Source organism: Brassica napus, chromosome C7 (genome assembly GCF_020379485.1).
Source record: "Brassica napus cultivar Da-Ae chromosome C7, Da-Ae, whole genome shotgun sequence".
Classification (NCBI taxonomy): Eukaryota; Viridiplantae; Streptophyta; class Magnoliopsida; order Brassicales; family Brassicaceae; genus Brassica; species Brassica napus.
Window position 1 is genome coordinate 20,921,189 of NC_063450.1, and position 72,089 is coordinate 20,993,277.

General features: G+C 35.7%; 3 protein-coding genes, 2 long non-coding RNA genes and 1 pseudogene across 5 annotated transcripts; 3 read left to right on the forward strand and 3 right to left on the reverse strand.

The window, feature by feature from the left end:
* The first annotated feature begins 12,675 nt into the window (after positions 1–12,675).
* LOC106404830 lies at positions 12,676–15,380 on the forward strand. The gene is made up of 2 exons (XR_001281146.3): positions 12,676–15,004; positions 15,084–15,380. It is a non-coding gene; the product is annotated as an uncharacterized LOC106404830 (long non-coding RNA).
* A 567-nt stretch (positions 15,381–15,947) lies between these two features.
* LOC111204119 lies at positions 15,948–16,780 on the reverse strand. The gene is made up of 2 exons (XR_002656532.2): positions 16,593–16,780; positions 15,948–16,201 (listed from the first exon to the last, which is right to left on the reverse strand). It is a non-coding gene; the product is annotated as an uncharacterized LOC111204119 (long non-coding RNA).
* Positions 16,781–23,748: 6,968 nt separating this feature from the next.
* Positions 23,749–32,038, forward strand: LOC106357988 (annotated as a pseudogene).
* A 7,256-nt stretch (positions 32,039–39,294) lies between these two features.
* Positions 39,295–42,116, forward strand: LOC106357986 (MACPF domain-containing protein CAD1). Its single transcript, XM_013797720.3, has 5 exons — positions 39,295–39,865; positions 40,024–40,262; positions 40,535–40,733; positions 40,804–40,987; positions 41,072–42,116. Exons 1-5 carry the CDS (start codon positions 39,599–39,601, stop codon positions 41,860–41,862), a joined length of 1,680 nt encoding a protein of 559 aa, XP_013653174.1. The 5' UTR covers positions 39,295–39,598; the 3' UTR covers positions 41,863–42,116.
* A 10,102-nt stretch (positions 42,117–52,218) lies between these two features.
* On the reverse strand, positions 52,219–53,918 carry LOC106357985 (GDSL esterase/lipase At1g29670-like). The gene is made up of 5 exons (XM_013797719.3): positions 53,619–53,918; positions 53,352–53,476; positions 53,010–53,255; positions 52,640–52,892; positions 52,219–52,544 (listed from the first exon to the last, which is right to left on the reverse strand). The coding sequence occupies exons 1-5, from the start codon at positions 53,851–53,853 to the stop codon at positions 52,321–52,323; spliced, it is 1,083 nt and encodes a 360-aa protein (XP_013653173.1). The 5' UTR covers positions 53,854–53,918; the 3' UTR covers positions 52,219–52,320.
* Positions 53,919–57,185: 3,267 nt separating this feature from the next.
* LOC106357984 (GDSL esterase/lipase At1g29660-like) lies at positions 57,186–59,319 on the reverse strand. The gene is made up of 5 exons (XM_013797718.3): positions 58,870–59,319; positions 58,655–58,779; positions 58,307–58,552; positions 57,701–57,956; positions 57,186–57,598 (listed from the first exon to the last, which is right to left on the reverse strand). The coding sequence occupies exons 1-5, from the start codon at positions 59,111–59,113 to the stop codon at positions 57,375–57,377; spliced, it is 1,095 nt and encodes a 364-aa protein (XP_013653172.1). The 5' UTR covers positions 59,114–59,319; the 3' UTR covers positions 57,186–57,374.
* Positions 59,320–72,089: the final 12,770 nt, after the last annotated feature.

Consider the following 72,089-nt stretch of genomic DNA (forward strand, 5'->3'; position numbering starts at 1 on the left):
AGAAGAGTAGACACGAGTTTATGTTTTTAATTATAGAGCAAAACACATCGCATCACTATTTAACAGAAGTTTAAGCAAAATTAACGTTGACTTCGGGGTTTTTAAAAAGGCTTAGTCAACATAAGTTTAGGATTATTTTGGGAAAATTTTGAAAGTTTGAGAATTGTCTGGCTTACCCACAAGTTGAGGATTTGTTTAGCTTAATTTGGTTAGTTTGGGATTTAAATGACGTTTTTCCCAATGATTATCTATTAAGGTGATTTGTTGTTGCCCACTCCATCACGTGGCTTGCTGCCAAGACAATCACGTGGCTTATTGCCACCTCCATCACCGACTTCATGTTCCTATAAATAGATTGTCGACAATAAAATGAAAAGGCGCTATATCAATAAGGATCCTGAATCTACCTCGATATAGGAGGGTAGAGTGAATTGATTAGCCAAAGAGTGAATGAGGCAATCAATTTGATATAAAGCCCGTTAGAAAAACGAGAAATGTTTGGACCAAAAGTCCAAGGTATATATTTTTCCAGAAAATGAAATAAAAGATGACCTTGAGGTATGAAAAACGGTTTGTTCCAAGGTCACTGGAGAAAATTTAAAATAGATGCAGTATATTGAAATGTCTGACAGGACATAAACGACTTGAGTTGCATCTTGATATTTAGTAGTCCCTGGAGAGTTAAAAATGCTCTCGGAAATGTATAAAACTCTGGAAGAGTTAGATCAAGCCGTATATAAGATATCTTGAACCGGTAACTGGTGATATATTTACGGCACGATTTGCCGATTGCCATTTTAACGAGGATAAATTTCCAGCGTTAGGGAGAGGAATTAGTAGAATTCCTAAAGAGATTACTTGGTGTACATCGTCGTTGTTACACCTTGATCCCCCTACGAATCAAGGAGAGCTGGAATTTCAGAAAATTGTGCATTTGCATAATTTGGCAAACCAGTTACCAAATGTATTCACAGATACGACATGATATAACCGCTGAAAATGTTCCATCAAGAGTTGATGTTCCTAAAGAACAAACTGATGGTAACAAAATGAATGAACCTAGGGTTCAGTTAAAGAGGGTGAGACTAGCGGGTTCTAAAGATAAAAATCCCCGGAAAAAAAAATTGTTGAGCAAAGCAGAAAGATTCGGAAAGAACCTGATATTGAAAGATGTCTGAAAGAAGACATAAGTGGAAAGGTTCCAGAAGAACCTAATATTGAAAGATGTCTGAAAGAAGGCATAAGTAGAAAGGTTCCAGAAGAACCAGATACTGAAAATGTCTGAAAAAGGCATAAGTGGAAAGGTTCCAGAAGAACCAGATACTGAAAATGTCTGAAAAAAGGCATAAATGAAAAAGTTCAAGAAGAACCAAATAAAGATATGGATCCAGATGACGAGAAGGAACATAAAAGTATGAGGTTTCCATCAACTACGCCCTTGATGAAAAGTAATAGATAAAAGATGTTGATGGAATGTTCTCATTTTCTGTGTCCAAAGATATCAATCATGAAAATGATGATCCCGATCCAAAGTCCATTTTGGAATGTTAAAAGACATGATTGGGAGGAGTGGCAGAAGGCCATTCGAATTGAATTATTCTCCCTAAATAAAAGGAATGTCTTTGGACCTATAGTCATAACGCCTGAGAGTATAAATCTTGTTGGGTATAAGTGGGTATTCGTGAGAAAAGTAACACGATATAAAACCTGATTTGTTGCCCAAGGTTTTTCTCATAGACTGGGAATTGATTTTGAGGAAACATATTTTCAGGTAATGGATGTAATTACGTGTAGATTTTTGAAGAGCCTAACGGCATCTAAAAATCTTGAAATGCATCTCATGGACGTTGTGACTGAATATTTGTATGGATCGTTGGATAACGATATATATATGAAACTCCCTGAGGGATTAAAAATGCCAAGGGCATTGAAAGAAAAATCCAGGGAGATTTATTTGGTCAAGTTACAGCGATCGCTATACGGATTAAAGAAATCCGGACGCATGTGGTACATCGCTTAAGTGAATATCTTTTGAGTAAAGGATATATGAATAATGTGATATGTCCATGCGTTTTTATAAAGAAATCGTCATCTGGCTTTGTGATCATTGCTCTATATGTAGATGACCTGAACATAATTGAAATTCAAAAGGAGGTTGATGATGCACAAACTCATATAAAAGAAGAGTTCAAAATGAAAGATCTCGGAAAGACAAAGTTTTGTCTTCGGCTCCAGATATAGCATCTCTGAGAAGGAATATTTGTGCATCAATCAAACTATACGAAAAGGTTATTGAAACGTTTTCGTATGAAAAAAACGACTCCTTTGAGTACTCCAATGATTGGTAAATCTCTCAATGTTGAGAGTGATCCTTTTAGCCCCTACGAAGATAGCGAGAAGATATTAGGTCCAGAAGTACCTTATATGAGTGCTATTGGTAGGTTGTTATATCTTGTAAACTGTACCAGACCAGATATAGCTTTTGCTACTAACCTATTGGCGAGATATAGTTCTGCTCCTACTCGCAGACACTGGGACGGAATCGATCGATATCCTGATATCTCCATCGATCGATGTTTCTCCTCTGGTTTCATGGGAACGCCTGAGAACTCCTGCTTCTTCCATGGCAAGACCACGATACTCAATAGTTGCTTCTTCTTTGTAGTCCTCGTCATACTCATCAGGTTCCATTGCACTCATCTTCCTCTTTGAAGGTGTAGCAGTGTGAACATAAAATCTAGGTTGGTAGTAATCATTCTCCCAACTGTTGATAGATCCTTCTGGAAAATAGTCTATTCATTCGCATGGTCACTTTTGATCGGTGTTTCCAACTCATTGTCGATCCTCGCTACAAGTTTTTCGTCGATCGATATCTCAAGTTGAGTGGAGAACGATGCTTCAATCTCCGATTCCTCATCAGCTTCATGATTGCAGTGGAAAGCTGCAATGAATCCAGGATTGTCTCCAATCTCCATGTAGCCCGTCTGTTTCTTGGCAACTCTCACCGGATCATAGTAAACGGTAGGGTTTATGAGTGTCAGGCACAACTTGTTGTTATGCATGTCGCATACTGCTCCTACAGTAGCCATGAAGGCTCTCCTAAGTAGCATAGAAGAATTTCAGTTGAGCTTGATGTCCAGGACATGGAAGTCTACTGGAACTAAGGCATTACCAATCTGCACCTCAAGCTTTCTGATGAATCCTCCTGAGTTCCTCTGAGAACAGTCCACAAAAGTGGATGAATCCTATGAAGGCTATATCTTCAGACCTAGATGGTCTGGCATCACTTTAGGTAGAATGCTGACCGAAGATCCTGTGTCGCAGAGCGCACTAGGGTAGTCAAAGCCTCCTATCAAGCAGAGTACTGCAAACTTTCCAGGATTACTCTTCTTTTTCAGGGTAATCCTATATCTCATCTTCTCTCTTACCTGGTGGAACATTCTCCTAATGTCCTCTTCAGTTACCTTGGTCTCTCTGAAGAACATCCACAGCTTATGGGTAAAGTATGCCTCCTCAAATGGCTTATCTAATGGGATCCTTAGAATCCTCTTTCTCAAACTCTCCATCTCCTTATCATTAGCTCCTCTCTTCAGATGCCTTGAGAACCTTTTCCTTCCTCTTCCTCAAGGCTCTTCCCACAGTAGCCTGATTAACTTGCATTGGCTCTGCTGCATCTTCAAATTGTTCACTGATGTTATCTATTGGTGTCTCTGAAGGTGAGATGGGTTTCTGAGTGCATTCAGTCGTGCTACATCTATCTTGTGTTGTTTCACTCGGTATCAGAGAGGTGCTCGTCGATCAATGACTGAGGTTGATTGTCGATCGCCGGTTGAATCTCTCTGTGATCGGTGATATGCTCACTCTACTGATCGATGTTTACATGTAAGGGTTTTGGTGGATGAGGGTGTCTAACTGCGAACTCGTCATGGGTCATAATCATGACCGTCTCGCATGATGCAACTGATCATTGTTCATCCCATTCCATCGCTCGATGTTCATCTCTTGGTGTCGGTCGACACCAATGTGAACTGCTGAAGCTCATGGAGCTTTTGACATCGAAATCTCTCTCCTGAAGCTCTTCTTCATTAACCACTTGCAGAAATCATCCTCTATGATGGCATTGACGTGGTAACTCAGCGCTTCATTGCCTTTCATGAAAGTTTCTTGCTTCTTAACAGCTTCTCTTGTCTGAACCACTTGTGTCTCCAACTTCTTCACATGTGTGTTCAAAGTTTCAAACTTTGCATTCAGCTCAGTGTAGACACCATCTATCTTCCCATTAAAATTCACCATACGCTTCTGCTTACCCTCAAGAACTTGATCAATCATTTCTTCTATCTTGCTCTCCTGACTCTGTGGTGGCACGTTCTGGTAGGAAGAATTTCCATAGTTCATGTTGTTGATGTTGTTGAAGTTGTTGCTGTATGGTTTCTGGAACTATGAATTCTGGTTGAAATTACTCCTCTGTCCATTCCCATAGGAGTTTCTTTATCCACTCTGATTTCTAGGTGTTGGGGTCAAAAACGGTTATTTCGAAATCAGCGGCTATGATTATTTCTTATTCACGGATTTCTCGTAAAAAATTCACTGAAAGAAAGATCGGAAGTGAACGAACGAGCGAATCCCGCACAAAAGCCACTCGCCGGAGAGCTCAACCATCACGCCGGTCAGCTCGCCGGCGATCTGAACCGTCGTGTGGTAGCACTCGCCCGGAGAGCTCAGCCATCGCGCTGGTCAGCTCGCCAACGAGCTGAACCGTCGCGTGGTTGTGTTCGCCGGTGAGTTCGGCCGTCATGCGAGTCGGCTCGCCCGGCGAGCTCGACCTGATCCCAGCCTATCCGACTTACTTCGACTCCCGTATCTTCTGTATAGCTGTGATATCCGACCTTCGGGACCATATACTTCTCGTTTCGTTTTGATTAAAGTTATTCTCGAAGTTTTATGACCAAAACCGAGAAATCTTATAAATGCCAAAAGGCCTAAGAACGGTCCGCAAGGATCCAGACTGGTCTAGAGGCCCATCTACGCTCTCAGAAGGGATTTGAGCCCATAAAGGTTATGACGATTTGTCCTAACTTGCAGAAATACGATAAATGTAAAGATTCGAGGATAACTATCAAGATCGACGAAAAATGGAATATGCCCGAAAGAGATAGACTTGGGCCCGAAGGCAAAGGATGGGCCACCGACCTAGAGCGACTATATAAGGAGAGCAGGAGAAGAAGAAAACGTATCCGAGAATTTAGACTTAGAGAACTCCTGCTAGCTTAGAGAACTTAGGGCTTAGGTGGTTAGACTAGCACCGCAAGGCTTAGGACGTCTTGGCCGCCTCTTGTCCTATTGTTCCGATAGTTAGCATATCTCTACTCCTCTCGGAAAAAATCTTGTATTCATACTATTCAATAAAACGTCTCTGAGCGATTATCTATCTTTTTATCGTTCTAAAGTGATTACGTAGAGAATTCGGACCTTCAAGGAAAAACGGGTTCACTCGGTTTTCCCCCATTATTATTTATTATAATCGACGGTGTGAATTTTGGTTCCCACAGAGAACCCTAGTTTCCCAGAGGTCCCGGATATCTGCTAATACCACATGCTAAGCAATCAGAACACGAGATAGCATCGATAAATTATATGAAATCGTAAAAAGAGAGCAAAGAGAAGTCTTATTCCGAATTTGCGTATTAGCGTTTACAACAAGGTATAAGCCTGGGCTCGAGAGCTGTCGGCGAGATTCCTAGTTCTAACAACCCTAAGACGGATAAACCTAATTGAGTCACGGCTCGAATAACAAAAACAGAAAGTTGCATAATTGCCCTAAGTGCTAAGTTTGCTCTGAGAAAGTCCTTCCCATACTTCTCGCCTAGAACTCCTAATATACTGGCTCCTAGGTAGGCTTGCGCTCTTCCTCTTCTGCCCTTAAGCCGTCATAGCGTAAAAATGGAGATATTCCATTTTTTCCGATCTTCGTAATTATCTTCAAAATTTCGTATTTATCCACGGAAACTTGACATTTATCTTTCCTTGCGAACCAAGCGTAAACCATCATGCGGCTTACGGGCTGTTGGTTAAGAAATCGTAAGTTGGGCCTCGAGTCATGTCTTAGGTCCCTTTGGGCCGTCTTCTGACTCGAAGTGTTTATTACGGCTTCTTTCGATAAAGAACAAACTTTCCACGGTTTTTACGGTAAAGTTTGATCGATGATTTAGAATGGCGGGAAGCATGAAATGGGTTCGCTACAGCCTTCGGGAGATAGCATCGAAGGGTAGACGAGAAGGCATGGACTAATGTCGTATCGACGTTTCGGAAGAGCTCGGTCGCTATGCAGAACGGACACTCGGTCTCTACGTAGCAACCGGACAGCGTGCATGTGCGGTAGTTGCGTAATGACCAAGCTTGGTTCGTCCGTGTTCTGATCGTCATACTCGGACCTATCCATAACTGGTCTGGGTATGTTTCCGATGGCTTATGTTTGAATTCGAACAAAGCTTTATCTCGGGAACATACGTTGCGACGTTCTCTTGACCGAGCATGATTTGTTGCGGAAAGACATACTCGTATTTTGCGGAGATTTGGATATTAACTTCGTCGTAACCGTTTTTGACCCCAACAAACCCTAAGTCTAGCTATTTCCATTTAAGTACCAAAACCCCAATCAATCAATCGAGCAATTACTTGCTCACAAATCTGCAACTTTACATTTAAAAACATTAAACAACCTAGCTTAACAAATCTGATTAGATTTATTAGTTTCCCTAGCTCATTGTGGATTCAATCTCTAAGTACTACAACTGAACCTCTTATTTGAGAGAGTAATTCACTCCTTAGGGTAATTTAAGTGATATCAAATTTGGCATCGTTGCCGGGGAGCTTTGATCGCATTATAGATTTAATCTTGCTTAGTCTAGGTTTCTTCTTAAAACCACTTTCTGACACAAAAAAAAAATCTTGTCTTTTCAGGTACATGCCCAGCAGTACCAGAAGCAACAAGGAAACTCAACTGCTATTCTCATCAGATCCTGCAAGCTTGGAACGCTCAATCCGCAAAGGAATACGTTCCTCATCGATCGACAACAACACTTGTTCGTCGTTCGATTTTCGTCAGCCACTGTCGACCCAGACACCAGTCTCGTCGACCGATACTCGCTCACCACCATCGACCGAAGACACTCTTCTTCCATCGACCGACATCTTCAATCCGACGTCAATCGATACTTCTGTCCGAACATCGATCGATACTGAACCGCGAGACATGGTTGTGACCTTGATACTTGTACGTGATGAGAGGGGAGACCTGCATGACCAGGAAGGTCATCTTCGTAGTGCAGTAGGTCAGATGATAGATGCTCAGGGGGCTGCAATCCCTGAGCCTGATACTGATGCTATAGGCACTACTCTATCTGTAGATGAGGCTACTCGACCCAGAATGTTGGATGATTACAACCGTCTAAATCAATTCTACACCAACAAATCAGCCATTCGTCCTCCAACTATTTAGAGGGGGAAATTCGAGTTGAAGCTGCAGTACTACACACTCGTGGGACAGACACCCTACTATGGGTTATCTCAAGAGCATCCTATGGACCATCTGGAGAGGTTCGAGGATCTTATATCTGCTATTAATGTCGAGGGAGTCTCTGAAGATTACCTCATATGCAAGCTCTTCAAGTACTCACTTGCTGGAGATGCTTCGCATTGGCTTAAGCAGTTACCACCAGGATCTCTCACATCTTGGAGCGACATCAAGAATGCATTCCTATGCAACTTATTTGATGAGGCGCGTGCTGAAGACTTGAGGAGCAAGATCGCTACATTCACTCAGGAGCCTGCAGAATCATTCAGAAGCTCCTGGATCAGATTCAAGTCTTATCAGAGAGACTGTCCACACCATGGATTCAATGAAGTACAACTGCTCAGTACATTCTACAAAGGCATCGCGGTGCAGTATCAGATGGCTCTTGATGCTTCCAGCAATGGAAACTTCAACACCAGGAATCCAGAGGAGATTGTGAAAGTTATTGAGAACTTAGCATCTAGCAGCAGCACCAAAAACACTGATTTGAGAGGAAGAGATCTGCAGTCATTCTTGGGAATGACCAGATGGATGAAGTGAAGGCAAAACTGGACAGTGTTCACAAGCTTCTCAGGAAGTAGGTCTTCTTGGTTGAGGATGCAGAGGCTGTAAACACAGAGGGTGGAGCAGAAGTAGAAGAAGATGTGAACTTCATTGGTGGAACTGGATTCCAAGGTTCTGGAAACCAGAGTGGAAAAAGAAATTCCTATGGAAATAGGGGTAATTTCAACCAGAGTTCACAGCAGGAGAAACCCTACAGCAACAACTACAGCAGCAACAACAGGGGTTATGGAAACTCCTACTACCAGAAGCCACCATGACCTACTCAAGAGAGCAAGATTGAAGAGATGCTTGTCAGAGTTCTTGAGGGACAACACAGTGGACTTCAATGGGAAGATTGACTCTGTCTACACCAACTTAAACACAAAGTTTGAGATTTTGAGCACTCATGTGAAGAAACTGGAGATGCAGGTTGTTCAGACAGGAGAAGCTGTTAAAAGGCAAGAAGCCTTAACAAGAGGGGTAGGGGATGATGTGATGAAGCACTACGTGAATGCCATCATAGATGATGATTTCTGGCAAGTGGTGAAGCAGGAGAAGCTGAAAGAAGGAGATTTCGAAGTAGAAAGCTCGATGAGTTTCAGCGGATCGCATTGGTGTCGATCGACGCCGGACTTCGAACATCGATCGATGAACTTCAATCAAAATCGATCGACATGCTCTCCAAAGCATCGATCGACGACACCTACAGAGTCGACCACATCCTGCAATGCCGTGAGGATCCTGACTCACGAGGAGTTCACAGCAAGACACCCACATCTGCCCAGCCCTGTTTATGTAAAATTCGATCGACATTCTGATACTCCCGTTGATCGACAAGGAGAGACCGCCATCGATCGAAAAACTCCATCACACATTGATCGACGCAAACCTCTTACATACCGAGTGCAGATACCAAAGATAGATGTTGCACGTCGCAATGCAGTCAAGCCACAACCCAAACCTTCAGATTACCCACCAGAGGCCATCAGGACACCTTCAGATGATGCAGCAGATCCTTTGGAAATTGATAGGGTGCCTATGGGAAGAACCCTGAGAAAAAGAAATGAAAAAGTGGCAAAACATCTGAAGAGGGGAGCTAATGAAAAGGAAAGGGAACGTTTCCAAAAGAGAGTCTTCAGTATTCCTCTAGAAAAGCCATTCGAGGAAGCTTATTTTACCCACAGATTGTGGATGTTCTTCAGAGAAACCAGAGAGACCGAAGAGGACATTAGGAGAATGTTATGTGAAGCTAGAGAAAAGATGAAGAAGAGGATTACACTGAAAAAGAAGAGTGATCATGAGAAATTTGCTATACCATGTACGATGATGGGTATTGAGTTCCCACATGCCCTGTACGACACAGGAGCATCAGTCAGCATCCTACCTAGGATTAGGGCAGACCATCTGGGTCTACAGGTGGAGCCTTCCAAGGAATCATTCACTTTTGTTGATTGTTCTCACAGGATCTCAGAAGGAATTGTGAGAGACCTAGAGGTGCAAATTGGTAATGCCCTAGTTCCAGTTGATTTCCATGTCTTGGATATCAAACTAAAATGGAACTCTTCTCTATTACTTAGGAGAGCTTTCTTGTCGACAGTAGGAGCAGTGTGCAACTTGCAAACCAACCAGTTGTGCCTGACACTCATAGATCCTCTTGTCCACTATAATTCTATTCCAGTCAAGAAGCCACAGACATCCTCCAGAAGAATTAATGATCCAGGACTCATCGCAGCACGCCACTGTGGAGCTGAGTATGAGACAGAATACTCGGCGTTGATCGAAACTCACACAGCCACATCGATCGACACACCCAAAGAAGAATCGATCGACAGTAGTCCAAACGATTGGGAGAACGACTTCTACAATCCCATCATGGCAGTAAACAATGCAACGCCTGAGATCCGCGATGATTTGTTTGATGAAGAATACAAAAGGAAAGGAATTCTCGTCTACAAATTCCGCCCTCTCAAACAAGAAATTCAGGCACAAGTAGAAACAAATTCACTTTTTTGCAGAAGCCTGCGGGAAAGGAACTCACTTCAGTCGAATAAGTGAAGAAAACAGACGTGCAGCAATCAACAGGGAAATACAAGAATCGATCGATAGAGCCAACCGCCCGTCGATCGCTAACAACCCTCCATCATCGATCGACATCCGTCCGAAACCACCATCCACTGTAAGCAAAAACCCTAATTGTGATAACCAATATCTAACACATGATGAATTTGGTATTTTCAGGGACCTAGATAGCTACGCAAGAGCAATAGATGGACATGCACTGCAAGTATCCAGAGAGAACATTGCAGACATTCTTCTGATGGCTAATGGAGCAGATAATCTCTTCATGCAACAACACACCGTCCCAACACATCAGCAAAGGGTTACAAAAGAGTTCTATGACACAGCTGGTGGCATAGACAATCGCTTCAAGCAAAAGTATAGACATCCTACTCGACCTTCGATCGACGTTGACGCCCCTCCATCGATCGACAGACGTCCATAATTTGGCAGAAGAGCCTTTGACCTTTTTTGGAACTAGAAAATTCTACTGGGAAGAGAATGATGAGTACGTAGTCAACGGAGACTATCAGGGATGTGCAAGAAATGTGGATGGATACATCATCAATGTGTCCACGGATGATATCAGAAAGCTAATGGAAAGAGCTTCAAGAGATGAGCATAGCTACATATGTCTTCCAGAACATGCTAGCTCATTCACACAGACCAAGTTGGTACCAGAGATCTACACCAAAGACGAGATAAATGAGATGTTCTATGGAGTCTGTGGAACCCAAGAAAATAATGAAGGTGATTTTCAGATGAAGCTTGATGGTGTCTACTTTCCACTGAATGATAGCGTCAGTTGGTTGACTACATGCATGGAGGAGATGAGGCAAGACATAGCTAAAATTCAGCATGCAGTTGACAGACATCGACCAACATCGATCGACAGACACCACTCCGTATTGATCGACGACAACCCAAAGAACTCACATTCGATGAAGTCTCAACCAGATTTTCACACCATAGCAGAGATTGATCAATTGGTAGAAGGGATCTACAGAACTATGGAAACTACAGAAGAGAGGCTTGATAGGAGATGTGATGACATCTATTTCCCAATGGACCTTAGCATGAGTGCTTTGACATCCAAGATAGAAACAATACAATGGGAATTAGTGGAGATTCAGAGTTACATTTCCCGTCGACCAGAAGCATCAGCACCGATCGATAGACGCAACAACAAATCGACCGACATTCATAGACAGACATCGGTCGACGAAGCTACAAACAGAGGCAGGCTAGTACCAAAGGTGACATCAGACATGTCTGATACACACAACCATGGAGAGGAGATCTGAGCTGATACTTACGCCACACTTATGAGACATCAGTTCAACCTTTAGAGTCTTGAATATAGATTGCAGAAGATAGAAACACAACTGCAACAATGAAGAAAAAATGGCGCAGAGGAGATGAAGCAATGCGAGACTTCATTGGTACATGGTTCAACAAATGCAGAGAAGAGATGGACACTTGTTTTCCAGCAAGTTTCAGCTTTCAACACTATTAGCTAAATCACCTCCAAAGTCAAGCTAAATGACTATAACAAAGCGCTGAGTGGGAGGCAACTCACTATTAGGTAATATTTAATTGGTTTTTATTAATCTAGTATTTATGTTGGTTTTTATTTTATTGCAGGTCATATAAAAAAAAAGATCCGAGTAGACGATTTCAGCGAGTATCGACCGACGAAACACTGCCGACATCGATCGACAGAACATCACCTGCTGCGACCGATATCAATACCTTTACAGCAATCGACATCCATCCCGATCTGGTATATCGTTCTAACTTGTTAAATTGAGTACTTATGATTTAGTTCTCACCATAACTCCGACTAAATTTACACTGGGGACAATGTAGTTTAAGTTTGGAGGGAGGTTTACTGATAGTAGTTATGAGTCTTATTAAAATATTTTCAAAAAAATTTTATTGAGTCAAGAAGGGGATGATGAACTTATTGATTTTACTTGCTGTCAAACCACACCATTCTAGACTTACTAGTTGCAGATAGTGTTGGACCATGTTTTGGTCAATACCATGGGTCCAACACTATTTCCATTTAAGTACCAAAACCTCGATCAATCAATCGAGCAATTACTTGCTCACAAACCTGCAACTTTACATTTAAAAAAATAAACAACCTAGCTTAACAAATCTGATTAGATTTATTAGGTTCCCTAGCTTCTTGTGGATTCGATCTCTAAGTACTACAACTGAACCTCTTATTTGAGAGAGTAATTCACTGCTTAGGGTAATTTGAGTGACATCACAAAGTATGCTGACTTGTAAAGTCACTTTATTCCATCTTGTTTCACTGTGTTAGGAGATTTGGATGAAGTTGAAACTGAGCCATCTAACTCTCTCAATTTGATAAGGAGTGGGAGGGAGACAACGCATCCCACCGAATACCAAAATATGGAATGGAAGACTGTTAAGGGAAAAGGAAATCGTAGCCGGCGTGATTGTGGCTCTTACCACTAGCATACGTTTTTAATTGTTTTGTTGATTTTTCTAAATTTTGCCTTTGTTGATTCTTAGGTTTGAGAGTTAAACTTTCATAAAATTTGTTTCATTCAAGTTTTCCTATGTTGTAAAACTATTTAGGCATCTCTATTTTCACCCATAATTTACGTTAAATTTAAGTTTGGAGTAAGAAATGCTTTAATCCCGTTCCATTTTTTACTTCATAATAGAATAAATATGTATTTACTCCATAAATAGAATAATCATTTTATTTTTTGTTCGCTACTTTATTTTTCACTTTATTTTTTTGAAATATGGTTGTAGTAAATTCAACTCTATTATTGAGTTATTTTATTTTTGAGTAAAAAAAATTTTACATTGGAAATGCTTTAATCTTATCTTGTAAACATTAATTTATTAGTAAAAAAAATCATTTGTATTAAAAATTATATATTAATTCGCTAAACGAAACTATTTTGAGGCAACTAATTGAAATCTTCTTATTAGTCTACTTGACTAAAAATCATGTTGTATTAAAATATATATATTTAATTCACTAAACAAAACTACATTGAGGAAATTAATTAAAATCGTCCTACTAAGTCTACTTGACTATAAATGCATTGCGTCAACCTTGACTCTTCCTACGAGGGACCTGATTTTAAATGGTTTCTTTATCGTATAGAATGAGTGGTGTGTAATGATTTCTATATAGTGAATTATATCTTCAAAATACATGGACAAGACTGATGTGATTGCGTGTTTATTATTTGCTTTAACTCTTTCGCCGTAACCATATTATTCAATCAATTTGAAAAATGTAACACTTAGGTTATGAACGGCTACCGAAAGGCGGTGAGGTTTCAGAATCTTTACGAAAAACGCTTTATGTACACCAATCACCTATTTTATACTTCTTCTGTAACATTAAATAAAACTAATTCAACCAATAAAAAAAAAATATAGTATTTTATAATTGGTCAAAAAATTTAAATGACATTAAATTTTACCTAGAATTGTGAGAGCATCATTTATTTTGAAATAAAATCAAAATTCTTAAACACCAGTTAAAATGATACGGAGGGAGTATTCACTTTGCGATTTTAATCAAAAAAAAAAAAAACTGAAATCTGTGCACAGATTTCGATAACTTACACAAAAAGCATACATAGTAGAAACCGCGAACGCATGTAAATAGGTGTGGTTTCGATTTGTGTTTTTCTCACCGCATGGTATCAGGTTTATGTCTCTCCATGGATGGGACTGTAGTCTCTGGGAAGAGGTGGTTCACATAACACCATCTTCGCCGGCTTTTGTCTCCGGGAAGAGGTGGTTCACATAACACCATCTTCGCCGGCTTTTGTCTCCGGGAAGAGGTGATTCCTTTACACCGTCTTCGCCGGCTTAGCACCGCTTTTGTTTGCGGTTTGGTTGTTCTACGATTTTCAATGTCCTATGAGTTACTGTCTCTTGTTGTGGCGTTTCCGGTTGATTTTCCATTCCTGTATTTGGTCGCTGCATCTTCAAGGATACTATTATCATTAAAGATTCTTGCTCTTATTTGTTGGAAGATCGAAGCTCTGGATTCAAGCCTTTTTCGGTATGGTTTCGCTGATGGTGAAGTTCCGTTGGAGGAAGCTCATGTCTCCCGGTCGTGATGAGTGTTCAAGCGGTGGTGTTGAGTCCTGTGTGGCTTTCAGGCCTGGTTAAAGCTTTTGTAATTTCTGTTTTGGGTTTTGTTCAGCCTTGTTCGATGTTTATGTTAGGCCAAGTTCTTTTTGGAATTAAGATTTTTAATAAAACAACAGATGAAAAAAAAAAAAAAAAGTAACGTCCACTTATATAATAACTTTTTCACATATATATTTTCATTTTACCGATGGGAGAATTAGCTAACTACACCTAACTGAAGGCTTAATTAGTGATTTACTCTTGAATGGACATTAATGATCTATCTTATACACTTTAAGATGCAAGTAAACGAAAATGTCCTTACTTTATGACAAAAGCAATAGCTTAGTACACGGACACACCGCTGACACCGCAGATTTGTAGATGCAGGATAGAGATTGTAGGTTTGTTGCTAGAGCCTTCTCCTCCACATGTTTTCTCTATTTTTTAAATCAACTTTATGGTTTTCCTTCTCCGTTCTCTTCTCTTACGTTCATCAATCAAGCTTTTAGAAAAAAAGTAAAATTCAAAACTTGATTTATCATTGTCTTCTACTAAGATTCAAAAAAAAATGATGAATTTTTACTAAGATTCTCACAAAGATTCAAAAAATTCGGTGAAGATCCACAAAAGATAAAGCAGAGATCGAAGATCCATGGTAGTGATTCTATGAAGAAAAAAAATATGGTAAATATTTTTATTTGTTTATGATGAGCCAAATTATACTCATTGGAGGATTTAACATTAGACATCTCCGATATGACAGGTTACGGCGGTTTTATCCCATCCGATGAACGTTGTTCTTACCCCTTTCTGTTTCAAATCATAATCTGTTTTCAATTTTCAATCATATTAATAGCGATTATGTGTTGTGGTCTTCTTCAACCATATTTCATGAGATGGTGTATCATAAGTTCAAAAAGAACCCGCTCTTGACAACATATGTGTTAGTTGGTATCTTTTAGTTAATTAGCAGATACCATATTTTATTAGCTGTTAAAAACTGGTTGCTAAGCAAACATGTATCAGATAACACTTCATTTATCATATAACGAATTATTTATCAGACAATGTATTAACTCACAAAACATGTATCAAACCATTTATCATTTAACAAACCAAGAATAAAGCTGTATATTCAGCGGATAATATATTAGCTAACAAACCATACAACATGCTTTGTTAGCTGATCATGATTATGTGTAGCGTGTGAAAAGAATCGATCACATACATAATAAGAAAACAATTACAAAAACATGTATCAACTAACAAACAATGTATTAGCTAATAAATCAAGTACAAAGCAAAATGTAACACCTAACCAGCCATGTATCATCTAACCAAAGACGGTCCTACACATTTGGAGGCTACAAGCAAATAATAAATAAAACGCAAAGAAAAAAAAATTCATGTAAGGGGTTTCGTACCAAGCCTCTATGCAGAACTTAGTGACAGCTATACCACTAGACCAAAGCATAGTTTACATAATTATTGGCCGATAAAACTGTTAATAATATAGCGGCCAGAAGCACGTGCTTTCTCCACTTCGGTCGAGGGCCGGCACTGCATCTAACCAACTATATATTTACTAACAACACACAGGTTATAACAATTAATCACATATTATCAATTAGCGACAATTAAATAATAAAAATTAACAAACTATTTATCTCAAATGGAGATAGAAAACAAAAGATACACTAATAAACAGAAATAATATTGGATAACAAGTAAAATGGCTACTAACATAAATGTTATCTATATCAACAAACATCACGAAATTGCTAGTAATCACTCTGTATTCATCTTCGATCTTCAGCAACTTCCCAATCTTCCGAAGATAGTTCATCAGCTGATCCTTATCAGATCTGACACAACTTTCACCTACACCATCAAAGATAACTCAGACTTTCTATATGATTTTGATATATACAAACAGAGAATTAAATGAACATAAAGCAAAGAAGATAATCATCAGAGATAAAATATATTAATGAGAACAATCAAACATAGAAAATAAATTAAAAAGAACAAAAAAAATTAGCTGAAGAACATAATATGAAAAAGTAGGACAAAAATAATTAAAACAAACTTGAGATGAATTATTTTCTCATTTTTTTTTCAATTATAAAGATTTACAGATTTGAGAAACGAAACAAAAATATAGAAACTACAAAAAATATAGAAGGAGAGAGGAGAAAGACTTTGCAAAACACTTATTTAATTGTAAAATACAGAGAAATGAAAACAAATGTTTGGAGAAGGAAGAGATTACGAGAGGAAAGAAAACTAGAAAAGGAATTTCCATCTGACACATATTTCCGACAAGCGCAAAACACACTGACACAGCTTCACCTAGAATCGTCAATGAGAAAGTAGGGTTAATTTCATCCTAAAATTAATACTATCATTTTTAGGTGCAAAGCTCTAATTACTGTACCGATTAAGGACATGAGAGCCAATTTTTTCTTTACCAATACAACAAATGATAGTATTAAATTAGTTACATATACTAGTGCACGTTTGATAAGAAAACGTGGAGACGTGCAGTAATTAAGCTTTTCTTTATATAACACAATTAAGTTTTATTTAAAATAACTATATCTGTCCAGAATATTTATCTTACTAGGGGCATTGCCTCCGCGCAAGCGCGGAGTTATGGACAGAGTTCTTGTTTCATCTCAATATTTGCTAGGATTATTGTAATTGTGAATTTTGCGTTTTGAGTTATTTTTCAAGTTTTTTTTATTGTTATAGGGTTAGAGCTGTGATGATGAACTGTGTATGCATTGTTCTCCACTTATGAAGGACTAAATTGTGTTAGTAATGTGATTGATATAGTTTGTGTTGTTGTTTGTTGTGTCACTGAGACTTATTGTTTGTTTGTCTTTTTAATTTTTTTATTGTACTGTTGAGAGTACATAAATTATGTTAAAGTTGTTGAGAGTACATTTTGTTTCTGGATATTTTTTCTCTAGTTTAGCTGTGTAAGTTGTGTGTATTAAGTAATAAATTTTATTATCCTTATTATGTTTGTTATATGTTTTTTATTTTATTTTTAAACTTGTTATTCTTACCGGACATTTAAAACAAATACATGAAGACTTGTAGAAATAACTATAAAATGAGTGATAATTCTGAGTATTTGGGCCTTAATGGGTTTTAAACGAATTTGTGTATTTCTCATAAGAAGACAATAGCATTGGCCTGTTGACGTTGGGCATGTAAGCTATTTTTATAAGACAAGAGGAGTGAGCAGGTGAAGCTGTTGTTGCCGCCTTTGTATATGTCGGGATTGTCTCTTGTATCTCCTGTTGTGGCTGTGTTTGTTTATCTTTTATTTGATGGGCAATATGTAAACAAAAATCATTGTTAGTTGTATTTATCAGAATTCATAACTTACTCTGCTTTTTTTGTTTATGTAATTTCACAGATCTTGGTTGTCGTCTTCGTCTTCTTCGTTGCGAAAGTAAGTTTGTAAATTGTTAAATAGCTGGCCGTGTAGTTTGTATTTGTTTAGCTGACTCGATATATGTGTCGTTGCAAAAGTAAGTTTGTAAATTGTTAAATAGTTGGCCGTGTAGTTTGTATTTGTTTAGCTGACTCGATGTATGTGTCGTTGAGTTTTAGTTGAGGTGATTGGTTTGGTATATTTGTTTTGAAGTTTATTTCTAAAATTAGAAAAAAAAAAGAGGTAATCATTAATGATTCGTCTTTTTTGGAATTCTAGTTTTTGGTGTTTTGATTGTTTGGTTTCTTTTAAGCTGTAAAATAAATGTTTGTGTAAATATGTGTGTTGATAAGTAAGGGAGATAAATAGAAGACTACAAAATTTGGGTAGGAAATATTTTTGATTATTGATATTAGTACAATATAGATAATAATATAAAGGGAATTGTATGTTGATTATTTCTTACAGATCAATAAGGAGATGGATAACGACTCTAGTTGTTTCTTTGCTAAGGTCAGAGCCTTGGACAGAACGGATTTGCCCAACCAAATATGCGAGTTTAAATATCAGTTATGATAACGAAACATATTATAAACCCAGATGCAATATGATAATATACCTGAGAGTTCTAGGTTTGTGTTCGCAATCACTTGGAAATTGTCAAACAGTCTAACTATGATTGGAGATTGATCTCAGGAGCCCACCCGTGATGACTTCATCAATAATAGTTGGTGAGATGAAACGAATGAGGAATGGATGATCAATTATTTTGTACATGCTTGAGCACCTAGCAACCTCAAAATGATCGACTTTCACAATGGAACCGGCTTTCAAAGATGGCATGTAATGATTAGCACGTCCGGCAGAAATAAACCCATGAATCACGGAATCTGCAAATAATATTATTTAACAAAGAATAAAGAAATCAATTAAAAATAATTATATTAAATAAGTGTGATAAATCGAAGATTAACTTACCTTTTCATCAATGAAGAGAACCGTGATTCCCATAGACTCACTGTCTTTCTTGAAGTTCAGGGAATCCCATAAGAGAGGAGGTTAGAGGCTATGCTCTGACTACTACGACCAATACGGAGAGACTCGAAGGTTGAGTGACGGATGCCGGCAACGCCGGTTTGAGGAACTGGAAAGGCAGAGAGACATTTTCTAGAAGATCATTAAAGCTAAGAGGAATCAATGAGTTTTGTGGAGATGCAGATTGAGTTCATCAAAGATGAGAATCATATATATATGGTTTACATAAAGGCTACAAATCATGAACATTTAAGATCAAGCGATTTAAGATGGGGAGATGAAGAGTTCACCGGTGAAAAAATAGATTACGAACAGACATACATCGCAACTCTGTAACTCAGACTTGTCTAAGACAATGATGAAAAGAACCCTAACTCATGTTAAACGAAGACAGTTTACAATATTAAAAAACTATAATTGTTTTTTTTATATAACGTGATGAACCTCATTTAAAAATGAAACTCATAATACACTTGTAGGCCCGGCCCACAGAGAAAACCAAAGAAGCAAAGATTTCCGACCTTCATAAATATATATTAGTTTCGGCCATCAATGTAAAAAGTATCCTTTAGTTTAGTGGTATAAATGTTGTTATTTATATTTCAATAACCTTGGTTCGAGCCACAGACACTTTTTCACACTTTTTAATAGTGTGATCCACCAAAATGCTGACGTGTCGCCTCAAAAAAGAGGAAACCGTACTATTATATTATAGATTTATTGCTGTCAAAAATAATCATCTTCACACTATTATACCAATTCTTATAAAAAACACAAATTACATTACAATTTTCAAGTTTCAAAGAATTATTCAAAACCGAAAATATCATATATATATATATATATATTCAAAATACTCCAGCTAACTAAAAAATGAATGGTTTTTAAACACTCTTATCAGAAGCATGTAACAGACATTGGTTTTGAAATAACGCACTAAAAGTTTTTTAAATCCTATTTATTTTAATAAAATATATAACAAATACTCACAGCAAAATGTAAGTCATTTATTCATACTTTTACACAACATATTATTTCGTTCTCTACTTAAAAAGTAAGATTTTTGTTAAAATCATTTTATGCATAAAAGGTACACCAAAAGTATATTTATTATATTAACATATTATGTATATTATTTAATTATATTATATATTCAAAATCCACTAGTATTTTAATAATTACATAATTACTCAATACCGCAAATATATATGTCACCAATCAGACAATATTCTTCACCGCTTTTTACATAAAACCGTTGATGTACCGTACTGCACCTTAATTCCGCACGAACCACAATTGTACCATACCGCAATTTAATTCCGCACCGTTTTTATTACCAATTCTGCCGTCACTATTCGGTTAATTTACTTTGGTACCGGTTGGGTCGATATCTAATTCACTTCTACGAAAACAAGGGACGAAAGATAGAAACTGTGTACTTCTTCATCGATTATACATTTTAAAAGGATTCAGATTTTAATAAGAAAAATTCTCTAGAATAACCATTTTTAATTTATTTTCATAAAATAGTTCTCATTAAAGAAAATGATCAAAAAGGTTATATTAAAATGTAAAATTCCCTATTATTAACTAATTTAGACTTAAGTTTAGAGTTAAGAGGTGAAGCTTTGATGGTGTAATTTATTTTTATTTTTTTATTAAATTTTAAAATTTCCAAAATAAAAAGGCTATTTGGTCTTTTTAGAGCTATTTTGGTGATAAAGAAAAAGAATTGCCCTTTTCATAAACAAGAAATAAAATTTTCTCTAGATCTTCAACTAATCAATAGTTTGTTTTTAGTTTTAGAACCAGAGGTAATCCAAGTTCTAAACACTTACTAATCTTTCCTGGATGGATGTATCTGTTGAATAATCTTTTTGGGGTCAAATCTGTTGGACGGATGTATCTGTTGAATAATCTTTTTGGGGTCAAATCTGTTTAATAATCTTAACTAATATATTAAGGGTTATCAACAATCCACATATTACTAATTTTTTTTTAAGTTGTAAATTCATTATAAACCGGAATCTAACATCGTATCAGAGTTCAAACACATGTTGCTCAATCAAACCAAAATTGATTTGACCAATCAAAAGAGGCCCAATTGATCCTAAACCGACATGACTCTAATGGTCCGGCGTACCGAACTGAATCTTAGACTGGGATATTGTCGAGATTAGTGGTTATAAAAACCATTATCTCGAGGGTGTGAGAATATAAGTCTTCACATCGGGAGTTTAAGTAAAACATGAGTAATATATAAAAGGGTTAGAGCCAATCCACATATAACTTATTAGTTTTAGCTTGTAAAATCATCTAACTTAACATGGTATCAGAGCAGACAGAAAATATGAAAGGGTTTTGAGTAATATATAAGAGACTTGAGACATTTCACTTATTGTCAATTGGTTTAAGTTTGAAGCCGAAGAAACTTAACAAAGTATCAGAATCCGATCCATACATTCAAGCCGGATCCACATCGATCTGGCCCAAATTGTCCTGGTGATCCTTGCCCAACCATACCAAGATTGGCGCTCAAAAAGCCATCATCTCGAGGGGTATATTGAGACAAAGTCTTCCACATCGTTAGTTGGAAGAAATCTTTAGTAATATGTAAATTATAAAGGTCAATTTCCTTATCACCAATTAATTTAGGCTGGAAATTCATGTAATTTAACATTGTTGAATGTCAACAGTCGGATGAAGTGTTCATCCAACTGTCCAGTGTTATAGCTATTTGTATAATAAAATCTCAAAATGTCATTTTGTTAATTAATAACATGGAAGTGATATATGAACAATGTAGAAATGCTAATGCATTTGAATATTATTAATTACTGGTGAGAATTGTTCACCTACGTCCATATTTTGTTTGTGGAGCCTGTTAAACTGATCCACTAACACATAATTAAGGGCAGAAGAAACATCAGGCATTCATTAACTTCCATATAATCATTGATTTGGTCAATTATTTTTAACACCCTTTATCACCCACAAGGCCGCAACTAAAAACTGTCACGCCCCTCACATTAATGGTTCCGACCTGCGTGGCCAGTAAGTTAGTTTTTAATAAGTTCAAAACACTTATTTACCGACTGAAATCATCATATGATTATTCCATACATTTTGTTATTATTTTCACGATATCCTGAATTACTTTTGATAGTCACTCAATATTTTATTACTCTACTTTAAATACATTTAACTATAAAGTTCTTTCTTGACAAGTTATCAGAAAAGTAAGTGCACATTGATGTGATAATCATGGTTTTGTGGACTTTGGACCATGATATAAGTCAGATTTTAGAATCTTATTAATATTTTTTGAGTCTCTTACAAGTTTATGTACGTTTTAGACAATATTTGAGATTCTGGAGCACTTTGAAATATGAAGAGAATTGCAGCTGAAAAGAATAAATTGGTTTTGCATCTTTGGACTTGGTGTTGGTTGACACCACCATTAGTATCGGTCGACACCCAACAAGAATTTTGCACGAGATTTTAAGAAGTTTCAAAAATTTGAAGATATACCCAAAATTTTCATTATTTTCTAACAAATCCTTTTGTGTTTTAGATTATATTTAGGTTCTTAGGAGTCAATGTAACATTATTGAGACTTGAAAAAGATTGGTTAAGGTTTTTGGAGAAACAAATCATAACTCAAAGAGAGAAGACTTCGAACTCCTTTATTTTTTTGGATTTATTAATGTAATTTATTCACTCTATGATTTTTGTTTCATTATTCATGTCTGAGTAATCTGCTTGTTAGATTTAGGATTCTTTAAAAGTTAATAATGAGTTGTTGGATTTATAGAATTGTCATGGTAATTTTTTAATTTTTAATCTGGATTGAACTTAATGTTAGTTCTAGATTGACAACCTAGAATTTGGATTTTAGGATAGCCGGTGGACATGAAATTGTTTTTGATTTCCTGATTTAATTTTAGATGAATAAAATACCTATATGCAAAGATTGGTTAATAGATTTTGTGAACTTATAAAATATGTGTTTAATGTTTGTCTGAACTATTAAATTTGGAAAGAAATATAAAATTCTACGATTTAGAGATAGATAATCCCTGCAATGAAAGTTGATTGATTTGAATATTATGATTGAGTTGAAGAACATTTTCAATTAAACATTTAGCAATTTGTCTGATATGAAATTCTAATTTACCTGAGAATATCTCTGAGTCTAGTGCTTTTCCTAATCGAAGTTACAATCGTATTAATTCTCTTTTATTTGCATTACATTCTTCTTTGTTTAGCTTCATTCAAAAATTGATATCTATTGAGTGATTTTGAGTTTTTGTGGATTCGACCCCTGAATATTTCGACTACACCTCTTAATTTCCAGGGTATCTCATTAGGGACTATATTTTAGCATATCATGATGACATAGATAACCAAAATAATTATTTGAAACTTTTCAACATATACCACTTATACTAGAAATCAGAACGTTATAATCACCCCAACTCTCAGAGCTCACTCGTGTCAAAACCAAAACCGAGACGATTAACCAGCTTTAATACTTCTTTAATGCCTTCCTTCGACTACCCACAGCTAATGGTGCTCTAGACCCTCTCACTTGGCATGTCGCCCCCACATGTGTCATAGTTGGTGCGTTAATTTTTCGGAAGCTTGAAAGATTTATTAACTGATCACGCAGTAACCACATGATCATTTATTGTTCTTTAGATTTGTTTGCATGGTATCACGAATTACTTCGCTGCCTATCATTCTACTACTTCATTTCAAACACGTTAACCTTTATTAGATAAATAACCAAAATTATAATTGTTTGATGCCATATAAAATCAAATCAATATTTTAAAATTACTTTATCATATACTACCATGTACTAATATTTGAGATGTTACATATTTATTCCTACTCTCTCACCAACGACCCATTGAAAACCCTAAGCATACATAAAAATAATTCATGCATTATATAAGAAATGAGTTTCTCTGCTGATCTGATATTGTGAATTTGTGAGTAGCGAAACAAGGTACACAAACAAAGGATCACTAAATACAGTATATAAGATAAGATATCGATATGTTGACCTTCTTCTCGGTTTTTCTCCTCTTCATTGCCATCATCACAAGCATCTTCTCAATTTCACCAACATGTGCTTCATCTGTTCTCCATCCAGATGAGCGTATGGGCCGGAATGAGCACCATTTAATCTTATCTTTTTATAAAATCCTGGTCAAAATCTACGTATTTATATTAGTATACTTGATATACTATATATGCAGTGAATGTGCTAAAGAAGATAGCTATTAAATTTGGTAAGAAGGGATTGAACCTAAGTCATGGAGACCCTTGCGGTTTACAAACACTCAAGATGATGCAAGAAGGTGATGTAGCTGATGTTGGTTCGAATCCGGATGAGATTAACAACACTATTCGTTGTAATTGTAGCTTCAACAACGGCAAGATATGTCATATAACAGACATGTGAGTGTTACTAATTGCTATGTACTTCTTGAGATCTTTTTCTCTTGTGATATATTCTTGTATTTTCTGATTGCATTACTTACAAAATTATAACAGAATTCTCAAGACCCTTAGCCTTCCTGGAAAACTCCCACCTGAGTTGGCCAACCTTCGATATCTCCAATCGATGTGAGTTCAACCGCACGAATTTTCATAAAGAATCAATGATTGGTTAGAAAAAGATATACAGTCAAATCTATAAATTAATAATGTTGAGGCTATACTAATTTATTAATTTAACAAGTTATTAATTTAAAAAAATTATTTTAGATTAATATTTTAAAATCATTTTATTTAAAAGACGAGAATAAAATTTTTATTTCATGATACTACATATTAATTAAAATTTAGAGACTTTATTAGATTATTTAATTTATTTGTATGTTTAATATGCATGGTAGAATATAAAATTGTTTTATATCTAATTCGATAAAGTAACACTAAAATACTGAAATGAATAATAAAACTAGAGATGAATTCATTTTGAAGAAAAAACAATAAAATGTTATGTTTATGTTTGAAGAAATTATATATATATATATATATATATATATATATATTAGTAATTTATAGTTTTAATGGGACCATATAATTAGTTAGAAACTTTTAAGTATTATTATTTTTTATCTTATTGAATTATGTTATATTTTATATTGGTCCAATTTGAGACCAGATAAATTTATTAGTTTATTGTGCTTATTAATTTATTGAATATTAATTTTTAAAGTCATTTACCATTTTAATGAAATTTAATTTGTTCACTTTGATCGAACTGGTTTGGAAATAAAGACATGTTTTGGACTATTTGACGATATTTCTCAAATATAAATATTGCACATAAAACATGGACGGTTTAGTTTTCGGTTAACTGATTTGTTTAGAGGCCAATTATTAATTCGGAAGATTTTGAAAGAAATTCTGGAATTTAACCAATTTTATTTTTATCAATATTTCTTGTTGATAAACAGCCCCATTCGATGGATACTGAAATCAAAATTAGAAGAATGTTTCGGCATGTTTAAATTTTGTTAGGTTCGGTTTACAGGAATTGACCTTTCTAATTAACCAAAACCGAATTACAGTAATTCAAATCTGAAATACTCGGTTACTTACGGTTTAAGATTCTTCTCGGTTTAGAAATGGTTCAAATTTAAAAATGGAGCAACAAAACCTGTGAAGCAAGAGTGCAATGAGACAAGTTTCAGTTTCAAACGACTTTTTGGTCTAACTTGCAGTGAATTATGCCGGAACTGCCTCTCGGGAACAATCCCGATGGAGTGGGCTTCGTTGCCATATCTCACAAACATGTTAGCTTACTCTTCTCTCCCTCCCATACATACTCTCAGTGATTTGTTAGTAACTGTTAGACTTATGTTTCAGATCGCTCTGTGCAAATAATTTGTCTGGGGCTTTTCCAGCTGTGTTGCAGAACTTCAAGAGTCTTACATTCATGTTCGTCTCAGTCTCTAGTTTTATATAGCTTTTAGTTGTGGCTACACCTAAAGTGATAAAACTTTCAGATCGCTTGAGGCCAACCGGTTTTCTGGTCCGATTCCTGATGAGCTTGGTAACTTGACTAGCCTAACAAGATTGTAAGCATCTTTGCATCTTAACTATATTTCAAAACAGCAAAAAGTCTTTGGCTTTATGGAAAAAAAAAAGGGTTTTGCAGGCTTCTTGGGTCCAACCAATTTACAGGAAACCTGCCTAGCACTCTTGCTAGACTGGTTAACCTTACGGATTTGTAAGTTGGAATATATCGCTTAAAATTAATCTTCTATATATTAGACTTCTAAAGATTAGTGAATTCTTGAAGTTCTTGATGACATGGATACATTTGTCGGAAACTGAGGAAGAAGTTTTATTGACACCTAGATTGAACTGAAACATGTTGGATTAAAGCTTAATTTGTTTCTTCCGTAGAATGAACTTCTTTGACACTTACGGGTGCTCGCTCACCTTAGTATATTAAGAGTCAGTCAAGAAAACCTATAAAGTAAAAGATAAGTTTTAACAAAGCTCTAAGCTATTTGATTGTTTTCATTATGCAGTAGGTTAAGTGACAATAACTTCAATGGCACCATCCCAGGATATATTGGCAACTGGACCGGACTTAAAAAGCTGTAAGTTTGTCCTTCACCGATTATTGTTATGTCTCTTATAGCTTCTGTTTTTACACGTCTAAATTGTGATTGTTATGATCAACAGACATCTATTTGCAAGCGGACTGAAAGGGCCTATTCCTGATACAGTCGCCCGCCTAGGAAGTCTTACTGAATTGTAATGAACTAGTTTCAATAGATTAGCAAACAGACAACTGAAACAAGACTGATGTTTTTAAGCGATATATTCATTCATATGCAGGAGTATTACTGACACCACTGGGATAATCACCTGTCCAAATTTATCCAGCCAAGTCATCAAAAAACTGTATTTAGATTCCAGTGATATGTTTCTCGTCTTGAGGCTAGATTCTGTCTGAAAATTTCAAACTAAAGCCTCCTTCCCTGTTTCAGGATTTTGAGGAACGTGGGTTTGTCTGGTCCAATTCCTCCTTTCATCTGGAAATTGGCAAACCTAAAAAATCTGTAAGTTTCATTCTTGGTCACAAGTGAAAATACTTTGCACGTTTGAAACTTGTCATACTCCACATTTTTTCTAATTATTTATACTCCAGATTTACCTGTTGAAACTTTATATATGATCATCTCTAGTCCGACTTTATATTTTTCCTCAAAATTTTGAAAGAGTTCCAAAAATAGAGGTGAGTTTCTCTATATAGAAATCCCATCCTTGTATTTTAGAAGAATACATTAAAGTGAAGCTCACTTCTGTTTTCAAGGTTTCTCTATTTTCAAAGGAAAATATAGAACTAAGTTAGAAACAGGGGGGATCTAGATACATTGGTAGTCGGGGGCACACTATTAAACTAACAAAAAATAAAATTAGATGGTTAGAAATGCTTTTAGGTGTGTAACTCCTGACTATGTCGCTTCATGTGTTTAAAGATTGTCATGAACACATGGGTAAGCACAAGAATAAACATCATAAAGTTAAGAGCGATATGCATGTATGAGAGGGTCTACTTATAAATTATTGCGGAAATTTATATATGAAAACACATAGAAAAGTTATCCATTGACTGCACACACCTCCTCTTAGAGATTAGTAAAGAAAACACATAGAAAGGTTACATGATTACGTCCGTGCCAAAGTTATTTATTTATGTGGTACACGTTGTTTGCTGCAGTGATTTATCGTTTAACAAGTTGACTGGTGAAGTAAATGGAGCCAATGCACCAACGTATACGTAAGTACTACAATCTGAGATTGAGAATGTTAAAGATCAGTTGGAAACCTATTAGTGTACTTACCACAGTACATGTATCTTTTTGACATGTTCTTTCAGCTATTTGGCTGGAAATAGGCTATCTGGAGATGTTAGATCATTTCTCAATAGCAAATCTAATATGTACGTTCAGGGATTCTCTTGTCTATGACTTGAAACAATGTTCTTCATGTCAACTAATATTTTTGCTGGTTTTCTAATTTGGTTAATTCTCGCAGTGATCTCTCTTACAACAATTTCACATGGTCGTCTAGCTGCAAGCTGGAAAAGCCGTACGAACATGAAATCTTCTCTGTTTTATTTTCTTAACCTGTTTTATTGTTAATAACCTGCTCATGTTGAAGATTTTTCTTTCACTTTTCTATTGAATCAGTAACGTTAACACATACCAGAGTTCATATTTGAAGAACAAATTGTAAGTACACTCTTCTGTTTTATTTTGAACTATCGTATATGACTGGTTTTAGTTTTCTGTTCATACAGAAATGGGCTTCTTCCATGTGCTGGTCCAGTCAACTGTACGGGATGTAAGTACTCAATTAATGAGCCGTCTTAACTTATCTCTAACAAGCAGTTAATTTCTTGTCTGCTTTCTTTGTTAATTCTCTCTTTCTATTGACGGTAGTAATCGTTATGGATTGTAGATCGGCGGTTTCTACATATAAATTGTGGTGGAGACAAGATAGTAATTACAAACTCTTCATATGAAACCACGTATGAAGCTGATAATAACGACACCACATCCTCATCATCTCATCTCTACAAAAATTGGGGAATCAGTAACACAGGCGATTTCTTGGATGATGATAAAGATGATGATACGTTCATCATTACAACTAGATCAACACTATATGGAGATTATTCTGAACTTTATAAGACTGCACGTCGATCTGCCCTCTCTCTTGTTTATTATGCATTTTGCTTGGAAAATGGAGACTACAATGTGAACCTCCACTTTATGGAGAATCAGTTTTCAGACCAAGTATACAGTGGTCTGGGAAGACTCATATTTGATGTCCATGTTCAGGTAAAGCGTCAATGTATACTAATTAACTGTTTTCAGCAATCAGGCATGGCAGATTGTAGTTCATCTACTTTTCTTCCTTCCTATTAGGGGAAACTAGTCTTGAGTGATTTCAATATCAAAAAGGAGGCTAATGGGACTCTGAAGCCTTTTGTGAAAAAACTCAGTGCTGTTAATGTGACGGATCATATGTTAGAGATTCGGATGTATTGGGCGGGTAAAGGAACAACCCTTATTCCCAGCAGGGGAAATTATGGTCCTCTTATCTCTGCAATCTCCTTGTGTCACCGTAAGTACCCTTCTCCTCTACAGCGCTGCTCATTGAATCTTAAGATTATGTGCCTATCTCAATTTTCTGCTTGATGGCTTAACTTACATCAAGTTGTTGCCACAAGTGGCCATAAGTCACCGTCATCTTCTTGACATTGATTCTGCCATCTAATAATGATATTCATTTTTTGAAATTTCAGCTCAGGAGCCACGATGTGGAGGTCCAAAGACAACAAACAATACTACTTTGTTAAAGATGCTTTCTGTAGCTTGGTGTTTCATGTATAGTTATAGTTTTCATGTTATATTTGCAGCGGAGAAAAGAAAACATCAAACTAAAAGTTTTCCACTAATATTTGGGGTAACGGGTCCCTTGGTAGCAATTACTCTCTTGGCTTTGGGATTATATGCTCAGAGAAGATGCAGAGTAAACACGAACACGAGAGAAAGAGGTATCAGAAATCATAGAGTATATGAATCAATTCATTCCTTGTATATGCTCATAGCTTTTTCTCTTTGGAACATGATCACATAGATCTGAGAGCACAGGGTCTGCAAACCGTTTGCTTTACTTGGAGGCAACTGGAAGCTGCAACAAACAATTTTGATCAAGCCAACAAACTTGGAGAAGGAGGTTTCGGATCAGTATTCAAAGTACAGTAAAACCTCTAAAAATTAATAAGTAATATAAATTGAAAAATTTATGAGTTGTGAGTTGTACTACTCTAAAATATGACACATTCGATAAAATAATAAATAATAATTTGTTTAAAAATCTTATGTAAATATATGGTCCAAATATAAAAATAAATTAATAATTGTTGGACATAAATATAAACAAAACATTGCGTGAATTTCAACTTTACCATATTGTTTGTACTACTATTCATGTACTATTATTATACTCTTGCTTTATAGATACCTAAATATAAATAATTATTTAAAAAATCATAAAAAAAAATGAAAATTTTGTATATAATTTTTGAATTATAGGTTTTCAAACTCGATCTTTTTTTTATAAATTTTTCTTTTTCAAATTGTTTTTTCAAAAAGATAACTCTTTTTTCAAATTTTCTTTTTGAAATTATAAAATTCTTTTTGAAACTACTTTTAAAATATTAAATTTCAATTGTTAGTATTTATTTTTTAAAATCATAAACCCAACTCTCTAAAACCCTCATTAAATTTAAACCATAAGTTTATATTAGTTAACCCTATGAGCATAAATGTCTATTTACCCCGAGTAAAAAATGGTTAATTAGTTAAACATGAAAAACAATAATAAGAAAGTGGTAGTTTACGTAATTTCTCAACATTATATTATTTGTTTTTTATTCACACTGAACTCCATTTTTAATTTTTCTACCATATCGGATAAGAACAATATGAAAATTGTATTTTGGAAACTTAAACAATATATATATATATATATATATATATCAAAAAGTCAATTATTCTTCTTTTTTACATAAAAATATATTTATACTATTATTTGCGAAGTAAATTTTTGCAACGGAGCTCTCAAACTTAGTCTTAAATACCTAAAAAGTTGTTGTATGATATGAGAAACATAATGCAGGGCGAACTGTCAGATGGAACTATCATAGCAGTCAAACAGCTTTCTGCTAAGTCATGCCAAGGAAACCGAGAGTTTGTAAATGAGATAGGCATGATCTCAGGTCTGAATCATCCAAACCTTGTCAAGCTTTATGGATGTTGTGTAAGAATCAATTGCTTCTTGTATATGAGTACATGGAAAATAACTCCCTTGCTCTTGCGCTGCATGGTAATCAATTTTGTAATTCAAATTTGTTTTAAAAATATGTTTTGAGTACAATTCACGTGAATATAGATGTTATCATGTCTCTTTGGTTTACATCCATTGTCAGGAAAGAGCTCACCGAAACTGGACTGGACAATGAGACAAAAAATCTGTGTTGGAATCGCAAGAGGTCTTGAGTTTCTCCATGAAGGATCTATGATTAGGATGGTTCACCGTGACACAAAAACTCCCAATGTGCTTCTAGACGCTGACCTTAATGCCAAGATATCTGACTTTGGATTGGCCAGGCTCCATGAAAAAGAACACAGTCACATTAGTACCAAAATTGCAGGGACCATGTAAGAGCAGATTATGAAATAAAAATTGCATTGTCGCCAAAGAAATATAGCTCATTCTTGGTTTCTCTAAATGTCGCAGCGGATATATGGCTCCAGAATATGCACTCTGGGGTCAATTAACAGAGAAAGCAGATGTGTACAGCTTTGGGGTTGTAGCAATGGAAATTGTTAGTGGCAAGAGTAATACGAAACCGAAAGGAAGTGTTGATCATGTCTCGCTTATCAAATGGGTAACCGTAGAGCTTTTATTTCTCTTCATACCATTCCATTCACAACTCATATAGTTTAATGAACCTATCTTGACATAAAATTTCAGGCACTGACGCTGCAACAGACAGGGGACATAATGGAGATCGTAGATCCAACGCTCGAAGGTAATTTCAACATCAAAGAAGCAGTGAGGATGATCAAAGTTGCTTTCGTTTGCACAAACTCATCTCCTTCCTTAAGGCCAGCAATGTCAGAGGCTGTCCAAATGCTCCAGGGAGAGATAGAAATAACACAGGTTATGTCAGATCCTGGTTTATATGATCACAACTTGAGCATCTCCTGAGGGGAAATGATATATATGGTAGCTCGAGCACGTCTGGTTTGACTGTTCAAACAACAACGACAATGAAGTCCTCTGTTTCTAGTTGTGATCTCTACCCATTATACCCTGAATCCATGATCCTGAACTCCACAGTAGAGTTTTCTTCCTCGTCAGTATAATGAAAAGCTGAGCGCACTGCCTTGTCTCTTATGAAAGAAGAAAGGCTATTAAGTTATCTTATATCAAATAAGAATGTGTACAAACCTCACGTTATCTCAAATTTACATGCATCCCTATGAATGTTTGTTATATCTAATTTTTATATATGTATATATTTTATGAAAGTCTGTAGTGCTCGCTGAACTCAACTGTCATTCTCACTTTGGTTGAACACTTATCTAAGCAATAAAAAATTATCAGTGAAATGGATTTATCTTAGTTATTTTGGTTCAAGAAAATCTACAAATACTTAGGCAATTTTAGTTTGAAAGATAAAAGATAGAACAATTCAGAATTACGAGTAAATATTGTAAGAAAAGATGGATTAGGGTATGCGAGTAAAGGAGAGACAGAGTATGGGCATGTGAAGTGATGAAGAGAGTAAAGAGAGAGTAATGAGTAACCAAGTGAAAAGTGAAGAAGAAAAGGGAACTCCCCCATTCAGTTTAAATTGCAATTGATTACATGGTGGCTTTATATAGCCAAAGCAATCAATAATCCAATCCTAGACAATTAAACCAATAATATTGTAGAGAAACATAAACTAATAATAAACTACAGGCAAGTGGTTTGACACTTTGATATGAGAGATTTAAGCTTCAAGAGTTCAAAATTCAAATACACTTTCTTGCCTCCAACAGACGTGTAGATGGATTGCTGTGGATGGATCGACTGTGAATGAGTTGGCATGTAGATGGGTAGCTGTGGATGGGTTGGCTGTGGATGGGTTGGCTTAGACCATCCAATGACTATTTTCCTTTGGTCATGTCTTCTTCATTCCAACAACTCAGCCAGTGCTTCTTCCTTCTTCATTCCAACACTCCCCCTCAAGCTTGACCATAGGAGATCCTTGGACAAGTTTGAAACCGTGAAGAAGCTCCTTCATTAAAAAGCTTAGCAAGAAAACCCTTTGGAACAAAACTTGCTAAGGAAAAAAGAGTAGAGTTCAACAAGGCCTAGGGATTGGCCAGTGAATCTAAGGAACTTCAGATAACTCATGGTGGAGTCCTTAGACTCAGGATCATGGCATAACTTGTGCTGCAAGGGTGAACTCCACACCTTGCACACACCAACATCTTGGATCTCTTCTTTAGACTGGTTTGATGCTCCCCCTCTCTTGTGACTTCTTGCCATCTTCAGGAGGGTTATGAACGACCAACTTCAGCTGAAAACAGCTCCAAGTACTTTGAAATATGTATTATAGCCTTTTCCTGAAGCTTCATCAATTAGGTACAAGCACACATGCTATGGGCTGATTCATAGCTTCCCCACAGAAGGTAACTGTTCTAACTCCATGCGTTGGCCTGACCCATAGCTTCCCCACTGAAGGTAACTGTTTTAACTCCATGTAGAAGCTGATTCATAGCTTCCCAACCAGAAGGTAACTGTTCTAACACCAAGTTGTTGTTGTCCTTGTTGAATTCTTCTTGCAATGGCTTTGGAGGAAACTGAGACAATGGACGACTTGGACCTTTAGAATAGCTCACTATTATCCCTCCTCCTGCTTGATCCGGAGAAAATGAGTGAAGGACCAAGCTTGGAAGAGAGCATTACTGAGTTTTGAAACCAGGAGCACATTACCCCTACAGTTGCGCTTAAGTCAACTGGTTCCTCCCTTGATCTCTTCTCCACTACCCCTTGTGTGTCTTTTGAACCAGGAGCTCAACAACCAAATCGTATGCGCTTAATTTAACCGGTTCTTACAATACACGAGGAGCTCCAGCTTGGTGTGTGTGGCTGATCAAACACTGGTCTGCTTCTCCATCAATACTCCTTCCTAAAGTATCTTCAAAGCCCAACATTTATTTCAGCCCCCACTTACTACCACCTGGTATCCTCACCAACAATCTCTCCATGGTCAGAAATATACATCATGTGTAGGCTATGGATCAAACATGAATATACATCATGTGTATGCTCTGAACAGCATGGGCAAAGCCTTCTTCTTTGTCTTGATTTGATGATGCACAAAGACAACACTTGGGCACCTTAAACATCACTCAAACTCCAGCAAGAATCAGACCAAACACACCAGGATCAGACATTGATAACTCACCAATTCTGATCCAATGTTTTAAGAAAATGCAATGGACATAATTTAAACAACTCATTCAGTTCAAATCCACGCAACTAACTCACTAAATGTTCAAGTATGATAACTCATCAATACGAGATATTTTGGCTATTTTTATAATCAATTAAACAATGATATTCTCAAATGACAAAATCAAAGATTAGACAAGTATGATAACTCATCAATACGAGATATTTTGGCTATTTTTATAATCAATTAAACAATGATATTCTCAAATGACAAAATCAAAGATTAGACAACTCATCTAATCACCTAAAACAACTCATGAATGCAATCACAGGAGAAGACAACTCATCTATCACCCTAATACACATCCAAGCATGACATGTATCTTCAATTCATAACACAAGACTCTTAAGCATCCTAAGATGGAAACTAGGTTCAACAACTCTAGCAATTTAGACAGCTCTTATGACATTTTAATACACGCTTCAACACAACACAACCAGAACCATTATCCTAAGTTCATATCAAGAAGGAGAGGTTTAACTTACAACCAAGGAACATGAGCTGGTTCCTTGAACCTCCAATACACATGGGTCATGACAGTTTGTTGGATCTGAAATGTTGAGTTGAACTCCAACTCCTTCTCTTTAAGTACATGACCTCCTTCTTGTATCCATCACACCAAAGATTCCTCCTTTCTTTATGTTTGAGAGGCGCCACCTCCTTGGAAGCTCTCTTCTTGGATAGAGAAAGAGAACCATTTGGACAAGGCAGGTTTGGAGCTTTGCTACGCAAACTACTCCATAAACCTTTGCTTTCAAGTGGTTTCTTCACCGTATTAGACAGGAGAAAGGAAATTGGACAGCTTTGAAGATCTATTGACCACTGGATAATAGAGTGTGCTAAAGAATCTTCAAAGAAAATGAGTGGTATACTGAACTGGCTGAGCTTGCTGAAGAGTTCTTGAGGTTCAGAGACTTGTATACACCTTGCCTTAAGAGCTGGTATTGGGTTCTTCCTTCTTGGAAAACCTTTGGACCGATGGAAAAAAGATTGTACCAGACTCAGATGAAGATGAACTAAGAATGAAATAGAACAGATTTGCAGAAGCTTTTGTGAGGTTCAGGAGCTTAAAGCTCTGATACCATGTAAGAAAAGATAGATTAGGGTATGGGAGTAAAGGAGAGACAGAGTATGGGCATGTGAAATGATGAAGAGAGTAAAGAGAGAGTAATGAGTAACCAAGAGAAAAGTGAAGAAGAAAGGGGAACTCCCCCATTCAGCTTAGATTGCAATTGATTACATGGTGGCTTTATATAGCCAAAGCAATCAACAATCTTACACAATTAAACTAATAATATTATGGAGAAACATAAAAAAATAATAAACTAGAGGCAATTGGTTTGATGTGACAAATTTAAGCTCCAAGAGTTCAAAATTCAAATACACTCTCTTGCTTCCAACAGACATGTGGATGGATTGTTGTGGATGGGTCGACTGTGGATGAGTTGGCATGTAAATGGGTGGCTGTGGATGAGTTTGATTGTAGGTTGGCTTAGACCATGCAATGACTATTTTCCTTTGGTCATGTCTTTTTCATTCCAACAACTCAGCCACTGCTTCTTCCTTCTTCATTCCAACAAATATGAAAGCCTTGCTTAATCTATTCATTAAGATTAAGACAAGACTCACCAAGGACGCTTTTTCGACATGCTTCTCGCGAGGAAATCGTAAGCAGGCCAGTTCTTGGCTTTCTAGTCCATGTTATCGAAGTCTGGGTCAACAGATTCAAAGTAGTCTAGAGCCACTCTTACGCCATGAACTCTGTCAATAAAATCAACAAAGGTTGCAATCTGGGAGGGAGTAAATTTCATCTTCTTTTTCTCCATCCACTCAAAAATCAACCCCAAAAAAACAGTATAATGAATTGAATTGTAGTATAGAGCCGCTCTTACGCCATCAACTCTGTCAATAAAATCCACAAAGGTTGCAAGCTGGGAGTAAGTAAATTTCATCTTCTTTTTCTCCATCCACTCAAAGATCTACCCAAAAAAAACAGTATGATGAATTGAATTGATCTCTCTAATTCAATATATAGTAACAATATTGAAATTCAATTCAATGCCTGGCATGAGATCTCAGGTCTTCCATATCTGTCGATAAGTATAGACCAGCGAACGAGATCTGCTTTAGTGATGGAAACTCCATATTCGTCCTCCTTCGTAGTAAACGCGTTTAACATTTCTTCTACGTTCCATCCCGTCTCACTAACATCCCTAAGTTCCTCGAACATCTTCTTCTTCTTCCTCGGTGTTTAGGCAGCCTTGACGCCATCAGCAACAAAGGTTGCAAGCTCGGACGGAGACAATGTCATTTTCTTTTTCTTTATCCATTCATTGATCTACATAAAACACACATTCCATAATTAATACATCACAAAAATAATTACCTCTAGTGATGAATTCTACATAGACCCAGGGGCGTCCCTAAAATGTTTGGGACCAAAAGCAATTTAGTAAGGGTTTTTTAAAAAAAAATTACAAATTTGGGGACCTTTTTCGTGTAAAATTTTTAAAAAATTTTGGGAGTCCTATGCCAATGTTTCACTTCGCTATGCTCAGAACCACCCATGCATAGACCTCGTAGGCGTTTTGATGTTTTCCATCCTCGTCGAGACACTTAGCCCAGCCAAAGAGATCTACTTGAGTGATGAAAACTCCATCTTCTTTTGTAAACGTATTTAACGTCTCTTCAACTATCCTATAGGCTTCCTTCTCCATACGATCCCGCAGTTTGTCGAACATCTTTGACTTTTGAGTCTTAGATAGATCATCAGCAGCCTTGACGCTGGAAATGTCCCTCTTCCAGATGAGAATTCTTCATGCCAGACGAGGCAGTCACCGTTCTACAAGTTCTTTTCCAGAGATGAGTACGGGAAAACGTCATAATACGGCAGAAGGTCATTGTCGCGATTGTTAAACCCTAAATCTTCATAAGCCCTAAGACTTCGTCGACCCTAACAAGATTAACAATTTTATCTCTATAATATTATTTGACAAGTCAAATTCATACATGTTGGAGCTTACTCTAATTTTTATAACCTTCTAAGGTGAATGGTTAAATTCAACTCACCTTGCCAAGTAAAATTAGTTAAAAATGTATTAAAATTAAAAAAAAAAATAGCAGAAGAAAAACAACACGGACGTTAACACCGTCTGCAAAACACTAAACTCTAAAAATCTAAAGACTAAACCCTAAACCATAAACCCTAAACTTTAAACTCCAATTCCAAAACCAAAAACTCTAAATTCTAAACTCTAAACTCTAAATCGTAAACCCAAAACCCAATACTCTAAACTATAAACCCTAAATTCTAAGCTCTAAACCCTAAATTCTAAACCATATACCCTAAACCATCAATCCTAAAACTTTCACTTGACTAGAGTTCAGCTCTAAACCATAAATTCTAAACCATATACCCTAAAACTTTCACTTGACTTTAGATTTTAGATTTTCATAGTTTAGGATTTTGCAGACGGCGTTAACGTCGGTGTTGTTTTTCAGTTATTTTTTTAATTTTGTTACCTATTTTAAGTAATCATACATAGCACTTTGGTTGGTTATAAAAAGTGAGGCGAGTTTAACCATTCACTATAGGAAATGAATCTAAGTATTTTCTAATTCTTACGACGGTTGGTTACATAAATACTCTTAATAAATTAAAAATATTATATGTAATTGTTATTATCAAAAAAAAATATTTCTTTTTTTAATTTTGATTTCTATTTATATTATTTTCAAATAACATATACGATAAAGGAAACATTTATTAAAAGAAACAATAATAATATTAAATTGAGAATATAATAAATTTGGGACTAATTACAAAGATTTGATAGTGATGCTACGTGAGCTTTAGGCATGTACCAACTTTCTCAATGGAATTGAAGGAAATACAAGAACTGAAGAGTAAAGTCTTAGACTTCAGGGTATCCTATATTCTTTGGCGACAAAATGAGATTGCAGATTTTTTAGTTGGAACTGTTCAACCGGATCCTTTGTTTTGTTGGTTATTATATTCTGATATGATTATCCAAACCACTTAAAACTTGAATAATATAATGGTCTTTTGTTGTCAATTTTCTTCTACTTTTCTTTAAAAATCATTTTTAAGAATATAAAATTAAAATCATTCAATCAAAATTATAAAAAAGACTATAAAATATAGTTGATTAAACAGTTTCCAATAAAGATAAAATTAATGCAAAGTAATAAAATATCTTATATTTTGAAATAATAAATTTTTTTTTAAAGTATCATACATTATATGAAACGGAATATGAAACGGAGGGAGTGCATGTTAATTGGATAGAAATCAAAACTATTTAAATAATTTAGCAAATACATGAAATGTTTAACGTTTTTTCAAAAAAAAAATTGTTATTTTAATTAGCATATATAAGAGAATGATTAAGATACAAATATACAATTTAATTTTTTTTTGTCAGCTATATACAACTTTTTTTTGTCAACTGGAATTTATTAATGGGTCAAAGCCTTAACAGGTCAAAGCCCAACAAACTATAAAACATAAAGACCTAAAAAAGGCCAACACTTTACAAACGACTCTAGGCCGAAAGCCCAAAGAGACAACCCGTAGAAGAAAGGCAAGGTGGCAACACCACCACGTGTACGATCGCCTGACGATCAATGGACACGCGTCAGGCCGAGGCACAGCTTGCTTCCTCCGGAGAAAACGAGGTGATACGACGGAATCCGCCGACAGCGGAGGCCGATGATGAAGAATCGCTCACACAGAGCCATTTTTTCAACGAACCAAGTCGCATACCGGATCAACGATTCAAAAATGGAATCAATCATCTTCAATCCAACCTACAGCCTCCGATCTACCTCCATGAATATCAGATATCTTTAAAGATGAGAATAAGCTTGAAGATGAATCAACCCAAATCAAAGGAAGAGGGATCGATCGGAGGGGAGAAAGGAGAGACGGTTGAGAGATGAAGCTGAGAAAAGCGCTGATCAAAGAAACCGAGAGAACTCCGGTGAAGAGCCGCCGTCAACACCAAAGAAGAGTGACGCGGAGACAAAAGTCGGACATCCATCACCGGAAGAGAAGGCGAGGACGCCGAAGGCAGAACCGACAGACCACCAAGAGAAAGCGCGGCCCCGGAAACAGGGACCGGTCGGAGAACCCGAAACCGGTTGAAGGGTACCGGTGCCAGAAACAAACCGGCGAAAAGGAAAAGCTTCAGCTCATCTCTATCTCCGTAAAAGATGTCGGTGAGGGAACGGAGAAGAGAGAGAAGCTTTTTCATATACAACTTACTTTTCAAAGACATTTAATTTTTTCGAAATTTTTACTAGTAAAATGTTATATCCTCAATTTTAAAAACGAGTCATGATAATGGAAACCCTGGAAAAAAGGGAAAAAATAAACAGAAAGTCTAAGAATGTGTCTGTCTGGTAATGAAGAAAGGATCTAACTAGCAACAAAAGGAAAAAGACAAGTCAACCTATTAAGAATCTTCTTGATATCTCACACACAAGAAAGAACAAACAAACAAACAAAAAATCTCAAACGCGGTTTCTTGATTACTGGAGGCTAAATCGAATGCTCAAAAGTTTCTTCTTCTTCTTCTTCCCCACAAACCCTAGATGAGTTTGTAATCATCATCATCGACTTTTCAAGATTAGTCAACCGTGTCGAATGGAGAATCGTAAAGGATCCGAAGCTTTGACCACGACGCTTCGCAGTGCGATCCAAGCTTTAGGTCGTGGTTTCGATGTCACATCCGATGTCCGGCTTCTGTACTGCAAAGGAGCTCCTGGTTCAAGACTTGTTCGTATCGAAGAAGGAAAAAACAGAGATCTTGAGATGTCTGATGGATTTCTTCTTCCTAATGTCCCCGCTGATATCGAGTGCTCACTAGGCGAACCTTACATAGATAGAATCTCTGTTTGCAGCTTCCATCAGGTGACTTCTTTGTCCTATTGTTGAAACTGCCATCCTATTTAACCTTTTGGATTTTTCTAAATTTGGAAACTTTTGACTTTGAACCGGGACAATTGGTGCATTTGTAAGCTAATGCTGAGGGAAACTGTTTGTTAATGTGTTCTTGTTCTTTTCGGTAGATGGCGGCAAACTTTAATGAGAGATCAGGTGTAAAAGGGAACATACCACTAGGATGCTTTAACGCCATGTTCAATTATACCGGTTCTTGGCAAGTAGATGCAGCTTCAACAAAGTCTCTTGCACTTGTTGGATACGTTATTCCCCTTTATGAAGTCAAACTAGCTAAGCTTACATTGTTTTTGCGCAACGAGATCAAACAAGCCGTTCCTTCCTCATGGGATCCTGCTTCCTTAGCTAGGTATAGTCATCTTATGGTCTCAGTGGTTTTATTACACTCTGTTTTCTTCAGTTCTAGGGCCGGTCCTGAGCAAAACCAAATGAAACATTCAACTCTAGTCCCCAAATTTTTTGAAAAAAATTACAGACATAGGCTTTCAAATTTGTTAAGAAAAAAAATTATTGAAATACTATTAAATCGCCTACAGCCCCAAATTCTCAGGGCCGCGGCCATGGTCTCAGTAGATGATATTTAACATGATTCTGATATGGTGTCTCCCCTTGTTGGTACAGCTTTATCGAAAACTATGGGACTCATATTGTAACTTCGGTTACGATTGGTGGAAGAGATATGGTTTACATCAGACAGCATCAGACTTCTCCTCTACCAGTATCTGAAATCGAGAACTATGTCAACAACATGGAGGAACACAGGTTTCACAAAGCAGAGACTCAATCTATTACTACTGAACCCTTAAAATACAAAGACAAGGTTAGTAAAAACGTCACAGTTCCATAATTTTAAATAAGAGATTTTTACTTGAAAAAGCTCTCTCATGTAGGATATTACAGTAATCTTTCGGCGAAGAGGAGGTGATGATCTTGAACAAAGCCATGCTCGTTGGGCTGAGACAGTATCCGCAGCTCCAGATATTATCAACATGACTTTTACTCCTGTAGTTTCTCTCCTCGAAGGTGTGCCTGGTCTACGGCATTTAACTCGTGCTATCGAACTTTACTTGGAATGTGAGTTTCTATTCTAAAAAAAAATCAAACTGTTTTTAACATTCTCATAAACATAAAAGACACTACTCTTGATCTATTTGTCAGATAAGCCTCCTATGGAAGATTTACAATACTTCTTGGACTTCCAAATAGCTAGAGCTTGGGCTCCTGAACAGAGCAACCTCCAACGCAAAGAGCCTGTGTGTAAATCTCTTCACTTCAGCTTAATGGGTCCGAAACTATTCATCAGCGCTGATCAGGTAACGGTTGGGCGTAAACCGGTTACGGGTCTCAGGCTAAGCTTAGAAGGAAGCAAACAGAACCGTCTCTCTATCCATCTACAACACTTGGTCTCTCTCCCCAAGATCTTGCAGCCGCATTGGGACTCTCACGTGCCGATTGGTGCACCGAAGTGGCAAGGACCTGAGGAACAAGATAGCCGTTGGTTTGAGCCTATCAAATGGAAGAACTTCTCTCACGTAAGCACCTCTCCTATAGAATATACGGAGACACACATAGGCGATCTCTCTGGCGTTCATATTGTCACCGGAGCTCAGCTAGGTGTTTGGAACTTCGGAACAAAGAGCGTTTTGCACTTGAAACTACTCTTCTCTAAAGTCCCTGGATGCACAATAAGACGGTCTGTTTGGGACCACACACCGGTTGCTTCCTCAGGACGGCTCGATCCGGGAGGTCCGTCTACTTCGAGTTCGGCCGAAGAGAAGAGAGAGGACGTGACTGGGCAGTCAGGGAAGCTGGCTAAGATAGTGGATTCGTCAGAGATGTTGAAAGGACCACAAGATTTGCCTGGACATTGGCTTGTCACTGGAGCAAAGCTAGGCGTTGAAAAGGGTATGATTGTGTTGCGTGTAAAGTATTCGTTGCTAAATTATTGAGAGGTTTTTAGATGAGATCTTGTTTTTCCGGCGGCCGGGAACTTTTTCGGACAGCATTCTTTGCACAGCGGATCTTCTCGTACATGTTTCAGTTGCTTACAAGAACCCGTTCGGTTTGGTCCTATTTTAGTTTGCTTTGGTTTTGTATTGGTTGATCTTTAAGTTTTGGTTCGTTTGGTTTCTGTAGATGATTTTTATTATAAAATCAAAGATGTAAATTGTAGTCGGATTCAACACATGGTCGATGTTTCTCATCACGTTCACAACAAACGCGAATCAATTTTGAAGAAAGCAAAAGAAAGATCAAAATGAATTTAAGCGAATATCCGTTTAGAGTTTTTTATTATTACGTGAATGAATAATCTTACAAATCCTTACACCCGTATTTATAGCAGTTTCAAAATCCGATTTTTTTTCCTTATAGAAATACATACTTATTTAGAAAAAGTAAATTTCTTAAACGGAAAAGGCATATCTTACCGACCCAACGAATGTTGGGCTTTTACTGCGCACAGAGATTTAAGACACATCCAGATGCAACGATGTTTCTTTAGAGTTTGTGTGCCATGTTTCATAATCAATTAATATCATCATAAAAATGCTGGAAGAAAATAACGACGAGTTTCTTCACCGAGCAGGTTATGCCTCTGACTTTTCTGATGCACCTCTCATCGATATCTGCTTCTTTTTACTCAACATCGAATGCCCCATCTTGACAGATTATATTAAGTTGGTTATTTAAATTTTACAGGAATTGAATATATAAGATCAGACCGGTCATTCGAAAACCTGCCTCACGATGAGCAAAAGCTTTGGCACTCTCATGCTTACGAGGTTAAGTCCGGTTTGTAGGCTTATCCGCGATTGCCTCAAGTTGAAGCTGCTCCGGAACTCAAGAACATAGCCAAAGCGTACGGGAAATTTTGGTGCACCTGGCAGATACACCGAGGTATGCCTCTCTTCCATATATACACACTGTTTCTATAACTTAGTATACCAATTAAGTGTATGGCTAAACAACTGGTCATACGACTTAACAACTAGCTAGTCATATAACACAATCAAACATTAAACAGAAAGACAAAATTTATAATGGTGAATTGGTTTCATCAATTTTTAGATTGGTTTGAATCATAAGATGCTCTCATGTGTGTGTATTATGTATGTATAAGTTTAAAATTGATGTTCGATACATAAATTATGATTTCAAGTTGTTAATTTCTTGGTCTACCACAGGTTTAATTTAAACTTGGTTTGTGAGTATAGTATATGTATATGTTAACATGTGATAGACTTTTTCCAATTGATTTTATTCTCTGTTGATATTTTGGTTTATGATTAATTTGGGTATAAATAATAATTTGAGGCTACTGTTATAAATAAATTAGAAGTCTGAATTCAAACGTTAGGTCCGGATACAAACTGTATGCCCAAAATTGAATATATATATTAGGTTTTTGACATATCCGACGCTTCAGGAAAAATGTGAAGAGATGATCCTCTATCTATTGGTCTCCAGCACTTCATCCAAGGACGCATTCTTTCGTGTTTGTGCATTTTTTTTTTTTTGGTTTTTGTTTACATTATTTGTATTTTTGTTTTTGTTTGATTGTGTATCTGATGTTGCTTAATATGATCTCGAAAAAGCTCATGAAAATAACTCTCTTACATGGATCTGTTGTAGATCTTACGTTATTTCTTTATTTAGTTTGATTTTGTATCTTATGTTCCTTAGTATGATCTTGATGAAAATGAAAATGACTATCTTACATAGTATGTTGCAGATCTTAGGTTGTTTCTATGATTTTAAGTTGTTTTTTCGTTTTTGTTTACAATTCTCCTCCATAATAAAATAAAATTACATGGGAAAGGACTCAATTCGATTGTGGCTTCATTTTTAATATATTCTTTTATTGAAGCTGTTTTGATTTCTAGAAAATGATTATTTGTTTTCTTGTTCACACATAAATATAATTTATGGCAGCAATACTAAGTCATGTGGAAGTGGATTCTCTAAGTATTTTATAATGATTGAAAGTTTAATCTGAAGAACATAAAGATGACGTGGGCAACGATATCTTTAGAACACAACGATATAATCAGATTCCAGTAAGCAAAGATGCATTTTATTGATTAATAAGATCGAATACAACGAGAGGAATAAGATCCGACGTTACAAACGAGGTCGATAAGAGAAAAGACTTAAAGGCGAAGTGAAATGAAGTCGATGTGTGTGTATTGCTCTCTCTAGGGTTTTCTCTGTGTTTTCTCTGTGCCTATTGATCTCTTCTTATAGCGGATCGATCTTCCATCCCGCGATCTCCGGACTTCCATACCGGTCTTGTTAGGGGAGGAGCTCTATCTGATTTGGACATTTCCTTCTTGACGGGTCTCGTGATAACTTTCATTTCTGATTTGATTCGGCTTCCATCGCTTCGCTTCTTAGCCTCTCCTTTGTGCGGCCTTTCTAGGCCCCTTACCAAGTTATGATGTACCGATTTTGGATCCAACCATAACAAGAGCACAATAATAACATTACTAACCGCTTTTCCTTGTCAACAGCCGGAGGTAGTGGACAATTTTGTTATGTTTCATGACATGTTTCAATTAAGTTTGCATAAATGCATGACATGTACCATAACCAATTAATTAACATAAAATGATAATTATGTAGAGAAATGTCCTAAAATTACACAAAATAATTATCATAAAATATCACACAGAGAAAATTAAACAAAATAACTTCCATTAAAGTTTTCATACATATATTCCTATGGCTAATTAATTAAGAAGTTGGGGTTTAAGTTTTGTGGATTAAGATTTTGGTCTAAAATCTGAGATTTAGAATAGAAAATCTAAAATAATAATAATTTTAATAAGTATTTATTTATATTAAACGTATTATTTTAAAAAAAAATAACTTGATCTTTTTATTCTTTTAATAAATGTTATTTTGATCATTTTATGTTATCTTATAATAAAAATCTTTCAAAGTGAATTGGCTTATATGATATAACCATCAAAATCAAATACAAAAAAAAAATTGGAAGAAAATAAAGAAGGGTTTCGAGCTGTGACAAAAACAAGGTGGCAGTTTCGAAATGTTTGATTGATGTTGGAGCGACGATCATGCAGAGGAGGTTACCGGTAAAACAAACGAATTTCAACATTTGCGATTTACCGTGGCGACATGTCATGGCACATAGAGATCACTTACCACTACGTCCACCTCCATCGAGTCAACAAGTTCCTCCAGTGCGCAGTTTACGATATTAATCGTTCTGATGCACCTCTATCGGTACTTGTTTCTTTTTTACTCAACATCGAATGCACCTTCTTTTTTTTCTCAAACATCAACTTTTATTTACCAATTCGTAGAAACTATATACAACCTCACAAAATTTAACCACATGTAATGTTGTGATCTAGTACCACCTAAGAACACTTAGAAGAATTTTATGCTATCCAAATCAAATTGACATCACATATTTCACCATTCCGAGGACTAGAAGAGATGAACCACCTCTTAAACCTCTAAATTCTACCACTAAAACAGCTACAAAACATGACCTTGACCTTTTTTGACAGCTTTTATTAAGTTTGTTATTGTGGGGGTTATGATACCCACTTGTTGCGGAATACAAGCTCATAATACCCTGTCAATTTCACTACTCAAACGATTCATCCTTGTTCATGACTCAAGAATTGTTCACCTAGTTCACGGCCGCAGCGCGCTACATCTGGAGTGGATCCAGGATCCACAACATCCACTATGAAGTATCGGAAAACACCTCTGATGTGGTTTACAAGATCATTACTCTCTCTGTCCTGGGTATACAAACCCTAGAGAGTATAAAGAGATTACAAGAGAAGTACATGGCTAAGAGCTAAGCCTAGGATTACATATCTATCACTAGCTTACTCTATCTCTCCAAGAGACGCCATGGAAGCTCCCGCCTCCTAGAGGCTCAACTTGAGCTTAGAGATCCCTGTCGTGATCTCTCCTTCTTTGTATCAGCACTTTACCTAATGGGCTTCAACGATTAGGCCCATATGTTGTCCGCGCGTAACTTGTGCAAGACGGTCCAACATTGAACATGTCTAATGGGCTTTGACCAAACCTCACAAAACTCCACCTGTTTGGTCCAAGTCCATAACCTTTACTTTGTGCCGACACCTCTTTATACTTGAGCAAGTCTGCTCATCTTCTGCATCTCCTTGTCTTCTCTTATCTCTTCTCACTTTTCTCAGCTCCACCTTGAGCCAAGCTTGAAGTTCCTTCATGATCTTCTTTAAACCTGCATAAGCTTCAACTTATACACCACAACCGCTCAAGTAGATTAAAACACTTAAATCCACTTAGCCCATCAATGAACATAGACATCACGCCTAATGAAAGGTATGTGACAATCCCATTGCCATTCTGAATATCCATCACCTTCATCTATTGTCTTGAGTTGCGAACCTAGCTGTTATACTCCAAGTGTCAAGCTCAACTCCTCATTGACGTCGTGTTACTTCATATCTTGTTACTCCTCGTGAACTTATCAACTACACAACTTTGTTGTCAAAATCACGAACTTGTTCAAGTGCCTGAACAGAGACCTGAACATCCTTCTGCAAGTTGATTTACTCTTTGGCCTTTCGATTCCACCCATGTGCACTGAGCCTTGAATCAAATTCCTTGAATACTGTGCAACAACCTTCGAACCACATATGCTTCAGACCTGAAACAACCTCTGATTCTCTACTTGTTTAAAACACTCCAACCTTGAACACGTTTTGTACCGCTGCTACTCTGAACAGGACCTGCCATCCAATCATCACTGTTGGACAGACTTTCGACACAACCTTGGTTCACCCTTCATGTTGTTAACAGAAATTCCTACCACATAATTCTCCTTGAATCAACTGGAAACCCTTGAAGTCACTCATGCTCCATATCTCTGAAACAGTTTTTGACTTACCCTTGATGTTCTTGAACAGATTACACTTGAGCATCACTTTGTGCCGCTGCACACTTAAGCAGAACACACCACCTAAAACCACATGATTAGGAAGATTATCGACACAAATATCTTTGCTCCATCATCTGATCAAACAACTGTTCTGCAATAACAGAACCTCCACTAACAGATTTAGACCCCACTGCTAGTTGAATGAACTGAGCCTCATACCATCGAATCCATGATACGTCTTAGCTCTCCTCACGAGCTGCTTGTGATATCTTATCTAGAATCCCAGATATTTCTCCTTTACTCAGCTGTGAAATCATTATCTCAATACCCTTCTTGTATTAAGATGTCTCCAAACACCGAAACATGTGTATCACCATCAACAACTTGAACACACATGTTACTTGTTGAACTCGCCATTAGCCTGATGAGTACCTGGCCATCGATGAGTATCTGGCCACTAGCTAATGGAATTTCCTGAGGAAACTGCCTCAACATTCCCTTGTGATGCGACCATATATCCAGAACTCCACATGTTCTGAACCATAAATGCAATCGGATTTTCCTGCACTTATACCTTCATGAAACTTCTTTCAGTTCCATGACCTGAGTTTAAGATGAGCCTGCTTGTGGAGAACAAGTCTTACCCTTCCTGAGATGGACAAACTGTAAGACAATTATGTGCAATCCCTGCAATGTCTTCTAACAGTTTCTTACTTTGCTTCATCTCACCATTCTTCATCTTCACTGTTCAGTATTTCAGTATCTCTTGATACTTACTTCCCTTCAGTTTAACCAAGTACCTCACCACGTGTTATCTTGCATCATACTCGGCTATGATTTTGTTGTCCTCTGTATCAACCTCACTGCAGTGTACTCATGATACATATGCCGATTTACTTGTCTCATCGACAAGTTTCCTTATGTAAGACTCCTCTTACAAATCTCCTAATAATGCGTCTTGTACTTGTTAACTGATCTTGACACTCCTGGCCTTGACACTCTGAACATATCCACGACGCTCTTGTCATGGAATAAACTTTCCTTTTAGCTCTTACTCCTTTGAGCTGACCATGTTGCTAACTGAAACTTTTACCCTTCAGCTGAACCAATCAAGACATCTTCTAACCAGTGACTCACTCCACTTGGAATCAAATTATATATATATATATATATCCCTGATGCATCAATCCTTATACAATCTCATTGGCTCCACCTGAATCAAATAACCCTTTAGAAGTACCATGTCTCTGTAACTAAGTTTCTGCAACTGTTCATTGTTCATGTCGGCCTTTCATTGTATCTCTCATCATCCAACCCTGTGATGCTCCTAAGATACTCCCTTACAGCTTCTCTCGTGTCAAAACTCGAACCCATGACGAGTTTCTCAAGCTGTAATCATACATGAACCCTGACTTGTTCAAGCATGAAGTTCCGACACGGTCAAGTCTGAAAATTTCTCCTTTTGCTTATGAGCTTCGATTATTGTCCGAGAGCTCCACCTTGACACTTATGGTCGTGACACCAGACTGGTGTTCCTTACTCCTCTTCTGAGTCTATTCATCTTGAATTTCTGACTCAGACATCCACGACGATTCCTCTAAGGTATAACTCACACACGCTTCTACTAGTTATGGTAGCGAATTTATGCTTCTTGAATAAGTGTTGATGACGGTTGTCTCATACCCTTTATCCTCAGGATTACAACCAGTCGTAACAACCTGTTCAACCCGATTCCGCTTGCGCATTTTTCTCTGCCTTTGACCAGAATCTTCAAGCTAAGTTAAACCTTGAATCGCCTTTTCCCTTTAGGTTCTTCTTGTCACTCACACGACCTCACTAAAGCTACTACATGTTGTTACCAAAAATAGCCATTTACTCCAACATATCCTTGTGTAGGCTTTTACACACTTTGTCCTTGCTCTAGTTGCTTCTTCGTGGAGGTACAACCTATTCCTGCCACACTGACTTGGTGACTATTCTGGCTTTCTTCTTACAGCCAGAAACTTTCCTTGTCACTCTCAAGACCTCACTAAAGCTGCTACATGTTGTTACCACAAATAGTCATTTGCTCCAGCATATACTTGTGTAGGATTTTACACACTTTTCCCTTGCTCTAGTTTCCTCTTCGTGGAGGTACACCATGTTTCAGTCACACTAACTTGGTGACTCCTCTAACTTTCTTCTACCAGCCAGAAACCATTCCTCTCATGCACCCACGAGCCTGACTTGAACTTACCCAAAACAAATCACCTTTGTTTTGTCATATTGTTGTCACACGATGACCAACCTGTGCAGCTGCAAGATCCGTTGGTCATCTTTCGTTAAGATAACCTGCATTCCTTGTGATCTCTGAAAAACCTTCAGTCCCTGTAAGATTGATGACGTTTGATTCCACCTCCTTAAGCCTAGCTTTGATTTAATGTGAGTATGTCTTTCCTTGAGATATCCTCCATCCCAGACGACTCAAATCAATCTCCAACACTGATCACTAACACGCCCACCTGTGCAACTATTTTTGCTGCTGCTTACGCGGGTCTTCCCTTTCTTGCAAACATCTGTTGCATCCCTTACAAGTGTCTCATCATGATTTCACCAACCTGAAACCATCACGTGCTTTGAGATCATCCTTTGTGAACGTTTCTTCCTCTGTCTCTGACGTCATTGTTGTCTACCACAAATGAACACCATATGCTTTCTCTGACGCTACATGTTCAACGTCATCTTTGGTTTGTCACACTTACTGTGATCGTGACTACAAATCTACTGATTCTTCTTCTCCAGAATTTCCAGCTGATGTCGATGCTAACTTGAAGCTCCTGCAAAACCTGAATCACCACTGCCTCAAACCAGAAGCCCTTTGACTCAATCCTTATCCAACGTCAATAGCCCGTAGACACCAAACTCCTCATCCTAAGAATTTCCTTTGTAACAATCTGAATGAACACCTTGCCTTGATCATCACTCTGAACTGCTGTTGTTGCCAACAGATCCCGCCGCTTAGCACAAATTGCTAAGAAGACTTTCGACGCAAAGAATCTCTGCTCAACTTCTGCTCAAACAAATCATTACCTCTGCAACTGTGATACCCTGTAGACACATTTGTTTCCCCCTCATATGCCCTGAGAAGCCAAAACAAACTACTACTGAATCCCATGCAGAAAATCCGAAACATACATGTTTCCATCCTGAATCAATCTCGATTTGATACCGCCACCTGTTCAGCCGAACTCTGCCTTGAACAAGTAACTCCTCGTTCTCGCAGATCCATTCCAGCAGAAACTATGTGTTACGCCAAACACATATCTGCTTAGAAAAACAATACTGCATTCCCTCTGAAAATAGCAGCCTTGTAGTATTTTGTTCTCTGAACATCTACCCAATTGTAGACTCTCATAATCACACATAGATAAATCTGCATGAGTCGGTCTCCTTCAACCCTTCTGCAACACCCTTCACGCTGACTAAAGAATACCATCTGAAACAGTCATGAAACACTCATATCATTCAAGGTTCTAAGGCGTCCCCTAGTTCCAAGAATTCCATGAGATACCGAGCTGAAATACCCACATAGATTAGTTTACCACCTGCGACTGATATACCATGTAGATTCAATCCAAGAACACCGTGAAAACCCTCACTGAATCTTCAGAAAATCCCATAGGAAAACCAGTGCGAAAACCCCTTGTGCTCCACTATGATTTCAGTTCCAATAACTTGCAGAACATGAAGAAACCCAAGACTCCAATGCATATAGTCACACACGCCTTATGCTGCAGATCGAGGACAACTCTGAAACCTTTCTTTCTTATGCTAGCAGCCTACCACCATCTTATCTTGTGAGTAACCCAAAGTTCTTCTCACACAGTAGCAGATTCTTGCACCCTGGAGAACTCTAGAGAAACCCTGATTTCATAATTAGAAATCATCTCAACCGATTCAACTGACTCGTGAATCCTTCCTCCATAAACTTCTGCAGCTGCAGCAAAGAACGTCCAACAGTTTTTATTCTTCTCTTGTAAACCGAAAATCTCTTTGACCTGATCTTGTAACTTGGTTTATCCTCTGATTTTTAAAATAATCAGAATTCCACGTGTGTAGAACCACGTGACCACCAGCTTCCATTAAACCTTGCGAGTTTCTTTTGTCTCGCTTGGAAGCTTCTTCATATGTCTCTCCTCCTCGAGACGTGGACTCCATGAATCAATGAGCCTATGCTCTGATACCATTTGTGGGGGTTATGATACCCACTTGTTGCGGAATATCATAATACCCATGTCCCTTTCACTACTCAAACGATTCATCCTTGTTCATGACTCAAGAATTGTTCACCCAGTTCACGGCCGCAGCGCGCTACATCTAGAGTGGATCCAGGATCCACAACATCCACTATGAAGTATCGGAAAACACCTCCGATGTGGTTTACAAGATCATTACTCTCTCTGTCCTGGGTATACAAACCCTAGAGAGTGTAAAGAGATTACAAGAGAAGTGCATGGCTAAGAGATAAGCCTATGATTACATATCTATCACTAGCTTACTCTATCTCTCCAAGAGACGTCATGGAAGCTCCCGCCTCCTAGAGGCTCAGCTTGAGCTTAGAGATCCCTGTCGTGATCTCTCCTTCTTTGTATCCGCATTTTATCTAATGGGCTTCAATGATTAAGCTCATATGTTATCCGCGCGTAACCTGTGCAAGCCGGCCCAACATTGAAAATGTCTAATGGGTTTTAACCAAACCTCACAATTATTTTACAGGAATTTAATATAATATATCAAACCGGTTATCTGAAAATCTGCCTCAAGATGAGCAAAAGCTTTGGCACTCTCATACTTACAAGGTTAAGTCTCCTGTATGTGGGTTTATCCACGATCGCCTGAGGTTGTAGCTGCTCCGGAGCTCAAGAACATAGCCAAAACCTACGGGAAATTTTGGTGCCTTGGCAGATCGACCAAGGTAAGTCTATGACTATGTGTTAAGTTCAAAGATGAATATCAGATCTTGACCGGACATTTTGGTGAACCGTTTTCATTAGTTAGAAGTATACTAATTAACCGTATGGTTAACAATTAGTTATCTGGTTAACGATTAATCATTTAAAGCGATCAAAGCATTAATAAGAATCAATAAATTTAGAGTGGTGGTTTATGCTCCAATTTAGTCCGGTTTAGTTTGGCTTACACAATCATTGGTTCTTGTGTGTGTTTCCGTAGGTGACAAGTTACCAAAGGGTGCACCCGAACTGATGATGACACCACAGGGAGTATTAAGGCCGGAGCTGGTTAAGTTCAGAGATGACAAGTGTTTCGCACTCGATATAATGACCGTTGAAATGAACCGTAACGAGCAGTTCCCTTGAACAATGTGCTATGAACCGGTTTATATAGAAATCGGGTTATATATAATAATGTTATGCTTGATTTTATATGAAAAATGGTACATGAGAAGATCACATATTAGTTTGTGGAACTTCTTTTAGTTCTTATTCTCTCTTATGTTCTTTCAAAGCCGTGCTAGGCTTGAGATATCAATAGGGTAAGCGTCTGAAGGTGATTGTGCGGTGTACGATCTCCTTGCGATAACCACGTTTGCGGCTTCGGTCGGGTGAAAAGCATCCCAAAATACGTACGCATTTCGGTTTCCACATGGTCTTTGTCCCGGTAAACATGTGATCTGACCAGCATTTCTTCCGATTCCACAACACCCTGCGTTTGTCGTTGTGAACCCTGGAACAGACAAACATTCCCAACAAAACTGATATCAGGTTCAGTTTCTTTAACATTGAAAAGAAAAACCTCTCTTGTGTGTGATAAGTATATACCAAATCTAGAGGGGTTTGTGATCATGTCCTGGAAAATGCCATAGGCATTGATGTAAGTGAACCGTGCATCAGGATGATTGTTGTTGAGCTGATCAACCATAGATCTTAGCTTGTTGTTGAAGATTTGGTTCGCTGAGTTGATTCGGTCATCGCAAGTCTTACTGTCCCGACTGCGAGAGAGGGCGTTCGGACTACAACCGATAGCGCCAACTCCGATCAATGCAAACTTTCTAGCCCCATAGTTGTATAGTGCCTATACAAACCCCAAAAGGAAACTTGTGAAACAAGGAAGCATCCAGAAGAGCCAAAACGCTTGTATCTAATGACACAAAAGCAGGATAAATTGCGTAGCCATATTAGTAAGATGTACATTAAGCTGAGTGGTGTAGCGACTGATGAGATCATCAGCGAATTGTTCTGGTGTGAATTGTCTGCTTGAAGAGTAGAACGTAGGCATGAAGTAGTTGTTGAGATAGTCGTTGCTTCCTATGCCAACAGAATAAATGCATTTCTTGAGGTAATCAGCTGCTTGAGCCTGGCCTCCTAGTACGCTCACCACCTGCTGTACCGTTGTCTGGTAGTTGCGAACTTGCCCGCTAAAGCTTATTCTTTGTCCCTTCATTTCCAGTAAAACAAAAAAAAAAAGATTGTTGGAAATGTTCTAATGTTTTAGGAATGAAAAGTGTTGAGAGTATTTTTTATGTTAAGTTACCAATTGTCGACCGGTTTCTTCTCGGATTCCGGCAGCTGCAGATGCGTAGTTAACTCCGGTGAGTATTTGCCGACCACTTACAGTATTGTACGCAGGAATGTAGTCTTTAAATCCAAGTAGCTCAGCTTCATTACGTCACGAAGAAATATTAAAACCATGTTAGACTAGAACTATTAAAAATTTAGTCACAGTAGACTATTTAACTAGCAAAACCTCTGGTTACTTAGTGTTATGTAGAGAAGATAGATTCTAAAAGAGGACTCGTACCAATCTCGTCAACGGTGGTTTTTCCGTTGGAAAACCGGCCAGTGGGGCCGCCGAAATCGATGCCGTAAGGAAAGTAATTGGCTCTTGCAAAAGAAACAAGACCATTGTTGTTTCCATTGTCAACCAAAGAATCACCGAAAATGAAGTAACATGGAACTTGTTGTGCTTTTGCTACACTGGACGCTAAAGCCAACAACACAAACACTACACACCAGTTCCTTGAGCAACTCTCCATTTCAAAACCAAAGTGTATTGAGTATAAAAAAGATACTGGAAGTGAAAAGTGTAGTGATGTGAAGAAGTCCAGAGAAGTAGTGTGGATATATATAGATGTTTGATATTTTGATTCTGGTAGCTTTAACTTTGTAGGGCTACTCACTTTAAGATTGGTGGGTCCAAAAAGTTGTGTTTTTCTTCTCACTCATTACTCAAAATTAAGGACTTATGAAGGGTTTTTAATATTAATTACTTGGTACTTCAAGAGTGAAGACCAAAGAAAACTGTGTATGTGCCGACAACCCCATCGACACTAATTAATGATCCTCATCCCCATTATTTAAGGAGTTTAAGAGATGTGAGAAACTTCTGAGTATCTCCAATGCAAAATTCTATTTTTTCCTCTAAAATATGGAATAAATTTTATTATAGACTAAAATATGAAGCTGAGTTGGAGCATTATTTACTTCATATTCACTTTTACTCTATTTTAGAGAAAAAAAGGATTAGAGATGGTATGAAATGTGAGAAACTATCGAGATACAAAACCAAATTTTTTTTCTTATAATATCGAAATCAAGCATTTTATTATACCAATAAAGCTGCTTTCCTTCCTCTAATAATACTATCTATTTGCCATTATACTAATATCGGTATTTGTTTAAATTCATCGTTTTAAATCTTTCAGAAATTTGTCACCTAAAACATTATTAATCAGGATAAAATTTGAAGATGAAAATACACGGATGGATGGAATACATTTTTTTTGTCACTAAAATACTTTATTAAAATAAAAGTGGAGAGTACATAAATCGTCAAAATACAAGAAACTCTTAGACACAAAATATCAAACATAAAAAAATTATATTAATATATAAATTAAACGAAAACTTAACACCGGTAGGACCATCCAATTTAGAACTGATAAAAGTTCTCATAAACTTTTAATAAAAGATATTTTGCAGCATAATTCGAGAGGACAAAAAAGTCGTAGGTTTGACAAAGCCACTTGGGCTTCCGAAGTAGAGTTGTTTCCGCGTACAAAAGTCCAAAAGCTGTCATAATTTGATACTCCCTATGTTTTTATCACTAAGTAATTTTAGTTAAAAACGTGAATATTAAGAAAATTTTTATTTTTGAAAAAAATATCATTTAATACATAAATTCAACCAATAATAAAAAGTTATAAATTATTTGATTGGTCATACAACATGTAATAAATGTAAAAGGTACTTTGGATTATGTAAATATCTTATATTATGAAACAAATATTTTTTGATAAAACTACTTACAGATCAAAATAGAAAGAGTATCAAATTGCGTCAACTAAAATCATTTTTTATATAAATACAAAGGAGAAAAAATCATGATAAAATGTGTATTTTCGATGTCACTTGCTGTGTATTAGTGTGTGTATATATAAAATAAAGATTTTAATTATTAAGAAAGGAGGAAATTTGGTGAAAAGAAAACAGGTGAAGAATTAGGTTAAGGCAATAAATGAAAAGTGGATTTGTGTATAAATCAATGACTTTGTATAGCATAAATGACCAAGGCCGGTGCCGCTTTCACGTGCGCTCCAACCCTTTTCCATTTAAGATCGTAGTGAACATCTTCGATTTAGATAATGACACGTTTATTTCATCTATATACGGTGATTTTCAGGTATAGATGTCGGGAAATTTCATATTTGATATTTAACGTCGTTTAGGATCCGATTCAAAAGGGGTTGGCGTTTTCTTTGTTCTGCAATATATCATTTGTTCTATTTTGATCAAATATGAGGTTTCCAAACATATTTATATGACCTATGTTGATACCTAGAAAAAGAAGACATGAATCATGGGATATGGATGAGGACCGAGAATCATCAATGTTTTTTAAATGATATTTTTATACACTCTTTGTATCAAATGTTCACATTGCGAATTTTAATGTTATTTTTATATACTCTTCTAGACTTCTAGTCTCTTGTATAAAGAGACCATTTACAAAGATATATTCAAGAAACTAATCGCGAACGAATATATATAACTGATGGCCATTTTCCCCTTAAAACGAAATCTGTTACCACTTAGTTACTAAATCATTAGTCGTTGAATGCTTTCGTCACAAGGTTTTAAACATAACAGAAATGATATTTTCAAAACACAAATAGGTAAACAAAATAGGTATTAGAATAAATCTGAATGCAAAAAACCGAGTTAATATATATCTAGAAGTCTTAAATCATTCAACCTTTCAAGCTTATTCAGTCTTAATCATTAAATCATAGAACACACATTGTCTATTAATGAACGAAAAAACAAAATGTATAAATAATTTTCATGTTATAAGATTGATATCACAATCAAGCATTGACTGATAACTAATCGGGCTTGATTTTGTACAGTACAGCACACTAGATTACATATGATGAGAAGAATTACATAAACATACTGTCCATGACTTTATATGAAGTGAAATGTAATACCTCTAATGGGATGGACATTTGGACTATTCGTTTTTGTTTGGTTCTTTACTTTGCATTTTGATTTCATGATTTGATCACCAAGTTGTGACTAAATTTACTTTTGTTTGAGTTCGGTTTGATTTAGAAAAAGTAACAAAAGTAAAAATAAAACTTAATTAAAAAGTAAAATAAATCGAGATCGGATCCTGAATATCTACGTTTGTAAGTATGCTCTGATTTATACAGTAATTTTGTTATGTTCGGTTTTGCTTGGCACACCGGATTCTTTAGAGTAATATGTGTTCATTTTTTGGGTTCAGTTGATAATATAACGCTTTCGTTGTTTTAACCGCACCGGTTAGGTATAACATATATGTTACGTAGCGCTTTCGTTGTACTTTTTTTTTTTCTTTTATTTTGTAAACTAAAAAGGAACTTTCGTTGTACTTACACTATTACCTTTGTTGGATCATTTCGTTTTCTTACATTGTTGGATGATTTCGGCTCGATTGAAATGGCCTATACTTGTTAGGGCTTGCTAGACTGATACTATTTTAGAATCATGGGCTTTTAACAATATAAAAAATTAGCAAATGATTTGAAAAATGCATATTCTATTGTTGAAAAATGCATATTCAAACAGAAATAAGCATGCTCATAGAAGAAAAGAAGCAAATTTGGATTTTGAAAAAAAAATTCTGCTACGAGAAGACAACTAAAGAACTAAACTTTGAAAGGTATTATGAAAGCCGTCCAAAACATAAGTAACTAAAGAGGTGAGTTTATGCCAGACAACTGAATGTTGCTAAGTTCTTTCATCCGATTTGGACTCGATCGTAGTTGATTCATTGTCTTTTTCTTGTAAGGTGTTCAAACCAATGACGTTTTAAAAACTTAAATGATCAAACTTAACATTTGATATTATATATTTTCCAAGCATACTAGATTCAATTTCAGTGAAGCTGTGTCAATATCCCTTATATTTGTCATTATTTGGGAACACATAACTTCACAATCTTTTTCCAAACAACTGAATTTAAAATATGAAAACATACACTTGGTTGAGAAGTCTCCTATTCTCTTTTCTTTTAAAGCCGTGCTAACGCTGAAATATCAATTGGATAAACGTCATCAGACGATTGCGCATTGTAAGATCGTTGTGCTATGATCGTGTTCGCATGATCCGTTGGATGAAATGCATCCCAAAACACGTACTCATCTCGGTTCGGACACGGGCTTTGTCCTGGTAGACATGTAAGCTGACCTCCATTTCTTCCAACTCCGCAACACGCAGCGTTCGTTACCCTAAACCCTGAAAACATTCATCCACAGACCGAACATATACTAAGAGTATAAACTACAAGAAAATATAGATTGTACGATCATATTTAGATTCATGAAAAGTTATGTGTACCATAAGCAGAGGGATTGGCGATTATGTCCTGGAAAACGCCATAAGCATTAATGTATGTAAACCTAGCATCAGAGTGGTCGTTGTTGAGCTGTTGGACCATAGACTTAAGCCTGCTGTTGAAGATTCTGTTGGCCGAGTTGATACTTTCCACGCAAGTTGTTCCATCGGGGCTGCCCGTTGCAAGGGAGTTCGGGCTACACCCGATGGCTCCCACTCCTACCAGTGCAAACTTTCTAGCTCCATAGTTGTATAGTGCCTTCATAAACACAAAGAAATATTGTGGAACAAGGAAGCTAGAGTCAGAACTGAACTAGATGGATCCCTTTTAAAGAGCTACATATGAATCTTTATAACCAAAAATGAAGTTCATGTAGCATAAATTTATTTCGAATTTTTTTTTTTTTTTTGAGCTAATGTCCATCTTTTGCTAAAACTTGAAACTTTGTATTGATTTGGACCAAGTTCATAAACATCCATTTATGAAGATCAGATCATCAAATGGGTCCTCCCATGACGAGGATAAAGGACAAAAAAAGAAGAAGCAGAGGACTTATTGCATAGCGCAGTCTCATCTAACTGGAAATCACTAAAATTGAAAAATCTTACATTGAGCTGGTCTTTGTAACGATTGATAAGATCATCAGCATATTGTTCGGGGGTGTACTGTCTGCTAGTGGAGTAGAATTGAGGCATGAAATAGTTATTAAGATAGTCATTGCTTCCCAAACCAACAGAGTAAATGCATTGCCTAAGGTAATCAGCCGCACTATTCTCATCTCCAAGAATCTGTACCACTTGTGACACTGTGTTCAGATAATTTTGAACTTGTCCTCTAAAAGTTATCCTTTGTCCCTTCATTCCAAAATCAAAACAAACAAATGTTTAAATTTTTTTTACGTTTGTCCTAAATGGAAACACAGAGAGATTTATCAAAATGTGGTTCTGGTCAGTTACCAACTGTTGACCGGTTTCTTCTCTGATTCCAGCAGCTGCAGATGCGTAGTTGACTCCTTGAAGTAACTGCTCGCCACTAACATCACTATACGCGGGAATGTAGTTATCAAATCCAAGTAGCTCAGCTACATTATATAACAGGAAATATCAAAAAATAAAACATGTTAGCTTCTGGTACCAAAAGCTATTGTTTTGTAAAGAAGAAGGGTGTATACCTATCTCGTCGACGGTAGTTTTTCCGTTGGAAAAGCGGCCGGTTGGGCGACCCAAATCAATGCCGTAAGGGTAATAATCAGCTCGTGCAATAGAGGCAAGACGATTGTTGTTTCCATTATCAACCAAAGAATCACCAAAGATGAAGTAACATGGAACTTGAGGCTCTGCTTTTACCTTAAACCTTAAACCCAAATACAAAACAAACATAGAAACTAAGCACCATTTCTTCAAGTAACTCTCCATCGATCACAACCAAAACAAAAAAAATTGGGAATTGATTTTTTATGTATTGTATAACACAATGTATTGGTGAAGTATGTGTATTCTTTAAAATGGGAAGTGCAGGAGTGGTGGTTGTTGTGAAATGTGGAGAATCCAGAGAAGTTTTGAGTCTATATATGGAGTCCGAGAAGGGTAGTGCTATAGTATTTATTTTTTCTTTCTTAGCTGTTGTTAATTAATTTTGTAGTTACTTTATACTATAGTTTTGTTTAATTGGTTTTATAATAATACCATAGTTTTTTTTTTTTGAAACGATAATAATAATACTATAGTTAAAGACATCTTTATGGGGTTTAACAAAAAAAAAAAAACTCTGTGAAATGCATTTTCATTTCACGATCGATCCTATCGTCTGGTTAATAGATTTTGAAGTAAAAACTTAAAATTGTCTGCAATAGTATTCATGAACTAAATAAAAAGTGCTAACATTACCAAGAGAACTCTGATCTAACGCACTGTGTTTGAAAAGGCTATCATAATATTATTGTGAAGAAATTCAAATTGTTTTGAAACTGAATTCAAAATGTTTATTGCCTGGTGGTTTTAATATTAGAATATATTATTTCAAACTGAAATTGAAATCATAATGTGAAATTTCACATCCCGCTTATGCACTCTTGTGGTAGGTTTAATTCGACGTGCGGTAACAATTTCTTACCTACACTAAACCTGCTACTTATGTTATAGACCTCAAATGAATGGTGCCAGCTGGGGCGGAACTAACCAATATATTTTACACCAAAAAAAAAAAAACTAGCCAATATATCACAACATGGGACACATCATATTAAGTAACAAAGTTTTCAACTAAAAGTGCTCGTGGTATTCATGAAGATTTAACCATTTGAAATTCCAGGTCTTCAGAAAAATTAATGAAAATTAAAAATTGTGTATGAATGGGAATGGCACTTGCCCAGATTAAAGATCAGCTTCGGTAAAATATGCGGTTGCAAGATTTTATTTTTTTTTTGACTAAAGGCTTAAGAAAATACGGTTGTAAGAAAATTGTAATAATAATCGCGTAAATGGTGGAGTCTGTAGATGTACGTTTTTTTTTTTGGAACACTGTTTGTAGCTAAACGTATAAATCATATTTCTGTTATTTTTTAGATTTCGATTTTAAAAATGGAAGAAAAAGTAAGTAAGTAGAGTTAGGTTTGGGCATTAATTTCGCGTGGACTCTTTGTGAAACTTTTTCGACATGTATATCAAAACGGGGCGGTGCTTAGACGTACGCCATAAGTAATAATATAGTATATATATACAATCATAAATCGATCATATGATGCATATTTTTTTTTGGTAAAAAAAAAAGTGTTTTCACCTCTTTGTCGGGAACCCAAACAATATAAATAGTTTTTCCCATCGCGAATCGAATCCGGGTGGCGGAAGTTACAGCTACAACTCATTTACCACCGGAGCTGAGTCGTTCCGGTCATATGATGCATATTTGAACTCGCTGGTTCATTTTAGTTTAGAACATGGTACATAATGTATTTTGATCGCGCGATTGTTTTAAAGTAGCGGAACCAAGCGCCACTAGCGTTTCCAAGGAAATAGACTGACCGGTTCAGTAGAGGTAGAGCGTTTCACACGCATAAGTGCTAAAATCTCACAGTACAGAACTAAGTACGTACGTATAGGTTTATACTTGTGTGTGCTAGCTTTGAGAAATAAGAACTTTATATGTATAAATTATAAAATATATTATCTATGTCGATTTTTATGATTTTTGTAATAGACATAAAACATAAAATTTGCATGTGATATCTACATGGAAAATTTTCCATAAATAAAAATCAGTAAGAAGAAAATTGACAGGGGAGTAACAAAAACTTAGTAGTGTACGAAACTGTGTTCGAAATGCAGTTCAACCGGGCATTTGAAAATGTAAAACATCAACAAATAGGTAGATACTACTTATCCCGACCATCCTATATAATTAGCATGCAGGATCGTGTACTTTTAGAAATAAGAGAAATATACTTTTAATTTATATGAATTTATTTTTAATCAATTTCAGTTTGCTATGTAAACTTATAAGCTTGAAGTAATAAATTTTCGATTTCTTTTATATTGATATTAGATTCTTCATTCTTATTCATATTTTATTCAGTGAAACTATATATTCTAAGGCGTTATGTATGTTGTCAAAATATATGAAAAACTAAGTAATAATATGCCTCTTGCGCAGAGTGAAATTGGTTAAGAGAGTTAGTATTTCTTACTATAAACATGGGTCACAATTTCATTGACAACCAATCTTCTGTGTAGTTTTAGAAATTTTAGAATGATCAATACTATTAAAACAAAAATATAAAGTTGGACCCAACTTGCTTCTGGGTAAAAATAAAATACAAAAATGCTATGTAATATAATTAATATGACTACAATTTAAATATTAATAACTACTAACTATAAAATTTAGGATGGTAAGGTTTTAATTAAAGAAATAGATAATAAGGACTCATTTATATCCGGTACGTTACATTTCCTTACATTTGACTACATTTATTCATAGTTAACTTATTTACATAAGAATCTTGGGGTTTTTTTTTAAATATGACTCAAAACAAAAATTCAAATACAAATTAACCCATGATTTTTTTAGATCTTTCATTTGTCTTATTCACCCAGAAGTTCGGATTATTCACGAAAATGCCATTACTTTTTCTTTTCTTTTTTATCTTTCGAAATTGAGTGTTTTACTTTATCATTCCTACATTCATCAAGTATTTACAATATTGTCATTGCCATCAATACACCAACCCACCATAAACAACCAATTTGAAGCTCTTAATGCACCAAAGTTTCAATTTTTACTCTTCATATCTTATTACTTATGCACACAAACTACATCTCTTTCACTTTCTCTCTATATTCATAAAAAAACCAAGATTTTGATTCTAACCTTTGTAAGGTTAAAACTCATGATTCTTGGTCATTAACAAGTGGGTCTGTTTCATGGTAAAGTTATGTATGATAGGAGAAGTTAATCAAGTTATCTCACTGGTTGAAAGTATGAAACTATTTTTTTTGAGATTTGTTCGTCACAAGACTTCCGTGTAAGTCTTTTGATCGTAGAAGACTTATACGGAAATCTTCTGGTCAATACAGAGATTAGTTTTTCAATTGACTTTATGTGTGGTTTTAGAGATAACTTCTCTAGAAATCTTCCGACTTTTCTTTGTTGACAAAAAAATCTCGAAAATACCAGAGAAGACTTCATGGTAAGTCGTCTAGGATACACAAATTAGTTTTGCAATTGACCGGATTGTGTCAGAAGTTTGACTTTCTCTAGATGACTTCCGGAAGACTTCCATGTAAGTCTTCTGAACTCTCGGTGGAAGTCTTCTCACTGTCGGTGAAAATCGGCTCGGGTTAATTTTGCAATTGAAAAATAAAATTTAAAATATTTAATTTTAATTAGACGACTTCCATGTAAGTCTTCCGGAAGACGACTTACACGAAAGTCTTCCAGAATTTTATTTCGAGATTATGGTCAAACCTTGGCTATCATGGAAGTCGTCTAATTAAAATTAAATATTTAATTTTTATTTTTCAATTGCAAAAGTAACCCGAGACGAATTACATGGAAGTCATCTAGTTAAATGTAATATTTAAGTTTTATTTTTCTCGTTGAAGACTTCCATGTAAGTTTCCAAGAAAAGGTCAAATTTTTGACACAATTTGGTCAATTGCAAAACTAACATGTTTATCCTAGAAGACTTGCCGGTAAGTCGTCTCTGGTATTTTCAAGATTTTTTCAAAAACAAAAGTAAGCTGATATTTACAAAGGAAGACTTCCAAAGAAGTATGCTCTACTCTTCTATGGAAGTCTTCCTTTGTAAATATTTAATTGCAAAAATGACCTAAATGGAAGACTTCTTGGAAATCTTCAGGCGGACGACTTCCAAGAAGTCTTCTAAGTCAATATTTAATAAAATTTCATTTTCTCTAAAACTATAAAGTTTTTTTTTTAATATTTTCTTGTTAATTCATGTATATTAATCGATATTGGAGCTCTCAAATGAAATTCATAACTTAATTGATTTTAATTATGAGGTTAGAAACATTCATGTTTATTAATGTTTCTAGCTATCATGGAAGTTTTCCACGTTAGTTTTTGTAAACTTGTTAAGTAATTATAAGATTTTTTTAAAAACTTTCAAAAGTGTTAAGTAACTTCAAGATTATCAAGTTATATGGTTTAATATGACTTCTTAGATCATAAGATATACTTTTTAATTTTCATGAGATTTAAAATTTTAATTTTCATTTAAAATTTAAGTTTCCCGCATAAAATTATAATTTTCCGCTTAAATTTCTCGCTTAAATTTCATTTTTCCGCTTAAAATTTAAGTTTTCTAAGAAGACTTCCTAGAAGACTTCCCAAAAGACTTTTATTTAAAGTGTTATATGTTTGAACTTATGTAATGTTTGATATTTTGTGAATTTGACTAAGTTTTCTTATAAGTGCTCTCTCTTAGTTTTTAGTAAATTTGATTAAATTTTTGTGTTATTTTGTTTTGCTATTGAAGTTGTATTAATAACTTCAATAAATTCAAGTATTTTTGGCAAGATAATATTGTAAGCATGAACATATTTACAAAAAATTTCATTAATATCTCTTCAAATTTACAAAAAAATTCACAGGTAAAAGAGTACACACATAAATCACAAAACATGCCATAAATAAAACTATTACACATGGAGTTAGAGATTATTCCTCCACAAAGATAAGTTTGGACTTCATTTGACATGAGAGAAGGCTCTGTCAGAAGACTAACCGGAAGTCTTCTAGGGAATTATGAAAGAGGAGACATGGAAGCTGGAAGTCTTCTGGCACATAATATTTTACAAGACTTCTGAGACGACTTTTCAGATATCTTCTAGAGTCTGACCCAGATTTAAAAAATCTGCATATCCAAAAACGTTCAAATGACTTCAAAAAAAATGAGCGGAAAATTAGATTACATTTATAAAACACAAAAGATAGATATCCAAAATTTATAGATTTACTTTTAAAGAAGTGGAAGTTGAGAACCATGTGATCAAAAATCTGCAAAAACAAGATAAATTAGTGAGATGAGACAAAAAAAATGAAAAATTCATATAAATTTGATAATTTCAAGTTCAAAGAAATTAGAGAAAGGGTGGAGAATTTTAGTTTGGAAAAAAATAAGAACTTTATGCAACAAGAGGTAACCTAGTGAAGAAAAATCAGCCATGGAAACTTACCGAAACGCTCAAATTTGTTATGAAAGAGAAGATATGGAAGAAGACTCTATCAGGAGACTTCCGGAAAGTATTCCATGAAGTCAGAAGACTTCCTGGAAGTGTTTATGGCTTCCATAAACTCGGAAGACTTCCAAGAAGTTTTCAGGTGCATAATATTTTAAATGACTTCCGAGAAGATTTTCTAGAATTCTTATCCAGATCTGAAAAACTTGCATATCTAAACTCATATCTGAAAAGTCTGCATATCCAATAACGTTCAAATAGCTTCAAAAAGAGAAAATGAGTGGAAGATTAATATATCTATGTTTATAGAACAAAAAAAAAAAATAGATATCCAAAATTTATAGATTAACCTTTAAAGGAATGGAATATGAGAACCATGTGATAAAAATCTGCAAAAGCAAAATAAATTAGTGAGATGAGACAAAAAAAATGAAAAATTCATATAAAATTTGATGTTTTCAAGTTCAAACAGATGAGAGAGAGGTTGGAGAGTTTAGTGAGAATCATTAAAAGTCTTCTATTAGACGATTTCTTGGAAGTCTTCTACCTCTAAATATATTACTCGCATAGAAGACTTCTAAACCCTAAATTTATAGCCTAAATTCAAATAACTAACTAAATAGAAAAAGACACTTCACTAAATTTAAGATAGCCTTTAAAAGTGTTTAATATACACAACACTAAAAACATAGAGGTCAAATTTTAATTTTCCAAAAAAAATGTTAATTTTCTAAAAAAATGTTAATTTTTCCAAAAACAATGTTAATTTTTCCAAAAAAAATGTTTAGTTTCCAAAATCTAACCATAAAAATACAAATAATACTACAACATATGTTACCAAACCCAAAACCAAATAATACAATGACTCACTACATTCACTCTTCTGTGTCGAATACTTTTCAAATTTATTATATCTTAATGTGTCATTTATAAATGTTTATAATTACAATATTTCCATTTTTTCCCCATCAAAATATTTTTAAATTTTCTTATTAATTATTTGTAAGATTTAAAATATGAGAAGACTTCATGGAAGCTAGAAGACTTACAAAACCCCCAGAAGACTTCCAAGGATATATTCGTAAACATACATTCTGTTTTTTTGTTTGATCATACGGGGTTACTTGTAATTTCACTAGTTTTGCATTTGATTCAAGTTGGAGTATACCTTTGTACAGGGGCGGATCCAGACTAAATATATGTATGGGGCACAAATAAATGGCATAACAAAAAAATGAAAATAATTATAATTAAAATTACATTTATGCAACTTTTATTTGGAAAAATTAAACCTATAATTATTTTAAATCCTGAATCTTTAAAAATAATTACTATAAACTTTTTTCATTAATGTGTAAAATTTCTTTAATATAAAATGATTTTTGACCAACATATACAATAATAAAATAGTTTCATATATATGATTCTAAAATATTTTGTAAATCAGATTCAAATAATATAATTTATTTGATTAACTAAAATTATAATTTTTTTAGATTCTCAAATAACATATTGACAAAAAAAAATGAGAGATAAGAAATGTGTATTGAAAATATAAAATGTAACAAGTAGAAATGATAATATAAGGAAAAGAAAATATGAGATATGGTTAAGAGAAAAATGATACTCCCTCTGTTATGAAATGTAAGATATTTTGGGTTGTACACACTTATTAAAAAATTATTTTTTACCTAGAAAGTATTATTAAAATTATAAACTAAAAACCACTCAACCAATTACAAAATAAAACTATTAAATTTGATTGGTTACATAGTTTTTGATAAACTTAAAGTAACCTAGAAAGATGAGAATTATTCTAAACATCTTACATTTCAGAAGAGAGAGAGTAAAGAAAAATGTGAAACACAAGACTCATGGCGTGGGCGTCGAACTCTAATCCCTAAGGGCTATTGATGTCACGGACAACCAACAAGTCTAATGGAACTAATATAATCATTATGGGGCACATGCCCCACCTTTTCACAACGTCGATCCACCTCTATTTTTTTTTTTTTAAATCAAGTTTTGGATCATATTTGGCTATTTTTCAAGAATCTTTTCATTTTGATTCATGATTAAGTCTACCAAATAATTATGTTGATTCAAACCACGATTAAATCATAATATAACTATATACTATTAAAACTAAAGTCATGACTTCTTTCATGTGAGATATTTTAAAATGCACCATCCTCTTGAATGTTTATAAACTTTTACATAATTTAATCATCATATATTTTAATATCTTTATATTTTATTTAAAATATTTAAAATACAAATAAACATTGTTTAAGAAAAATCTAAGCAAATATTTTCAGAATCATTTTAAATTTTATTTTCGAAAATATAATTAGAATATTAAATTAAATTTAGTTTTGTTTTATGAACGAAAATTAAAATCATATAAAATATTTTAATGATAATAAAAATTAAATTAATTAATTTGGAGAAATACATTTTATAAATATCTTAAAAAGATTTTGTTAGAAAGAAATATCCATTTCTATTTCAAATAAAATAAAAAAAAAATCTTATCCAACTTTGTGTATTTCAAGTAATTTTTCAATTAAGATTTTTACTACAAAATTATTTTGCATATACAATATATTATAGTTTCTTTTTAAAAAATATTTATGCCGTTTTTAACAATATCTCAAAATATTTCTTCTCTATAATGTAAGTCTAATTTAATTTGACTTCCATATACATTTAAAACTTAGAAATAAAATTAAAATTATGTAAAATAGTATTGTTACATAATAATGTTCTCAAAATAAATTTTGTTCCAAAAATTTATAGTAATAGCAATATAAGCTACTTAAATATAGGCATTGAAAAATTATATAATACATATAAATTACATTAATTTAGAGATAAATTTTATTATATAAATTAAAATATTTTAATATAAAAAGATAAACCTGCACGAAAATCAAGATGTAGTTAACGGTAAAGATAAATTTGTTTTGAATACTACCGGTAAACATTTATCAGCCGCAAATTAACTATGAACATGACCCCTACATGATATTCAAAAATGGACTATATAACTACGTATTTCTTATATTATTTTGGTGTTCATAAATTAAGTTATATATTCTGACATGTAATGCACTTAATTGGTCAATATCTTTTATTTGGATCCCTGTAACTAATTACCATGGGAAATAAAACCCATGGGAAATAAAACAAAGATATGGCTACATATGTCCTACAGAACTTGGTGTATAAAAACTTTGTAATTTATATCACTACAAGAAAACAGGGGGATTCTGATGGCCGAAATCGTCGGAAATTCGTCGGAATAGACCGATTCCGACGAATTTCTGACGAACCCGTCCGTCGGTAACGTTTCGTCGGAAAAAAAAAATTCGTCGGAATTTCGTCAGAACTTCCGACGACTTTCTGACGAATACCGAGAAACGTCATTCTGACGAACTTCCGACGATATTACGATGCGGATACACGAGACCAGAGTTCATCGGAAAAACTACGTACCGACGGAGAACGTTCCTCGGACACTTCCGACGTAGAGTGTTCCTCGGTGCATTCCGACGAACCTCGTTCGTCGGAATTTACCGACAGACAGTGGTCGTCGGAATATACCGACGACCGTTGTCCGTCGGTAAATTCCGACGAACCTCGTTCGTCGGTAAATTCCGACGGATATATGTCCGTCGGTATATTCCGACGACCACTGTCCGTCGGTATATACCCATTTTTTTTTCAAATTAATTTTGCATTTTTATATATTTTTTTATATTAATAAATTTAAAAAATCAGAAATTTAAAACTAATAATATTATAAAATTTAAATTCATAAAAACCGAAATAGGAAAAAAACATTCATAAAGTTTAAAATTCATACAAACCGAAATAAAAAAAAAACATTCCGAAAGTTTTAAAAAGCCGAAATAAACTAAGATGAACTCGAAGACATCAAACGATCTAGCTTTTGCATAATCTCGGTGTTGAACTTCTTCTGGGATGCCAACTCAGCATGGATAGTGGCATTCTCCGAACGGATAGTGGCATTCTCGGAAAAGATAGTGGTGTTCTGCTCCTCCAATGCCCCAATCCGTTCATCTTTGTCATGTAGCTCCTCGAGAATCATGGGATCGGCATACGGAGCTTGTGAAGAAGATGCCGGATACGAAGAAGCACGACGGGCCAACCCAACTAAACGGCCTCCTTTCCTTTTAGGAACCGCCTACAAAAATATTTAAAGTAAGTAAATAGGGACAAGTAAGTAATCGACATTATTAAAAAAATATAATAATAAAAAAAATTACCTTTTCAACCATCTCATTTATTTGCAATAGAGACAGGTTGGTTGAAGCTCCCGTGGAGTCGCCGTCATCAGAGAGAGGCTGAGATTGGGAAACTATTTCAGCTTCCACCAAATCAACTACACCTTTGATCACGGGGTCCTGAATTTGACCCGTCGTCTTGTTAGTGTGAGCCACCTTAATGAGTTGTAGACGATCAACGGGATTACCGTCATTTGCTTCGATCTAAAAAAACAGTCATTATTAGCCAAGAAATATATAAAATATTTATTTAAAAAATATAAAGATAAATAATAATAAAAAACTTACAAGTTCATCCTCCTTAGTAGACATAGAGCAAGCGCCGAGGTTGTGCACATACATACCTTTCCCGCCACGATCGCTCTTCCGGTTCCTAGAGTTCCTAGAAGACGTCTCTGCAGTTTCTTCCTTCTCCCAATGAGCTATCAACTGCTCCCACACCGACCCGTTGATGAACCGTGGCTTCTTGTCTTCCACGAGTTTATCTGCTTTGTGTAAGAGTCCATGGCCTTTTCGTTGAATTTCTTACGGATTGTTTCCGTAAGATCGGAGTGCCAGTTGAACTCTTGCTACAAAACAAACACAATTTAATAAGTAAATATATTTAAAAAAATGTTCAAACTTTAAAAAAATGAAGAGTTACTATACCGCGAACTGACGAAACCACAACTCTCGTTCGTCGGAAGGGATCACACTCCACTTTGGATATCCAAAACGGAGCATGAAGTACATCATCTGGTTGATGCTCCGGCTAATGCCATTTTTCGACTTGGTGAACCTTTAAAAAAAATACAAGTTAGCAAGTTAATTAAAGGAAAAAATATAACGGTACAAATAAAAAAAAACTAACCAAGTGCTATGGCCTCGTCGTGGGTTGGTTTGGAGAAACGGGAGATGCTCTCGACCTGGTTGTTGAACCAATAGATGAACCGGCATGACCACCGGATCCTGTTGAGCAGCAGCGTGAGGGGCAGCGTGTGGGGCTGAGGGAGCTGGAGCGGGAATATATGCGGGAACCGAGTCATGAGACGATCCCGATGCACGGGAACTGCTCACCGAACTACGTCGAAGACGGGCTGCGGGGCGGGCTTCATCCTCGGCCCTAAAAAAAAAAATTAACCCATCAAACATATTTTCAAATCATTTCTATTTTTAATGTTTTCATTTATATATTTACAAAAGGTTTTATAAACGTTTTAAAAAAAACTATTAAACCTTTTATATATATATTATACAAAATTATAAAAAATTAATAAATATAGAAAATTGTTGTTAAAAATTTATAAATGAAGAAAAATGTTGTTAAATATTTTTTTTTTTTTTTAAAAACGTTTTATTATACATAGTTTATTAGTGGAAACTTATAAAAAATTATAAAAAATTTTAAAATTTTTATTATACATGATTTACATATATATATATATATATATATATGTATACAAAATTATAAAAAATTTATAAATATAGAAAAAGGTTGTTAAATATTTTTAAAAAATTTTAAAAACGTTTTATTATATATATTTCATTACTGGAAACTTGAAAAACGTTTTTAAAAATAAAAAAAAAACGTTTTAAAAAATCACAAAACGTTTTTAAAAATCAAAAAACGTTTTTAAAAATCAAAAAATGTTCCAAAAAAACTTAAACAACAATCCAAACAACAATCCTAACTTATATATCCTAAACTATCCATTCAATCCTAAAATCCGAGATCAACTTCCAAAACCCTAAACAATTGATAAAAAAGAGGGTTTGAGATGATTCTTACATGATTTGGGGTTTGGGGAAGATATATGAGGGTGAGAGGATTCGCCGGTGAAGAGAGGTGGAGAAAGGCCGGAATCGCCGGAGAGGGGGAGAAATCGCCGGAGAGTTCGTTTTGAGAGAGAGAGGCCGCGGAGATAACGAAGAAGGAAGAAGGAGGGTTATTATATCCGAGGATTCCGACGGACACGGGTTCGTCGGTATTCCGTCGGTATAATTAAAATATACCAAATGCCGATTCGCAAAAATTTTCAAGCGGTTTGGTTCTCCCGGGCTAATTGAAATTCTGACGGAATGTGTCCGTCAGTATTTTCCGACAGACACATTCCGTCGGTATATTCCGACGGAATTCCGACGACTTAGTGTTTAGGGTGTTGATTTCAAGTTTCTAAATGCAAAATCCAAATCTTTGATAATATATATAGTATTTGCATAAAGATTTAACAATAAAAATGTTTTATAACACGATTTTACACAACAACATTTTTTGTAGTGTAAGCTTATATAAATATGATTGTATAAGTATATAATGTTAAGATGAGATGTTATGAAAACAATGATATGCATACATAAATATTTTAATGAGTTGTTATATTTGAACGGTTGCGATCTAATACTATACTAAACACTTATTATGTGTTATTTTCATAGTTTTGGCATCTAAATTTATAGATTTTTATGATTGAAACTTTATAGAAAAACATGTCGTCGGTATTTTCCGACGAAATACCGACGACCTTTCCAATTTTCAATGAAACCCGTTGTCGTCGCATGTCGTCGGTATATTGCGAGGGATTTCCGACGGACCATAAAAAAAAAAAAAAAAAAAAAAAAAAAAAAAACTAATCTGAATCTTCTGAATCTTCATCAAACTCCCCAACCTCGGCTTCCGGCTCTGAATGTACGACAGCATCATGTCCAAACACAGTCAAATTCTCAACGAGTTGAACATTTTCCAAATCTTCAACTGCCTGGGCGTTGCTGGTAGACTCTGGTTGCAATGGTTCATCATCATCAGAAGTTCCATCCACTCGTCCTCTTGGGTTGATTTGCGTTACAGTAACCCATGGATCGTCTCTGTACGTCACCCGAGGGTAACTGATGTAGCACACCTATACATATCAATTATACAAGTATTAGTAAAATATATAACATTAATTAATTATATTGGTAAAAAATTATGAATAGATTGACATACCTGATCAGCTTGCGAACCAAGAATGAAGGGATCATAATATTGAAGTTTCCGCCGCGAATGAACTGATGTAACACCAAACGCATCAATCTTCACTCCTCTATCTGGGGTGGTGTCATACCAATCACAATAGAATACTACACAACGCAATCCAACCATTCCAGGAAATTGGATTTCCAATATTTCTTTTATGTTGCCGTAGTAGACATCGTCACCAGAAGAAGATGAAACACCAGCATCATATGTTGTCTTAGAATGACCTTTCCTTGTGAATGCATATCCTCGCGTACAAAATTTAGGATATGATTTGACCACATAGTTTGGTCCCTGCACAAATTCGCGTATCCAATCATCGAACACAAGACCTCTGGCCAAACCATCATTCACCTATAAAAAAAAACATATATGATTGCAAAATTAATTA

What these genes read in the sequence shown, in the direction of transcription:
- LOC106357986 (XM_013797720.3), top strand. Translation starts at nt 39,599, where the DNA reads ATGGAGAATCGTAAAGGATCCGAAGCTTTGACCACGACGCTTCGCAGT. An exon ending in GATCCTGCTTCCTTAGCTAG is followed by an intron (nt 40,263 to 40,534) that starts GTATAGTCATCT and finishes TTGTTGGTACAG; the next exon opens with CTTTATCGAAAACTATGGGA. An exon ending in CCTTAAAATACAAAGACAAG is followed by an intron (nt 40,734 to 40,803) that starts GTTAGTAAAAAC and finishes TCTCTCATGTAG; the next exon opens with GATATTACAGTAATCTTTCG.
- LOC106357985 (XM_013797719.3), bottom strand. Translation starts at nt 53,853, where the DNA reads ATGGAGAGTTGCTCAAGGAACTGGTGTGTAGTGTTTGTGTTGTTGGCT. An exon ending in AAGAAACCGGTCGACAATTG is followed by an intron (nt 53,256 to 53,351) that starts GTAACTTAACAT and finishes CTGGAAATGAAG; the next exon opens with GGACAAAGAATAAGCTTTAG. An exon ending in CACAAACCCCTCTAGATTTG is followed by an intron (nt 52,545 to 52,639) that starts GTATATACTTAT and finishes TGTCTGTTCCAG; the next exon opens with GGTTCACAACGACAAACGCA.
- LOC106357984 (XM_013797718.3), bottom strand. Translation starts at nt 59,113, where the DNA reads ATGGAGAGTTACTTGAAGAAATGGTGCTTAGTTTCTATGTTTGTTTTG. An exon ending in GTTACAAAGACCAGCTCAAT is followed by an intron (nt 57,957 to 58,306) that starts GTAAGATTTTTC and finishes GTGTTTATGAAG; the next exon opens with GCACTATACAACTATGGAGC. An exon ending in CGCCAATCCCTCTGCTTATG is followed by an intron (nt 57,599 to 57,700) that starts GTACACATAACT and finishes GAATGTTTTCAG; the next exon opens with GGTTTAGGGTAACGAACGCT.